The sequence below is a fragment of the Saccopteryx leptura genome, chromosome 11 (genome assembly GCF_036850995.1).
Source record: "Saccopteryx leptura isolate mSacLep1 chromosome 11, mSacLep1_pri_phased_curated, whole genome shotgun sequence".
NCBI classification, from domain to species: Eukaryota; Metazoa; Chordata; class Mammalia; order Chiroptera; family Emballonuridae; genus Saccopteryx; species Saccopteryx leptura.
Window position 1 is genome coordinate 70,163,724 of NC_089513.1, and position 70,245 is coordinate 70,233,968.

At 53.1% G+C, this 70,245-nt stretch overlaps 1 protein-coding gene across 4 annotated transcripts; it reads right to left on the minus strand.

Moving 5' to 3' along the window:
- Nucleotides 1-5,134: 5,134 nt before the first annotated feature.
- Nucleotides 5,135-34,237, minus strand: CSF1 (colony stimulating factor 1). 4 transcript variants are annotated; one of them, XM_066352558.1, is made up of 10 exons: nt 33,967-34,237; nt 23,374-23,608; nt 20,211-20,330; nt 18,928-18,990; nt 16,984-17,154; nt 13,967-14,114; nt 11,731-12,743; nt 11,118-11,170; nt 10,732-10,790; nt 5,135-7,121 (listed from the first exon to the last, which is right to left on the minus strand). In XM_066352558.1, the coding sequence occupies exons 2-9, from the start codon at nt 23,410-23,412 to the stop codon at nt 10,745-10,747; spliced, it is 1,653 nt and encodes a 550-aa protein (XP_066208655.1). In that variant the 5' UTR covers nt 23,413-23,608; nt 33,967-34,237; the 3' UTR covers nt 5,135-7,121; nt 10,732-10,744. The 4 variants fall into 4 exon arrangements, with proteins under 4 accessions (XP_066208655.1, XP_066208657.1, XP_066208654.1 ...); XM_066352560.1 differs by lacking the exon at nt 33,967-34,237 and having other exon boundaries at nt 11,731-11,852; nt 23,374-23,755; XM_066352557.1 differs by lacking the exon at nt 33,967-34,237 and having other exon boundaries at nt 23,374-23,755.
- Between the last annotated feature and the right edge of the window lie 36,008 nt (nt 34,238-70,245).

Genomic DNA, 70,245 nt, shown 5'->3' on the forward strand with positions numbered 1-70,245 from the left:
GGTTTCTTCTCATCTTTTCCTTCTGTGTAGAAATATGGCACACCATACAAATTTTTTTTATTCTTGCTTTTTCCCCCTTAACATTAAATGATAAGCATTTCCCATATCACTCAATATGTTTTGAAAACTTTGATTATTAATGACTGCAAAAAATTCCACTATAACAGTGATCTACCGTTATGTAATATTTCCTCTAGTATCAGACTTTAAACTGGTGCCAAGTTTCGCAGATAAAAATGTCATGAGGACAAAAGAGACCATCTGACCTATATACTTCCTGATCAACATACACATCAGCACCTGTGAAGTATGCTGGCCAAAAAAAATGGAGCCTGAATCTGATCGTGTCTTCAGATTTAACTTCCCATTTATAAGAACAGAGGACACGTTAGTGACACCAATGGCACTACAATCAGAAAAATACAGAATCTGGGAAACTGCATGGCACAAATGAACCACTTTTTTTCAGCAGATAAACTGCTTGGGGTGGAGGTTGGGAAGAGAGGGGGAATCATTCTATAGAGCAGTGGTAGTCTACCTGTCCCTACTGCCCACTAGTGGGCCGTCCAGCTTTCATGGTGGGTGGTAATGGAGAAATCAAAGTATAAATAAAAGGATAGATTTAACTATAGTAAGTTGTTTTATAAAGATTTATTCTGCCAAACTTAGCGAAAATCCGACATAAAGTACTTGGTAAGTGATTATTATTATATGCTTTCACTTGCTGTAACTCTGCTTTATAAATTTTATGAAGTCAAGTTACTTCCCTACTTTATAAATCACCATTACTGTGGAACCGGTGGGCGGTTAGAAAATTTTACTCCTAACAGAGATACAAAAGTGGGCGGTAGGTATAAAAAGGTTGACTACCCCTGCTATGGATGAGAAGAGACTTAAAAGATATAGTATAGGCCCTTGCCGGTTGGCTCACAAGTAGAATGTTGGCCCGACACGTGGATGTCCCAGGTTCAATTACCAGCCAGGGCTCACAGGAGAAGTGACCATCTGCTTCTCCACCCTTCTCTTCTCTCTGTATCTCTTTCTTCTCCTGCAGCCATGGCTCAGTTTGTGCAACCTGGCCCTGGGCACTGATGATAGCTCCATGGCCTCACCTCAGGTGCTAAAATAGTTCAGTTGCTGAGCAATGGAGCAACAGCCCCATATGGGTAGAGCATCACCCCATAGGGGACTTGCCAGGTAGATCCCAGTTGGGGTGCATGCAGGAGTTTGTCTCTTTGCCTCCCTGCTTCTCACTTAAGAAAAAAAAAAAAGAGGCACAGTATACCAACCAATTGCAGAGTTTGCATACTATCTGGGTTTATATTCAAACAAACTCTAAAAAAATATATTTAAGAGACAAAGAAATTGAAACACTGACTTAGATATTTGATAATATTAAGGAATTATAAATTTTTCAGAGGTGGTTAATAGTATTTGCGGTTACATTAAAAAAAAAATTCTTACCTTTTAAAGACATGTATTGAAAGTTTCACATTTGAAAAGATATATTTGGGGTTTGCTTCAAAATAATGGGGAGGGCCAGGGGACAATGTGTGGGAATACAGATGGGTTGAGATCGGCCATAATTATTGCAGTGATGGGCTCAGGGAGGTTCCTTTCACCAGCTCTTTACTTTGGTACACATTTGATATTTTAAAACTTAGGAACAGGAACAAAGGACAAGGAAGCCAGCCTCTTGGTGGTCAAGCACTGAGCTGAACTATGGAGGAAGAAGCCCTGTACTTGAATAAGACAGACCTTATGTTAGTCCCTCCTTTCACACTTACTGGCTGCGTGTCCTTGGGCTATTGCCTAACCCCTCTGAGCCTCAGAGCCCTTACTTATAAAACTGATATTATAAAGCTGGCCTCGGTAGCATGAGGAGAAAACAGGGCTTATTTGGGGAAAGCATTGGAAAACTAAGGAACATTGGGTCTTTTATCTTAAGGGATGGGTGGTTGCATGAGGTGAGGGGTAGGGTGGGGGGGGGAGGAGACTGTTCTCCTCAGAACTTAGGGCTCCCCAGTGTCTCACTGACAGTTGGAGAATGAGGCTTTCAAAGAAAAATAGTCAGGGATATCACTTTAATTCCCTTGTCGGTTCTATTGTCATATATTTTCTGTTGTTTTCTGTTGTAATGATCGCCCTGGGGATTATCATTAGCATCTTAAATGATAACAGTCAGTTTAGATTAACATCACGTTAATGTTGATGGTGTACAAACTCTTCCCCGGGGGTTTCTAACAGGGACAAACAGCTTAGTCTCAGGTGCCGTCTGGAAGCAACCTACCGCTCAGGGTGGGCTTTCCCGCAGTCCCAGACCCGGAATGGGCCACCACAGCTGCAGCCCCTGCAGGGCGCCAGGGGGCGAGCCTCTCTGTGGTTCGGCCACTTTGCCACGGGGCTTTCCAGGCTGGCGTGGTCCATCTTGCTCCCTCAGCAGTCCCAGCATCCAGGGCAGCAGGGCCTGGTCATCCTCCGTTCCCAGAAACTGGAGCGGAAAAGCAGGGGACAGAAGTGCTGCCCTGGAGGAGGGTACTTCAGTGCGGGCTCTTGACCCAGGGCTGCCCAGCAGCTGACGGGGCCTCAGGGCTGCCTGGTCACTACCCACACACCCGTGACTTTCACACCTTGTTCAAGGGGTCGTCAGACACCCATCCAGACCCCAGACACCCACCAACCCCTTCCTTACTCTGGCCCGCAGTCTGCACGAGGTTAACCTCAGGCTTCTTCCTGGTCATCTCTGATTCACTTTCCTGTCTCTGGCCGGATAATGGTTTGGGGTTTGGCTTGGCCGTCTGCTTGCATACTCGAAACCAGAGTTCCTGACCCTGCCTGGTAACGGACACCCGACCCCGCCCAGAGCCACTTTCTCCTCCGATCTCCTACCTGGCCCCTCCCTCCAATCTGAAATCCCTGAAGTACCTGAATCCTCACCCTAGGGGTGCCTCCAACTCTGCCACCTGCCACCAAGAACAGCCAGGCCCTGGCAGCATCCTGGGTCCCCAGTGCCTGCTCGGAGGGGACTGCATCCGGTCTGGGCACCGTGAGACCCACTGGTGGGGCAATACCAGAACACCCTTGATTTGAGGGCAGACCTTTGGAGCGCACAGGTGCCTCCCTTCATTTAAACCTCAGACCAGGTGTGCCTGGCTTGTGTTCTTAAAGCAGTTCTACAAATGGGAAACTTGCCCAAGTTCACACGCCTAGGCAGTAGGAGAGCCAGGTCAGCTACCTAAGTCCTCTTGCTCTGAATCCAGAGTGACTCCTGTTCTATAGATATGACTCTTCTGAAGCAGCCCTGTGACACCTGACGCCCAGGAAAGCCTGGCTGGGATTCTCTGGCCTTTTTTTCTGGATACCTCCTGAGGTTTCTGGAAACCCAGGTGAAGGGCAGGGTTCATGTGGGTTTTTTGGGGGGGGGGTTGTTCTCGCCAATCCTTGTTTAAAGGCCTTGAAATATACATCCCAGCCCCAGCCATCCAATCAGGGTTCTCACCCAGCCCCATCTCCCTCAGAAACTGGGAAACCCTTCCGCGGAAAACACCTTCTCTGGTCGGCTACTGAACTGTAGCTATTCAATACACATGCCATTAGCTAGTACCATTAAGGCCCTAAAAAGGCCACCAACTAAATCAGGTCAGAATTTGCATGACTACATGCCCGCTCGTGCATTTGAGGCTGTATCAATCTTCTGACATTTATGGAGCACTTACTGTGTGCCCGGAACTCTTTGGCACTGGGATGCAGGGAGGAACGCAGCCCCGCCTCCTGCCACAGCTCAGACAGGTAGGACTGACAGGCGAGCGGGCTCCGGGGAACACGGGGGAGGAAGGACCTGGCTGGGCCTCGGGGGCCTGGGCCCAGCTAGGAAGGCTTCTTATAGGAGGTGACTTTTAAGTTGAGACTTGAAGAAAAAAAAATATGAATACATTTCTTTTTGGAGGGGCTTTTGATTTAAAAAAGAAAGAAAGAAAAGGAAGAGCTAGCATAAGGGAAGTAAAGAGGAGGGGGTGGGGGTGGGGGGCGGTTATGGGCACAAGAAGTGATTGATAGCTGGGACACCTGGGAGCTTAGATCCTGGCCAGGTTTGCCTGGTGCCAGTCCTGGAACTTTGGTCCCCTAACTGCAGGGGCCCCGTGTTCTGGGCAGCACGGTCCAATTGGAGTTCCTTGATTAGGATGCGAATGTTTTCCTTCTGTGCAGCTGAACCTGTGAGGTGTGGCTAGTGCGGCTGAGGAACTGAAGGTCTACTTTGATTTCATTTTAATCAAACAGCCATTACACGAGACAGTGCAGCTCTCCAGACTTCTTACTGCAGATCACATTTGAATCACTTGAGATGTCTTTAGAAATGTCTGCCGCCTGCTGTCTGAGCCTCACCGTGAGATGCTGATTTTCTTCACCTAGGGTGGGGCTTGGGTGTCAGGGTTTTGAAACAACTCACGTGATTCTTAGGTAAGCCAGGGTTGAGAACCAGTGAGTGACCCCAAACTTTGTCCACCTCACTCTCAGGGATGGGGTGGCCCCTCTCATCACAGCTTTGCCCAGGGTGTGTGTTTGAACTTCCATCACTCTGCCCACCTCCAACATCCCCTCCCCCCCCCCCACCGGAAGGCATCCTCTGTCTCCTCTCCACAACCAGTAGGATCAGGCCCTATGGTCACGGTCCCTCCCACAGCCTGCTGGCTCTCTCCCCTCCCAACTTCATCCACGGGGCGGTCCAAAGACACTGCCCGTCCACCTTAGAGTTCTGCCAGGACCTGGCCAGCTCCCTGTCCCCTGGACAGCAGGGGTCAGAGTTCAGAAGCCTGGTCCTTGCAGGCCCCTCACCCTTGGACAGAGCCCAACCAGCCACTTTCCCAGGCTGGGCTGGAGCAGGGGCTGGTGGCCAGGCTGAGGTTTGGCTGGTTTCTGCCGTTTCCCTGTTACACAGACACGCAGACGAGGGTGTTCGGGAAGCACCAATGCGGGAGGTTCTGGCAATATGGCTGCAACCTGGAGCGGACCTCCCCACCCCGTGTATCTAGGGAAGAGCTTTTTGAGCTGGGTCTCACCCAACAGCTGATGCCCACCCACCCCCACTTGTGCCGACACCCCCAAATAACTTTTCCTGTGACTCACACGTGGCAGCTTGTGCACTTCTTTTATTATTAAATATATAAGCAGCTTCCTATTTTTTAAATAGATATTTAAATGACTTTATATAAAATAATTCACCACTTCCAAGTATAAAAACAAAATCTCACAGTGTGTGAGCCAATGTTCCCTCTCGGCTTTCTCAGAGAAAAAGAAGGGGTTCCTGTGCAGGTGGGCCAGGGGGGACCCCCAGGGAGGCCCAGGCCCTCCCGTTCCTGCGTCAAGAAAGCAAATCCAACCCATCGCAGAAGCCCTTTGCTTTCTTGACTTAAAATACTAATACGTTCAAGGGGTGGGGATGGAGGAGGAATGCCTTTTTTCTGTTATTTTCCTTCCACTTTTAAATACATACATACTTTTTAGCATCAGATATAGAGTCTATGACTAGAAGAAGGAGCCCCCTGCAGAAAGTTCTCTGCATTCTTCCCTCAGCTGTCAGCAGCGGGCAGGGGAGGCGAGGCCAGTAGACCTTTACTTTCAAAAGCAGGAGGGGGGAAGGTCATGGGCCCCAGCCCCGCAGCCAGGCAGGGTGGGTCTCTCAGGGAAGGGCCCAAGGCAGCAGGAGAGGAGGGACACAGCAGCACAAGGGGACCAAGGGGACCTGACAGCCCTGTCACCTGCTGCTCAGCTCCGGAGCTGCAGCCAACAGCTGGCTCAGGAAGCCAAGGCCCTCAAGGCAGACTTGGAAGCAGAAGCCTGCTCCCTCTCCTACCCTGGTTTGCCTGGTCAGAGAGCCGGTGGTCGGTGGTCGTGGGAGGGTAGGTGGGGGTAAGAGCTGATGCTAATAGGGACAACCCACTTAGCCACCCTCTCTCCCTGTGCCTGCCGGGGTCCGCGACAGGGCCCAGGGGTGCAGGCGCCTCTCCCCATCACATCAAACACCCTCCCTGTGTCTGTCTCTGCCCTCCCCACCCTTCCTCTCTCCCCCTAGTCACTTCCCTCTTGGGAACGTCAAAGTGCAAAATGCAGAAAGCTGCCCCCGACGACACAGCCTGAAGACCTGCTCTGGCTGGTGGCCGAGCAGTCCCCCCCGGCCCCGCCCAGGGAGCCGAGGTCCTGGTCAGCGGAGGCTCAGACGCTCCCTCGCTTGGCGGTGAGGCCGGCTCAGGCGCTCAGTGCAGAAGCTGGGGAGAGGCTGGCGGAGCGCGAGGATGGACAGACGTTCGCTCGTGGGATGGACGGACAGGCTGTACAGCAGGCAGGTTCAGTCTTCACAGTGCAATGGCTTCCTTCATGCGGGAGCCTCTGTGCGCCCCGGAGGAACTCGGGCGGCGCTGGCTGGAGGGCTGGCGGGGCGGAGGCCAGACTTGGTCGTCACCTTGGCGTCTGAGCCAAGCAGGTCCTGAGGGCAGGGCTGGCCTCCGCTCTCCCGCTGCAGCCGGCAGAGGACACCTTGGCAAGCGGGCGGGCCGGGCCGTGGCGCAGCCCAGCGGGCCTCCTCTTCCAGGCTGCGGGGCGGGCGCACACCTTTCCGGGAAACCGAGCCGGTGCCGCCCCGCCCTGCGAGTCTCACGCGTCTCTCCCTGGGACGAGTCCCTGCTTGCGGGGGGTAGAAACCCCTTGGCATCAGATACGTCTTCCTGGCACAAGGGCTCTTCCACTCCTCAAAGCCCACCCCGTTGTCCACATCCACGGGCCTCTGGGTCCCTGGCCCAGGTGCTGGCCTGGAGGGCAGTGGGCGGAGAGCACAGCCCTTAGCGGGCAGAGGGGCCTCAGCTGGGCTCGCCAGCCTCCCTCAAGCGAATGGAGCCTCCAGGGCCCATGATAAATATCAGCAGCGTGGGGGGCATCCTCCGGCCCTCTCTTAGTGAGTCCAGAGTCTCAGGGTCGAGGGTGGAGGGACCCCAGCCCGGCTGCTAGTCCTGGCAGGCAAGAGCTCTCATGGTGGGCAGGCCATATTCCCAGGAGGCTGGCTGAGGAGGAGGGGGACGGACACCCCCCATAACGTCTTCTGCCATGGAGAGAATGTCCTGTGCGCCCAGCTGTAGGGGAGAGAAAGAAAGGCCTGTCAGCCGAGTGGGGGTGCAGGGAGGGTCGCCGAGGGCAGCGTTCCTGTGGGCTGCTGGCGGCGCTGCAGGCAGGACTTCCTCCCGTCCTTCCCCCCGTCTTCCCAGCCACCCCAGACACCGCAAGGAACCGGGAAGCTTTCTCTGGCAGCGGTCCAGGCCGCCGGCCAGACTGCCCTCACCTCCTACCTCCTCCTGGGGAGCCAGGGGCCACGGAGGGAGGTAATGCGGCCTGGTGGGGGTCTGAGCAGGGCTGATGCGGGTACTGCTCAAGCGCAGGGGTCTGACAGGGAGGGAAGGGGGCACTGGAGTGTCCTTAGAACCCCTCCTCAGGCAAGACCACCTCGCTGGCCTCGGTCAGTGCGCCAAGGGTACAACTTGCTAACTCTAGCAGAGAAGAGAATTCTCACTCCCGCCTCCACATCACTCATTACAGAGGGTCGGCATGCACAACATGACGGAAGAGCAGAGGTAACTGAAGAGGAAGACCAGAGACATTCCAGGAGAAGGAAACGCCCTCCCTATCACTTGGCCTGCTCACCCCTAAACAGCTCTCCTTCCGGCTCGGCCTCGTGCATCTTCCATGGAGTCAGGGCCCGCTCTCTCCCCCTCCACCCCCATCCTTGTCCCCTTGCCCGGCATCCTCAGAACGCTTTGTTCCCAGATCAGAAATCCCCTGGACTCTGTCCAACAGTTTGACTTTGAACCCTGTGTGGCGCTCTCCTCCCTGACCGTCCATAGGCCCTACTGGCCGAGCCCGGGATGGGCAGGGAAAGATGGGACCGCAGGCTCTGGCTCCTGGCCCGTTCCCATGCTCTGGAAGGAGAGTAAGGGCGGGCCATACACTGGACACGAGCCACACTGGGTACAGCTGGGCCACAGGCAGGCCGGGGCCAGGAGGCAAAGGGATAAGTGGGTGAGCCGCAGTCCTCTGCCCTGTCTCCTGGTTCCCTGCACTGGAGGGTCTGGTGTTGTGTTTTCTTTCTGAGGGTCCCTCTCCCATCTCTCCTATCGGAGCGGCAGTTTGGAGCTGGCCCTGAATCCCCCTGAGAGTCCTGGTGCCTGGCCTCCTGGCCTAGATACCACCTTAGGGCTGTACCTACTGATCCAAGGTGGGCACCTGGATGTGGCCCCTACCCTGGGTCCCTTCTGTGAGTGAAATCCTGAGAGGAAGGCCTGAGAGTAGGCAGGCAGTGAAAGGTGAGATTGCACTGGGCAGGCAGCCAAGACTGAAGGGACAGGCTGGCAACCAGTCAGAGGGTGGTGCAGCCCTGAGCTCCAGTCCCCAGGGACCTCTGTCCATCCTCTGCTTAACAGACCCGACCGGTCCGGGTCATCATAACAGCCCTACCAGCACCCACCTGACCCAGTCTCTATACCTACAAGGTAGACCGACCCCAGGATTCCAGATGTCCTATTGTCACTCTTTTCTGAATAGGCTCCCCTGATTTGGATCATTGGTCAGGTCCCCTATCTCCTAGGAGTGGTCCAGACCTGTCACCCTACACTTGGGAAGGTCTTAAGGTGCTGGCCTGCATTAGGCACAGGGTGTGACTGGAAACAACTCAATAGCCGGCCAACAAGCCAATCAGCAAATCAGGCACTAAGCCTGATAGTCAGCCAATTCGCGCTCCCCCCCATCAACACTAACCAGTTAGGCGATTACTAGCTAGTTAATTGGTCAGTCAGAGTCACCCAGCATGCTGGTCAGCTAGTAAACGTCAATGAGCTGGTGAACCGGTCAGCCAGAAGCTGGGTCGGTTAGAGACAGCTGGCCAGAGTCAATCGGTCAGTCAGCCCTGAAGCCAGTCGGTCAACATTTATTGAGTTCTTGGCAAGTGCAGAGAAGCCCTCTTTGTATCAGAACCTGGGATAGGAAAGGAAATGCCAAAAAAGTGGAAGACACAGTCCCTGCCCTCGAGGGGCTTACAGCCTTCTTGGGGGTGCAGAATGTGCGCATACACAGAAAATAAGAACTAAAAATGTGTAAAAACAACATCCAAGTAAGTGCAAATTGATACAGTATTAACCAAATACAAGAGAGTAGAGGGGTCTGAAGAAAGGAGCGCCCAGAGGGTGACGGAGCCGTCAGGAAGGTGGACTTCCTGGGGCTCACTGTGGGGGGAGGGGAGGGGAGGGGAGGGGAGGGGAGGGGAGGGGGGAGGGGGGGCGGAGGGCGGGCCGCCTGGCCAGGGAGCCCGGGACAAGGAGTGACGAGGGCCACGTCTTTATCAACAATGTGGGTGAGGACAACGGGAGGCACCACCCATGGGCAGGAGCCTGGGCGGGCCAGGGAGGCAGAATTAGGACGGAGAGCAATTCGGGTAGGCTCGGGTGACGGGCAGAAACCAACGGGGAGGTTTTAACAAGGATGAAGATAAACTCCCACACTTTGGTTAAAACAATTAAGTTGTCCAAGTACAGGAGAGAGGTCTGGCTTGACAGAGGTTTATGGGAAAGGGAACTATGGGTTTTAATAGACCACAAGCTCAATATATGACAATCATATGATGCAGTTGTTAAAAAAAAAAAAAAAAAGCTAATGCAATCTTAATCTGTGCGACAAGCAGAACACTGTCCAGATCAAGGAAGGTGACAGTCCCACTGTACTCTGAGCTGGTCAGACCACGTCTGGAGCACTGTGTCCAGGGCTGGGCGCCACATTTTCAGAGGGACATTGACAAACGAGTGTGTCCAGAGGAGGGCGACCAGGATGGTGAGGGGTCTGAAAACCATATCATATAAGGAATGTTTGAGGGACTTGGCCACACTTAGCTTAGAGAATTCTTAAAGGGGACGTGGATAACTGGCTTTGGACACTGGACAGCTCCCAGGAGAACAGGAGGGAGGACCTCCTGGAGGGGTGGGGGTGGCAGGGAAGCCAGTTAGGCGTCACATGAGGAAGGACTTCCTCACGGTGCTATTGGGAGATGGCAGGGAGCTTGCCTGGCTCTCAGAACGTGTGATCGGAAACGGGGTGACTCCCGGTCAGGAAGGCAGAGAGGGGAGGCCCCTTCAGGATGGGATGCTGCGCCAAATGACCTCTAAGAGCCCTTCCAAGACTAAGAATCTACAGCTCCGTGAATCTAAAAGCAGGGAGGCAGGAATGAACTCGGCCGAGGAGAAGGGTCAATCCAGGGTGCAAGCAGGGAGGAAGCCGGCAGAGGTAGGCAGGGCAGCGAGCAGTGTGGGAGCCCAGCCGAGCAGGGTGGGTTTGAAGTGGTGGGCGGGGCACAGCCTCTCAAACTCTCTAGGAGAGGAAAGACCTTACACAAGGGGGTCTGGGTGGCTCTGGCGTGGACGAGGGCTGCAAGACTAGAAGCCCAAGGCAGAAATAATAACCCAATGTGGAGGGACTAGCGCCTGGCCTCAGGTGGGGCGGAGGGAATGGAGGGGCCCTGGGGACCCAGAAAGGGGAGAGCTGGCCAGCCCTGGTGAAGGATGGAAAACAGGGTAGGAGAGAGGGGTGAGAGTCAGGTGTGTGGGCCTCCTGGGAGGGGGGGTGTGGAGTCACCAAGTTATGGTGACTGCAAAAGGATGTAGCTAATTTTAAGGGGTGGAGAGAGATCCAGCATCAGACTCTTACCTTAGAATTCCTTCTACACTGCCATTTCCACCTGTCTGTCTTCATCCTGGGTCAGGGGGCTGCCGGCAGAGCACAGGGCTGGCTTCAGACTCCAGCAGAGGCCAGGGAGTAAGGAGACCCCCTAAGCTGAGCCCCCAACCCCCACACGGCTGCTTTAACCCTCTCAGGTTTAGGAGACCCAGGACTGCCTGTCCCTACGAAGAAATCAGGAAAAGTGTCCAATAACTAGGAAAAGGGAGACACCCTTCCTCCTCTCCACCCCTTCCTGTTCCGAGCTCCACTGCAAGTGGGAGAAGGTCTCCCCCAAATCTAGAGGGGAAACAGATGCCAAGACGCCCCCTCCCTCCCCCCCGTGACTACAGAGCCAACCCAGACCAAACTCTCACCTGCCCTCGGGTCGCTCCGTGGGAGAATCCACTGCCTGGGGCTCTCGATGGCTCTGGGGACAGAAAAGAGCAGGTTCACTGAGGAGCTGGGGGACTGTGGCCCCATTCCCAGGCAGGGAGTCGAGGAGAGTTACCAAAGTCTCCCCCAGCGCCCCAGACGTGGGGATCAGCCACAGGGCCAGGGGAGCTCCGGAGGCCTCCTTGCTGGTGATGCCCCATCTCTCCCCCGATGCAAGCTGTCCCCTACCCTAGGGTCCTCTGGCCCCAGTCACTGCAGGGCTCCCAGGCAACACCCTGTCCTGGCCCACACAGCATCAGTCGCCTCCCATTAGGGTTGTCATCCTGCTTCTGCCCAGGAATAGTCTCCCCACTCCTTGCTGCCCCGGCCCTTCTGGTTGACCTCAGAGCCTGAGCCCTCCTCAGTCTTGAAGAAACCCTTCACTCCTTTCAGCCTCCCCGCCTGTGTGCTCAGCGAGCCTTCTGTCTCTGGGCGGCCGCAGCACCCAGGGGGAGGAGCGCCGGCCAGCCTGCCCCCAGCTGGACCTGCTCCTCCACCCGGCTGTGTCCCCGTCCTCAGGAGGCGCCTGCCTCTTGGTCATCGGGCTCTTCTTACCCGCCACCTCTGCCTGTAGAACAGCAGGCCGCCGACGGCCAGCAGGACCAGAATGACGCCGGGCACCAGCAGGCGGAAGACAAAGCCGCGGGGCTGGGGGTCGGAGGACTGCTGCTCGCGGCCTGCGTCAGTCAAAGGAACCGGGTTAAAACGGGCGAGGGGCGCGGCCGCCCCCGCACTCGCTCGCGCTCCGTGCAGCCTGGTGGAGCTCCTCCGCTCCCTGGTGCTCCTCCTGCCCTCCAGTTTCCCAGGGGGCAGCACAGCGCCCAGGCTGGGGCGGCCGGAGAGCCGTGGCTGAGCGGAGAGGGTGGAGGGACCACTGAGGCCTTTCGGATGCAGTGACGGGGTCCTGGCCGAGCCTGGCTCCTGGCCGTCTCTGGGCGGCGCAGATGGACCATCTGTCTTCTCAGGTGTGTGACTCCGGGCCCGGCCAGTGGGTCTCACGGGGCCCACCTTGGGCGAGTGGGTGCCAGTTCCATCCACTGGCAGCTGGCCCTTGGCCGACGTGGGGAGCGGAGATGCTGAGATGAATTTGCTGGGTCTGGTGGTCCCAGGCTGGACATGGCCTCCTCCCAGCCTGGAGGAGGAAGGCTCTGGCCCTCGGGATGCAGGAGCCTCGCTGGCTTCTCCGGAGGCCTCTTCTAAGGCCCAGTTAGTGCTCAACACAGAGTCAAGAATGTCCTCCATCCCAGGAACAGGGGCCTCGCGGGAGGGGTGCGGCGGCAGGGAGCCTCCACTGGCGCCTCCCTCGGCGCCTGGGCTCTCTGACGGCTCAAAGCTCTGGCAGGTGCTCCTGGGTGGTCGCTGCTTGGCACTGCCCAGGTCCACCGTGCGAAGGAGCTGCTCATTGGGCAAGAGGGAACTGTCCTCTGTGCCCTCAGAGTCAGCCCAGGTCAAGCCAGCTATGGGGGCCGTGGCGGGGGTAAGGGGCTGCTGAGGGGAAACAGAGGCCAGGTCACTGCTAGGGGTGGCTTTGGGGTACAGGCAGTTGCAATCAGGCTTGGTCACCACATCTGAAAGAACCACAGAGAGGGAGAGAGAAAGACGGGGAGGAGATAGAGTCACCAGCCTCCAGCACAGCTTTCCCAGAAGGGCTTGAGAAGGGGCAGTGGGTCTGGGAGGTCCCCTCATCCCCTAGCTCAGCCCTGGGGCTGAGGACAGGACAGGGCAGGGCAGGGCAAGGCAGGACGAGACAGGAGCCGACGCTCACATCACTGACCTCAGGCGGGGAAGGTACAAACCACAGGGTCTTAGAGACAGAGAGCGAAGAGCGGGGCTGAGAGGCACAGACAGGATCGGGGTCAGGAAAGACAGAGCACAGCTCCTGCCGGGGTTCCAGCTGGCCAGACACCAAGCCGGGGGTGAGCAACAGCCACCAGGAGGTTGAGCAGCGCCTCAGAACCAACACAAGACACCCTCAAGCCCCAAAGACATGGCTCTGGCTGGAAGCAGCAAGGTGGTTTCATGCACAGCAAGGGGCACACTGCCACAGCCACAGGCGGGAACAGGCTGGGGCTGGACTGTGACCAAGGCTTGAGGCCTTGGGATTGAAACAAGGAGACTGGACTTGGCCATTGGCAGCGGTGGGGCCTCAGTCCCTGCCTCGGAGAGCAAGGTTGCATGGAGGAGGGCACACGTGACACAGGACGCAGAGACGAGGACACGCAGGGTACACGTGTGCAGCTGGTGCCAGCCCTGGGAGAGTTTGAATGATGCTCAGACTTCAAATCCTGCCTGTCCCTTGAGGGGACACTCAAGGCATCCTGAGGACTTCTGGAGCCAGGGTCTCCTGGTGATTCGCAGCAGGGTCCCTGGAGCAAGGGCCTGGCCTCCTAGACGGAGCCTCTGCTCTCTCCACGGAACCCCCCACACAGTCGGCCAGCCTGCAGAGCCGGTGGGGAAAGCCTCCATGCCTCCAGGGCTCTCCCAGAGGGCCTTCTCTTCCGGTCCCTAACCTCACAGCCACCAGCATAATCCCTCTCACTGCCTTGACATGCAGACATGTGTAGGTGTGCATGCACACACATGTCAGAAGAGACATGTGCCTGGGACCACCCAGAGGTCCACAAAGCCACATATGTACACAAGACAAGCACATCCACACACACAGGAGCGTGAGTAGCAGCCAGGCTGCCTCCCGGGGGTCCCTCCAGCCCCACGTGCCCCCCCAATCCCTGCTCTTCTGTCCCACACACCCTCCTCCCACCCCACACCTGCTGACCCCTTTGGTGCTTACCGTGGACGGAGCATTCAGCAAAGCTGTCGTTGCAATCCTTGCTGAAAATGTTATGGTCCTCTTTAAGGAGGTTCTTTGTTTCACTAAAGACATTCTTGATCTTCTCCAGTAACTGGACGGGCGATTCAGAGAAATTTTGGACACAGTCCTGGAAAGAGAGTAGATCCCCCCCAGGGAAGGATGAGTACGGGGCCCCACGTCTGTCAAACTCCCTTGGTCCTTCTCACATCTGCCTCCTTTTTCTCCTTCATTTTCTCCCTCCCCTCTCCCCTGGTTTGCGGCAGAATCAGTCCTGAGGCCAGGAGGTATGTCATTTATTCACGCACGTGTCAGGCATGTGGTAATTACCTGGGAATCATGCAATAAACAAGAGAGGTGATCACTGGCCAAGTTGGACATTGAGCCCAGCAAGGCTGAGGCACTAAACCCATTGTTACAAATACAGTGAGGCCTACGAAAGAGTGCTAAATGATCAGAGAGTATGTAGCAGGGCCTCAGGGAAATGTGCCTAAGAACCAACTGAAAGATGAGCAAAAGTTAACCAGGGAAGGAGGCGGAATTGGAAAGAGCTATCTAGTGGGAACAGACGGTGCAAAAGTCCTGAGGCAGGAAAGAGCCTGAACTATTTAAAGACTAAAAGTAGGCTAGAGTGGCTACTGTATTGCCATCCAGGAGGAGAGTGGTGAGAGATACTACTGAGAGAGGTCAGCAAGGGCCTGTCCAGCTGGTCCTTGTTGGCCATGTCAAGAACTGTTAACCTTATCCACAGAGCAAAGAGAACACATCTGAAGGGTTATTGGGGAGGTGGATGGGAGTGGCTATGCTGTAGAGAGTGGGCTGGAGCAGGCCATGGGGCTGTGGGTACTTCTCTGGCCTTGATGCATCTTGGAAGGAGGTCCAAGGCTGCCCCAGCCCAGCCTTGTCTGGTAAGCTACTCTTTTCTCTTTTGCTTGGGAGGCCTGGGCTCCCCACACCCACTGGAGCTCTGAGAAACGTCACGTACAGCCCTGGCTCTCCTTCCAACTCTTGGGCGGCTCCTTCTCAGTCTCCTGACCAGGCTGCCCTCGTCCACCTGACTTCTAAATGCTGGCATTTCTCAGGACTCTGGTGATTCGCAGAGCCAGGGCCCATCTTGTGTGTCACACATACCGGACAGTGCCACACACACGCCTATGGCTTTACCTGTGGCCTACTTGCTGATGGCCTCCAGCTGCCCAGTTTTCCCTGAAACTGAGCTGCACAGGGAGGAACATTATGAGGCATCGCTGTGTGCCCACAGCCTGTGCAGAGTAAGCCCTTCATCGATGTTTACCAGATAAAGAATGAAGGGATATAGGAACGAGAAGACCTGGCCTCGTGTTCCATCACTCGCCAGCCAGGTGACACTGGCCAAATGGACTATCCAGTTTGGGCCCCTTTCCTCAAAACCACGATCCTGGCCAGCTTCCCCCGGGGCTGTCGCAGAAAGAGCGACGCCGACTCTCTTGCCCCTCTCTCTGCAGAGAACAGGGACCGTCAGACAGAAGGTCCCAGGTGCCCACCTGTGTCCACAGAGGTTGGGTCTTCTCTCTTGGGAGCCCTGAATCCCCCCTCTAGCTCCTCTAACTTCAACCACTCAGTCCCTCCTGGAGTCTGTCCTGTGGGCATTCACAAGTGTCCCATAGGGTGGGTGGCTTGTTGAAATGCAAATTCCGAGGCCCACCCACAGACCCAGTGACTCAGACTCTCTAGGGGTGCACGCTGGGAATCTGAATGTTAAATAAGCTCCCCAAGTGATTCTTAATATTGAAAAACCACAGCTTTAATACCCCTCTTATTAAAAAAGGCTTCCTCCCTCTATCCCACACTCCCTCCGGCGACCTCTCTCCCTGTCTGCGCCCTTTGGAGCCGAGTTCCCACAGCGCCGTCTCCCTGGGCGCACGAGCTCTCTCTCTCTCTCTCTCTCTCTCTGTTCACCCCGATCTGGCACCAGCCACTGACATTGACCTCCACATGGCGAAATCCAGTCTCTGGCTGGGCCCTGGGCCTCCTGCTGATCTCCCAGCCTCCAATCCTGCTCCTGCGGCCCATTTCTCCGCACAGCAACCTGAACAGCCTGACAGGGCACGCTAGGTAAGGCCGGTCGCCTGTTCACTGCGGCTGCCCTCGCTCTTTAGGCCAAATCTCACACCGGAAGGACCCCAAGGGACCTGGCTCCCGCCTTCTCCCCCCTCCGCCCTTCTTGGCCATGCTGCCCACCCTTTGGGCCCTGAATGTGCCCACTTCTGCCCACCTCGGGGCCTCGTGCACAGCATTCTTGGTTCTGGAATGCTCTGATCAACGTTGTCACTTCCTAACTCACCCATCACTGGGCCTCGAGTGATTCTTTTCTTGCTCGGAGGCCTTCCCTGCCTCTTCCTCCCCGCCCCCTTCAGGGCTTCCCTTCCCCGGTTATCTCTTCCACCACGCAGCTGCTGCCGCCTGACACACCACGGGGCTGCCCTAGGTTTTGTTCTCTGTCTCCCGGCCTCCCCCCCCCCGCCCCCCAAGTGTAAGCGCCACGGATGTGGGGGTTTCCGCCTGCATTTTGTCTCTTAGTGTCTAGAACAGTAGGCAGTCGTTAACTACTTGTGGAGCCAAGGAAGGGTCCTCATGGTTTGTCATTCTGTTTGCCTGTGTTACCGTTTGTTTAATGGCTGCCAATCTCACTTAACTACAAGCTCCAGAACCAGGTCTGGAACCAGGTCGCTCTTGTTCATGGAGCCAATGTCAAGGCCTAGCACTGCGCCTCCTGCATGGTAAGTCCTCTAGCAAAGGCTTGTGGGATGAAGGAATGAATGAGAGAGTGAGTGGACGGTGATGTGGGGCGAGCGGAGGGCAGGCACTCTGTCCACGTGGGCAGGGGCAGGGCCGCCACAGCCCTGTGGACGGTGATGTGGGGCGAGCGGAGGGCAGGCACTCTGTCCACGTGGGCAGGGGCAGGGCCGCCATAGCCCTCCTCGGCCCTGACGCAGCCCCCATCCCCAGGGCCCTCCTACCTTGTCCTGCTCTTCGTAGACCGTGGGGAAGCACTCCTTCAGCCTCACAGAGAGTTCCTGGAGCTTTAGGAGGGTGTTGGCGTTGGAGGTGTTGTCTTTGAAGCTTATGGTTTCCTCCAGGATGTCTTGTACCAAGGGAAGTGCCCTCATGATGTAACACACGGGGTCTTTCTGAAAAAGAACTTGGAGTCGATGGTGTGGCTGATGCGGCCTGGGAACCCAGGCTATGTGCCACCCTAGCGGGGCTGCAGCTGCCCTACCCTGACCCCGGGCACAGGCCGCACCACCGTCCTGCTAAGGGGGACGCTGCCCGCGGCTGGCCTGCCCTACCCTGACCCTGGGCACAGGCCGCACCACCGTCCTGCTAAGGGGGACGCTGCCCTCGGCTGGCCTGCCCTACCCTGGCCCCGGGCACAGGCCGCACCACCGTCCTGCTAAGGAGGACGCTGCCCTCGGCTGGCCTGCCCTACCCTGACCCCGGCACAGGCCGCACCACCGTCCTGCTGAGGGGGACGCTGCCCTCGGCTGGCCTGCCCTACCCTGACCCCGGGCACAGGCCGCACCACCGTCCTGCTAAGGGGGACGCTGCCCGCGGCTGGCCTGCCCTTCTCTCTCTTTGGGATCTGGCACTGCGGGGGTCGGGGTAGAGGGAGGGAAACGCGGATTCTGATTAGAGGGAGCTGCGGACTTCTGGAAGAAGCATAGGGACAGTGGGTCCTGGAGAAATTCTCTCTGTCTCTCTTCTGGCTTGCTTTCACATGAAGTCCTTTGTCACATGCTTCCTTCTAATCCTTCAGGCCCCAGAGGTCCTGAAGACACCTGATGGTTCAGGGAATAACCTCTGGCTCCCTAAAGGATGGTTGTTGCCTCAACAGAGACTCTGACCTGGCGCTGTGTTCTTAGCACCGAATGAATAAAATACACAGGGTATTCTTCGGGACGTGAGGTCTCCAGAGCTAACAGAAGTATGTGTGGGTCAGGGGTGGAGAAGCTCAGAGACAGAGACAACTCTCCGGGCCTCACAGCGATTCTGATGAGGTGCAGAGATGAACAAGCTCAAATAAGAGCAGGGGTGTGGGGTGTTGGAAAGGCATTACAGGCATCGGGAAGAGCTTGTGCCAAGGCTGGGGGGCACGGGGCAGCAGGGAAAGGGGGTAGTGTGCGGGTTGTGTGGTGGAGACTGGTGCTTATGAACCCCAGGCTGAGCAGCCTGGGCTTTCCTCTAGAGTGAGGGCCCCCCCGACAGATCTGGGGGAGGGAAGAGGAAGTAACAGGTTCGGGTTCCGAGAGCTCCCCTAGTGGCAGAACAGAGGGGTGCCAGGCAGTGGGGAGAACATCTGGGAGGTTCTCGAAATGGTCCAGGCAACTGATGGGGAGGCCAAACCTGATGCTCCAGGTAGGGGTGGGGTAGGAGGGGAGGAGGGGCAGGGCTGGGTGCCCTGGCCGCTGCTGGTCTGTCCGCTGGATGGAGGCGGCACCCCAAAGCAAAGCACGTGACCCAGAGGAAGTATCGGTTTGCCTTAGGCCCTACAACCGGCCTGCTTGGGTTCAAGTCAGACTCCACTACTTCCTAGCTGTTCTCCCTTCATCTCTCTGGGGACAATCAACAAGATGAGTGTCCCCACACAGTGCTTCCATCAAGACTGAATTAGAAACGTGCCTGGCGCGGAGCAGGACCTTGACATGTGCCAGGCCAGCAGAGGAAGCAGCAGGGGACAGGAGCCCTTCACCTTGACATGTGCCAGGCCAGCAGAGGAAGCAGCAGGGGATGGCAGCCCTTCACCTTGCCCAGCCCTGGCGCCTGGCACCCCAGACTCGAGCACCCAGGGATCCTCATACCCTCACCCTGCCCAGCTCTCGGATTTCTCTGGCCTTCTCACTCCCACATATGCCCACCCTTGAGAAGCGCATACCGGTTGGGCCTTGTAAATAGCCATAACTCACCAACTGGTCCCGATCTACAAACACAAAGGGGATTTTGCAAGAGGTCTTCATCTGACTGTCAATCTGTAAGAGAGAGCGGGCCAGTGGCGGCGGGGTCCGCAGCTTGACTGAGCTTGCCTAACAATGGGGACCAGAGTTTCCGGGTGGATCGGGGCTTGGTCCTCACCCACCTTTCCCAACCACACCTGGGAAGACAAATGGGAGAGACCTGTGCCTCCCATTCGCCCAAGAGAGGGCTGTAGAAGGAGAAGAGGGCCCTTCTACTTCCCACCCCATGAAATCTGATGATCCCAGCTTGTTATCGGGGAGAACTATCTAATGGAAAATATAGGACACAATCTCCTATGGGAGATAGTGAGCTCCCTGTCACGGCAAGAATTCAAGCAGAAGCTAGACAAGTTCTGGGGATTCAGGATCTGTAGGGACTGGGGTTAAATGCCCTGAAAGCCCCTGTTGGTCCCCCAAAGCAGTGGTTCTGGGATTCCAAGCCTCAGAGAGTGGCTCCTGGTTTCCCCTGGTTTCTGTGGCAGCTACATGCCGGAGGAAAAGTGTAGGGATAAGAGAGGCAGGAGGCCCAACTTATATGCCCCAAGCGCAGGGCCCTGGAGCTGGCCTTCGCCAGGGGTGCCCCACCCTGCCTGGCTAGCCAGAGGGACGATGGTAAATTCTCTTCTGAGCAGGACAGCAGCCATGACAGCAGCCCGGTTCTGCTTGGCTGAGCCATGTTTGAAACTGTTGACAACTCTGCTGGCCTGATCAGAATGAAGCACAGGCTCCTTCGTGGCCAGGGTCAGCAGGCCGTCCCAGCCCCGGGGCTCGGGCAAGAGCCAGGGCGATGAGGGCGGAGGGCTGGGAGTTAGGCAGGAGCTTCTGCTCCAAAGCTGGCTGTGGCCCTGGTACCAGGCTGCTGCCACGTGTGGGAGTCTAGGAGTTAGGAGCAACATCTGGACACAGCAGGCAGACTGCGCTGGCTCCTCAGAGGAAGCACCCCATTGAGGGACAGGCAGCAGGCTCCATAAGACTCTTCAGAGTCCACAGCTGACATTCCAGGCAATTGTCCACCCAGGCAACCAGCTAGAAGCCCATCCTGTTCCCTGCCTGCAGGGGAGTCAGAGAGGACTCAGGGTTTGGGGGGTCTGAGGCTCTGACCTTGGGAAAGTAGGGCTATGTCCTGCACAGCCCTATTTCTCTGCCTGTCAACCCTCTCTTTGAGCCTGCTCCTTGGTTCCTGCCTCAGTTTTCTTAATGAAGAGGAAGCAGGGCAAGCTTGGCCACATACTCACCAGCTGCTGCAGGAGCTGCAGGTGTCCATCCGTGATCACGTGGCTACAGAGCCATGACTCCTCGGTAATACTCCTGCTCACCAGGAGACAGACCAGCAGTAGCCGGGGGCCCAGCCATGGCTGTGATAGACAGAGCATTATTTCTCCCCCGCTCTCATTCTCCCCAGATACAACACCCCCCAAATCCAGCTTTCTTGGGATTGCCTAACAGCCACGGCACAGCCTTGCCCTCCCTCGATGACGACCCAAACGTCATCTTCTCCAGGAACCCTTCCCAGACTAGCCCAGGCCGAGCCTCACTACATACGGAACAGTAACGAGGACCTGGGAGGTACGTCCACCAGTCTAAGCTCCAGTTACACAGGAAACTCCTTGACTGCACGATTCGCTTCTACCCACTTTTCTGTTCTTGCAACATCGAACACTGAGCCAGGCGCCTGGGGAGCTGCCCGTTCCTCTCAAGTTCATGTTCGTGCACCTGCTTCCAGACTTGGAGCCGGAGACACTTGGGCCCAGCCCTTCCTCCCACCTGGTTCCACATAGGTCTGGCTCTGCTACTGGAAAAAGCAGGGGCCCAAACTCAGTTTCACTGGGAACCTATCCCACGCCAGAGAACTCTGGAGTTCTGGGTGTGTGTGTGTGTCAAAGTTTATCAGAGGCAGCAGCAGTGCCAGCTCTAGGCCATCCTGGCGGGCACCTGCCTATCGGAGCCCTATCAGGCTGTGCGTCCCGCCAGCCAAGCTCTCAACACAGTAAGGACATTTTCTAAGATTGTTCCCCTCTTTCAACACCCACCTGGCCCAGTAGCTGCTCACCACCAGAGAGGAGGGACTAGCTCCCGACACCCTGTCCTCCCCCTTCCTTCCTCTCTCCATCCCCCTTACCCCTCAGCCCTCTCCCTGCCCCTAAGTCTCCCCTCCTCTGGCCAGAGGTAGAAAAAAAACCCGTGGGCTTCTGTCCCCAGCCTGATGCGGCCTCCTGGCAGCTGATGCCCTCAGATTCAGAGAAATGCTGTCAGGGCGGGGTGAGGGCTGGCACCTTCCTGGGCTCTGGGCTCTGGCTCAGTAATCCAGATGATGAGACAAATACTGCAAATAAACAGTGCCCTGGAAAAACACAAGCAGGCTATGAAACAGCCTACAGTGACATGCTGATTTACATGTAGCTAAAGGCTCAAATGTTTGCCAGCTCTTACCAGGGAGAAGGGGCCCTGGCTCAGCTACCAGGGTGTTGCAGGAGGAGGGGCCTCGGTGAGGCCGGGAAGGATGGGGAGAAATGGATGACAGGGAGGGAAGGAAGGGAGGACCTGAAGGGAAGAGGCATAGCACGGCCCAGTCCCATTCAGCCCCAGGATGTGGTGAAGGTCCTGGCTGACTGGTGGATGGAGGCAGAGTGTGGAAGAGGAAGGGTAGTCATGGGGGGGGGGGGTTCAGGCTCTGCTGGGCAGTGAGGAGGTAACCCTGGGTGGGACTGACTGTCCAGGTCCTCAGGAACCTCTGGTTCAGGACCTGCAGGAGGAAACTGGGCCATGCAGAAGGCACGTCTGCCCCAGGCTGGCGGCCACTGAGGCTCAGAGGCCCTGGTCTAAGTGGTGCAGAGGAAACGGCCCAGGGGAAGGGGATGCTCAGGCAGACATCCTGAGCGCAGGCACCTCAAGACACTGATGTCTGAGGACAGCAAGGGAAGGGCAGTGCTCAACGGCAAGGGCTGCCCGGCTTTGGGAGCTATTTCAGGCACCGGTGTGAAGAGAGTGCAGCCACCACGTGGGAGGCTGACGGTGAAGATGGCCAGAGGGGGCTACGCCTGCCCCTGGGCCCCCATTTTGCCTCAGAGGAGGATCTGCACAGGCACCCAAGGGTTAACACTCTAGCTTGCCTCGGGCTAGGCTGCCTCTTCGCACCCCTCCTTCCTTCCTCCCACCAGCCTTGGCCTCTGGGGCAGCCAGGAAGCACTCTGTGCTGAGATGCTGGGACATCTCCGGCCGGCCGGCCATCCCCACCTGCCTCTCATCCCGTTCCATCTTCCCCATCAACAGCTGTCCTCCGCTTCCCTCGCCGTCTCACCTCCAGCTCCTCCTCTTGGTCTTGCTGCCTGCCCCCTTGCCCTCCCCTCCACACTGCCCCTCTCAGCCCCGTCTCCTCTCCCTGCTGGGCTCTTCCTCCCTGTGGGTCTGCTCTGCTCTCCCTCTCCCTGCACCTGCAACCCCTCCCTGGCCCTCCAAACATTTTCCACGTCCCTTCTCCCAGGTTTCTCCTCCCATTCTCCTCCAGGGCTCCTCAGAAGCACACCCACCGGGACACCTCTTACTGTTCCTTAAAAGTGCACCCTGAACCTTACACTTTCGAGGAGCTGCGGCAGCTCCTGCCCGCAGTAGTTAGTAGCTGCAGGACCTCCCCTGCAGTCCCGAGCAGCCCCAGCCCCTGTCCACGGCTCCCCAACACCACACCCTCCTCCCACCTTCCTCTCCCCACCACCAAGCCCAGGGTCTCCCCAGTGAGCTGCACTTGAGTTTGCAAGAAAAAGATTCAGAGCTAGCCTCAGGCGACTATGTCTGATGTCCCCAAAACAGACTTGTTCCAGCCACCTAAGTCCCCAGCAGCTCCATCGGTAAACTGGAACAAGCAGCGGCTTGCCCAGTTTCTTCATTCTGCCAGCAGGTCGTGGGCACAAGCCCTGGCACTCTATAAACTGATGACCCCTGAGCTTTCTCCTCCCAGAAGCTCCCACTCCCCAGCAGGGCCTGAAAAAACGTGCGGGGTCGATGAGGACGGTGCCTGCTGGGGAAGGCACCACATTCAGCGCACAGCCACTCTGCCTGTCCCTTGGCGATGGTTCGTCAAAAGAGAGAGCGGTAGGGGTCCCCTAGCTGACATGGAGCCTCTGCCCGTGACTGCGAACCCCTCTCTTCTGCCAGCGGGTAGCTCGCTGTATCCCTCCGTGCAGTGGCGTGTACAAGCCTTCCCTTTCCCAAGGAAGCGCCGCAGCCCCAAGCGCAGCTGCAGGGCCGCGGCGGGTCTCTGCCCGAGCGCCCCCGGGGCCGCGGGCAGCCCGCAAGCAAAGATGGAACGGCGGAGCCGGCGCGCGCGGGCACTCCGGTCCGAGGAGCCGCGCCCGCCGCCCCGCTCCAGCCCCAGCCCGGCCCGGCGCGGTGACCGCCGCTTACCGTGGGAGGGCAGCGCCCGGCGGCGCCCCGCGCGGTCATGCGGGCAGCTGGGTCCCGGCCGGGCGCGTCGGCCGCCCTCGCTCGCTGGCTGGCTGGCTGGCCGCCGCCGAGTCCGGGCCCCGCCGAGGGCCGTGCCGCTGTCCCGGGAGTGAGGAGAGCCGGCGGCGGCGCGGAGAGCACCAGGCGAACTTTCACTTTCCCCAGCCGGCTCCGCCGGCCAGCTCCTCGGCACAGCCTTTTAAAGAGATTTAGGCATGTGGTTTATGGGAAATTACGTTGGACAGGCGCCAGACACACACACGCACACGCGCGCGCGCGCACACACACAAACACACACACACACAGGCGCGCACTGACACAGACACACACTCCAGAGGCCCACTGAGCCGCCTCCCCGCCCCCACCCTCGGGCTGGGCTTCCCCGCCTGTCTCTCAGTCGCCTTGTCTTCTGTGCTCAACTGCAAAGTCTCGGGCAAAGTAACGCGCCCTCCACGGCTCGCGCCCTTCCGCGCGTCCGCGGCGGCAGACTTTTCCTTTCCTTTCGCGCTCTCCAGGGGGATCTGGTGCTCTCTCTGTCTCTCTAACATTCCTCTCAAGGGACTTTCCCTCTAGGCCTAAAAATTCCCAAATCTGAGCTGGAAATGGGCAGATAAGCAGGGACAAACACTGAAGACTGGGGCCTCCCCGGCTGTGCACGATGCAGCACCTGGTGCAGCCCGAGTCAGCAGATTTACAGGCAGCCCCCCTGCGTCCCAGGAGCCCTCAAGCAGCAAGCCTAGCTTCTCATCTCCAGTTCTGGGGGCAGAGTCCAAGCAGGGAGGCTAGCTACCTGGCCAGGAGGGGAAGGACTCTATTCTGGAACTGGAAGCTGGGAGGCTCTGCTTTGTGCCAGGAGACAGACACTCCAGGCACTTGACCTGGGGTTGATGTAAATGCTGGCTGTGCCCTTGCTCCCTCCTTACTGCCAAAACCTGGGGTAATTGGCACCTGGTCCTTAGATTTTCCCTTGGTGCTTTTGGAAATGCATTTACTGAGACGATTAATCACATTTTATCTCTACACAGAATGACTCTGGATGGAGCCTAACAGGATGAGTCTATTAATTATAATGCCCACTGCGGGAGATTTTTCTTTCTACAATTCATTATGGTCCAGTGTTTCAATCCCATTGTGAGGTCACCTGTACCCATCTCCTGGGAAATATATGCTATGTGGCCTGGTCCCAATGAGGCATCTCCTGTCACTTGCTCCAGCCTCAGGAAGGAATTCGACACCTGCATGTCCTTGCTCATTACTGGTCCCTCTACTCGGAATGCTCCCTTCCCCCACCTGTCTTTAAGGCTAATTCCCTGTCCCCCAGGGCTGAAATCACACCACTTCCTCCACCAACAAAGCTTTCTTCCACCCCCCAGTAGATCAGTGGTTCCTTTTCCTGTATTCCCACTGGACTTGGCTCCTTCCTCCCTGGTGGCTCTGATAAGTTGTTTGTCATTGATTGATTTATTCATTCTCTACATTATTCTAAAAAGTATTTAAGGGTATACTGACAGTTATATTCTGCCCCCACTCTGGAGACCAAGACTTCCTTCAGGCTGGTCCCATGGTCACTTATCTCCCAAACAACAGTGTCTAGCACACAATGGGTACCCAATTAACTAACAGTGATTGAATGGAATGAGGCCATTAGAGAATCATTCATTCATTTGGCAAATGTGCACCATGTGATGACCATGTATGTGCAGGCACTGTGCTGGTCCTGGGGATATGATCATGGACATGCCGATGTGGTTCCCACTTCCGTGGGCTTGGGAACAGTCAGAGCTAAGGACAGTGGGGTGTGGGGCCTTGTGACAGGTGCTCAGAGCCTTGAGGAAGGAAGGCGAGACACAGAGCCCAGTCAGAGGAAGGAGGTTGAGGGTTTACTTCCCCCGCATGATTGTCAAGTGGTCCCTCTACAATAACGATTTAAGATAACGGTCGACACCACACTTCTTAGGACTGATAAGCAGTTGCCGGAAGTACAATAATGTGAGGCAGATAAACCTCTTGACTTGTTGGAGAGGAGTAACATTGTACCTGCCTCCTCCTTCACCAACCCAACCCCGCCCCAGACTCAGTGAGGGACAGACAGCTCTGCCTCTGGAAGGTGGCCATCCGCCCTGTCAGTGCAAGGCTTGGCTCCCCACTCCCCCTCAAGTGACATTCTTTATATACCCGGGTTTGAACCCTGACTCGACCAGCTGCCTGATCTTTACACCTCTGTCATATGCCGTGTGACTTTGGACAAGCATCTCTGGGCCTCTGTGTCTTCATCTATGAAATGAAGGTGTTAATTAACTTTTCTTACCAAAGTGTGCAGGAATGAATGGGGTGATGCCTGAGAAGAGTTTCACACAGAACCTGAAGGTAGTAAGTGTGATTCTTCTTCTTATTATTATTATCTGTCCACCCACATGGGTCTTAAGCAGTGACACAGCATGGTGCCATGGATTTGAGAGTCCCAATGCCAGATTTTAGCCCCAGCTCTGCCGCTCGTTGGCTGTGCAACTTTAGACAAAGGCCTTCATCCTTCTGAGCCCCTCTTTCTTCATTTGTACAATAGCAATGATAAGCTCTTTTTCCACGATTGGGGGGGTGAGGTCAAACAGATGACATATGGGGGTCTCCAGGGCAACGGACAGCACAGAAGAAGTGCTTCGTTATGAAAGAACACTTTGGAATTGTAGGCTGTGGGGTGCTGGAGCTGCAGAGAGATGACAGGGCTCTGGATCACTGTGACTCCACATGGGACTTGCAGCTGTCTCCTCGCTGTTACCATAAAAGGAGAGGTTGGGAACCTGCTTGACTTCAGACCAGCTTAGCCGCCAAACAAGGGGACATCGAGGCTGGAAATGCTAAAGGTGCGGCCTCCTGGGGCTCCCCTGGGCAGCATCTCCTCTGCTGAGAGACACTCAGGATTCCTGCCTCTGGCTGGCTGGCTGGCTGGCTGGCTGGGTGACCTTGGGCAGGCAGGTCCCGGCTGGATCTCAGGGCCAAGCTGGCAGTATGGTGTCATCTGCATATGACTCCTTTGTTGTTTGTACCCATGCAAGCCTGCTTGTGCCCATCCATGGGCAGCGAGTGTTGGAACTGCAGAACCAGAAGCTTTTCCACCCCACGTTGCCTTGGATGAGTGAATGGAGGCTCATACAGGTGGAGCCTCCTCCTTTGGAGTCACGCATGACTTGGAGTCACGGGTGAGGCCTGGAGGGAACCAACCCTAAGTCCCTCCTGTGCGTACGCTCTCCCTGGTCACACTAAGCTGCTGCTGTCTCTGCTGACTACCAGTGGAGTCATCTCCGCAGCTGGGTCCCAGGGGAGGCACGGAGGAATTTGGAACAATCTGAGATTTGGGGCTGCAACGATTTCCTAACGTGGTATCATCAAGAAGGGAGGGCTCAGCTGACCTGGGAGGACCCTGCTTGTCGGAGGAATGAACCAAGGGTGGGAGGAAAGTGAACGGAAAGGAGAGAAAATGGAGATGGATGGCAGGAAGTGGGAGGAAAGTCTCATTTGCTGGTTGTCGAAATATCATTTCCTTGAAATTATTTGACAGGCAATTTCCCCTTGAAATCTTTCAAGTGAGTTGAGTTCTATTACAAAGGGCTTGTTTCTTTCCTCTCATTTTTTTTCTTTCTTTCTTTTTTTTCTTTTGTTTTGTTTACTTTTCTTTTTTTTTTGTCCCCTCTGTCCCCCTTTTTCTCTCCCTCCCTCCCTCCCTCCTTCCTTCCTTCTCTTTTTTTCTTTCTGCCTTTTGCTCTCTCTCTCTCCCTTTCTTCCTCTCTCCCTCCTTCCTTCCTGTTTCTCTTCCGTGAAAGTGGCCCGTGGCTCTTTGGGACGGACAGGGCCAGTAGCAGCAGCCTGTGAAGCCTGGGGCTGCAGAGGACGCGCTGCTTTCTGGTCCCAGTGGTCCTGGCAAGGTGCTGCCAAGAGGGCCCGGGCATGCCGAGCCGGACCCTGCCTCGCCCACCCATGTCCCTGCAGAGGACACGCTGCTTTCTGGTCCCAGTGCTCCTGGCAAGGTGCTGCCAAAAGGGCCCGGGCATGCCGAGCCGGACCCTGCCTCGCCCACCCACGTCCCGCCCACCTCGGCTTTGGCACTGCAGGCTGCCCTTGTGGTCATGGCTTTCCCCTTTTCAAGGGGAGAGGGAGTACAGCATGGAAGGTAGTCAAGGAGCCATAAGGGAGGGACCCTTGGACTGGCTTTCTTATTCATAAAAGGGGAAGGGGAGCTACCAGCTAGCTGGCTTCCCATGGCTGCTGTGAAGACCTTGTGCTTGGAAAACGATCCCTTCCCCTGGCTGGATGAAAGCCAGCTGTGTCCCCTTCATCCCTACAGCTGCAGAAACACCTGTGCTGGCTTCAGGGCCATGCCCCCGGGCTGTCTGTCTCAGAGGCTCTGTCCTCGGTCCAGAGCTGTCTGCCACTATCAGGCTGGGCACTGTCTCCTATACCAGGGCAGAATAAGCTTTCTCATGTGGCTCTCATGAACCCCTCAGAGCTGACCAATCAACCAAAAACTTAAGATGTAATATATCCACAGTACATTTTGGCTTCCCCAGTGCCCTCCCTACCCCCTAGCCTTAGTCGGCAAACCGCGGCTCGCGAGCCTCATGCAGCTCTTTGGCCCCTTGAGTGTTTAGCAAAGGCCAGCTTCGGAGTACCCTCATTAAGTTAATAACAATGTACCTTCCTATATAGTTTAAGTTTAAAAAACTTGGCTCTTAAAAGAAATTTCCATCGTTGTACTGTTGATATTTGGCTCTTGTTGACTAATGAGTTTGCCGACCACTACTAGAGTCACAACGCCTCAGCTGAGGACCCTTCTAGAATAAACGTTTGTTCTAACTCTCATAGGAAAAGGAGAATTACAAAGAGGATGCGTGTCTGCTGACATCTGAGCAGGTCCACTTCCTCTCTTTGGACTTGCGTGACCTCAGAGCGAAGGAGGCAGAGAATTACCTGAAAACAGGAAGTAAGAGCCTGTGACATCAGCAGTCGTCACTCACGCAGTAAACATTGAGTGCCCGCTGCTTGCTGGGCCCTGGGCCCCTCCTGCTCTGTTGAACAACACACCCTCCCCGTTCCCAGACTGCCAGGCAGACAGAAATGGCAGGGTCAGTCCAACGTGAGGCCGTGAGTGCGAGGACAGGGAAATGTCTGAAGTGCCCCACGGGCCAGAGCCGTATGGCTTCTGGAAGTCACTGAAGAGAACCAAACACCCGGAGCAGAGAAGAGCGTGGGGGTTGGAAGAGTTCAGGCCCCAGACAGAGTTGGGGGACAAACCCCTTCCTTCTACCTTATGGGATTTCAGGTTACTCCTAGCTGGGTTCTCTGTGTTGGCTTGGTCGGTTGCCAACTGGGAAGGCCAAGAAGGGGATTCCTCACATGCCAGGCTGCCCTTTGTGAGAGGAGGAGTGGCCCCAGGGACTCCTACTTCAGCTTATAGCATTCATCTCTGCGCTGGCCTGAGCCCCCCGGCCAGGTGGCAAACCTGCTTTCCCTTGGCTAGTGCTGGACACTTGGCCCAGGGGAAGAGCAGCAGTGGAGTGGGAGGGGCAGAGCTCCATGGCCATACGACTTGGGTGACATCTCATTTCTACCTCTGGCTAGCTCTGTGACCTTCAATAAGTTCCATCATGGTCCTATATCCTCAACTGTTAAATGGGGATAATAATAGCATCTTCCTCACAGGGCTTCTCTTGTTGAGTTATTATGTGTATAATGCTTAGAAACTTGCTTGGAATGCAGCGGTGCTATCATTATTAGGAAGTGGAGAGGCCAGAGGGCACTGTACCTACTGTGGCTTGATTCAAAGACAACCCCCTCGAGGCTGTGCTAATGAATGCCTCCTGGGCAGTGCCCTAGCCAGGAGAGGGGGGGGCAGGTTGGGGGCACAAGGCCAAGGCCGCCTCCACCTCAGGAAAGTCCCTTTCCTGTTGTGAATGTCTTCAGGATCCTCTATGGGGGTGGGAGCCTTAATCCTGGAGCCAGAGTGATGGACGGGGCCTGTGGTCACACTCATCAGGAATGCGCTGTTCCTAGGAGGCTGCTTCCCTTCCCCTGACCACAACCGGCCCACAGAGCTGCCATGACCAATCGGTCCATTCATTAGAAGACTTCCCTTTGGGAGCCCAGCTCCTGGTACTGCTGGGCTGCTTGCTGGCCCAGAGCAGCCTGGCCATCAGGCCTGGAGAGTCCTTGCCCTCTTCATCCAGGCACAGGAGTCTGGGGCCGACCTGGCAGGGACACAGTATGTCATGAGGGCTCTTTGGGGCTCTTAGGTGAGAATTCTGTTCCCAGAATTTAATTCCTTCTATGAGACTGCAGTGCCCAGCTCTGTGCTAGAAGCTGGGAGAGGCCAAAATCAGAGGATCCGGAACCCTCCACGTGGTGTGTAGCAGAAGGAACACGAGGTTGGCATCAGCTCAAATCCTGGTCATACCATTTAGGACTTTTGACAACTTGCTGAAACGCTCTGAGCCTCAGTTTCCTCGGCTGTAATATGAGGGATTAGGATAGTTGTGATCTCACAGCAGCAGTGATAGGACCAGATTAAGAAATTTCCTGGAAAACACTCTGTATACCCTTGGGAGACTCCAGCTGATGTTGGCTATCATTAGCAAAGGACTTTGGGTTTGAAATCCGCATTCTCCGTTCAGATCCCAGATCTAAGAGGTTCCATGCAGGAACTTCTTTGGGGCTCCAGGCTCCTCATCTGTTAAGTAGAAATAATAATACCTGTCTTAGAGAGTTTGGGAAAATCCCATACAGCGTACAACCCTTGCTGCAGTGTGAACGTCCAGTGAATGTTAGTTACAATTATTCACAGGAGCGATGGTGGTGATATGGCCAGGAGGAACCAGAAAGTCAACCAGGTTCGCCCACATCTTCTGTTCCACGCAGCTGCGGCTCCCTGTGTTGTAATCACTCAGTAAATATTTGCTGATTGATTGAGGATGATTGATCCTGAACTCTTGTGACAATACCCCTTTAAAAAGCTAAAAACCACCAGCATCCCTTGGGCAGGCCCTGCGCGGCTCTACTGGAGGTGGCCTGCCTCCCCTGGAGTCCTTCTCCCCTCCTGTCACCCGCCTTAGGTCAGAGATTTGCTTCCCTGAAAGCTCATAAAACACTATTTCACTAAACTGTGCTTACACTTACGCAAGAAGACTGTCATGCCAAAGTTATTTTGTGAAGAAGAGAGCAGAAACCCATAGAAAAAAAATATTTTTAGAACACAATCGAAATCACATCCCAGTTCTTTCTTGAATTCAAAAAGTAAGATCATGTAAAAAATAATAAGATCATGAAGTACATCAAATAGGGGTCTTCCTGGAGCTGGGTTGTAGGGGGTCCCGGATTGTGGGCTCACGTCATCTTGGCCACTCTGTGCCCCTAGGGAGTTTCACCCCTTTCTGCAGGTGGGAGCTAGAACTCGAGAAGAAAACTGGAACTGTGCCTCTGAAATCTCTAGCCTTTCTCCAGCCATTTGTTAACTTGTTCATTTAATGAACATCGAACACCTAGCAATTGCCAGGCCTTGGGCATTAGGGCTAAAGTCATTGAGCGAGACCTTGTGAACACACTGCTCCTACACAGAGCAGCAGTGCTGGCTGGGTGTTAGAAGCAGGTGCTTGGGGTGGAAAGAGTCAGGAAGGTTTCCAAGAGGAGGAGACCCTGGAGCTGCATTGAGAGCAGATGTGCACCAGGTACAGAAGTGGGGAAGGAACAATCCAGAGATGGGATCAGCATGCACGACATCCAGGAGAGGTAAGAGATAGTGTAGTGAGCTCTGTATAATTAGTCTGGAATGATTAGAGCTAGAAGGACAAATGGAAATAGGAGAGAGAACAGACCAGCTCCCTTCCTTAGGTGTCTGCCTGTAGGTCATACACCTGTCACTTGACTTCACCTTGAGGATCCGCTGAGGAAGCTGAGGGTTCCTGGATCCGATTTATCCATTCGTGGGTGTTTTCTGAGCTTAGCACAGTGGTTCTTAAACTTTTTGAAGTCGGGGGTGCATTTAAAATCCTACAAATAATTGTAGGTGCCCTATATACAAATTTCTGAGAACTGTGTTATAATAATTAAGTCAAATATTAAAGAAAAAAAAATAAAATCCAAGAGTGCTTTTATGGTAATTAAATGAAATAAATACAACAAAATTAAATTTATTCTGATATTAAAAAACATTTTTATGTTACAGTTTTTGAGTTATGCTTTTTAGAATTCGTAAAAAAGAGGGGTTAAAAAATTAAAAAATGACAAAAAAGTTATCTTTTTCTATATATAGATACATTCTTAGTAAGATTTAGTAAATTCGGCAGGTCCCGGCGTAAATGTGTTAAGTTTTTTCATTCTTGTGTTTATGAGAAACATGAGCCTGATGTGTCCTAGCGAGTTCTTCAATGTTTGGGCATCTATTTGAAAGGCAAACTCTCATTTCCTCGTCAATACATTGAAGAATTCCTCTCTTTTACTCTTAATTGTGTTGAGTGCAGAAAACCCCCACCATACACACCATACATATCATCTTAACTTTACACCAAATAAAGGATAGAAAAAACTTGCCTCCAGTCTTTCCGGGGAACATGGGGGTAGCGTAAACAATCCAGCACCACAGCTTAACAGTCTTTTGCAACCTAATCAGGCAAGTGAGGTGGGGGGTTGGGCAGACTGTCAGCTTACAGCCAATTCTCCACACCTCTGTCCCCCAAAAATCTAAACTCCAAAAACCCTGTTGGTTTTTTGGTCCCCAACAGGCACATATTTCTCTGGACTACCATAGGGCGCACCTGGAAATCTTCTAGGCGCACCAGTGCGCCCTGGCACACACTTTGAGAACCACTGGCTTAGCACATTGTCCTTCAGTTCAGAGGAACTCGTGGAAAGGCACCTGTGCTACTTGCATGAACTTTTGTCCTCAAGAAATGCAGCATCTCATCAGGGAGCTTGGGGGGTGGGGGGGGATGTGCCAGAGACTTAACCACATTTAACAGCCAAAGGGAAGGAACCCAGAGAGAAAGAAGCTAAACAGTTGTAGAGACAGAGGCCCCTGAAGGAGCAGGGTCTTGGGGGCGGGCAAAGATGAAGGATGCAAGGAACAGTTTGTGGGGTCAGAAGGGATGTTTCCCCTTTTAAGGCTCAGAGATGGGGGCTTGGTAGAAGGAAGGGGCCTCAGGAGACTGAGTGCTGTTGAGAAAAGCTCAGGGGCTGTGGGCCGGTTCAGGTGGCGAGGGAAGGAAGAGGGGCCAGGAGAAGTTCGCTGCCTCACTCAACAAACAACGAATGATCACCTAGCCCTGGCAGGGGCTGGAGGTGAAGCAAACCCAGGGTTCCCACCCCAGGAGCTCTTTCTGCCTGGCCTGCCGCCTTCCCCCAGCCCTCCCAAGTCCTCATGATGATACTCCTGTATCCTTTAAGGCCATCTGAAATGTCTCCTCTGTAGGAAGTCAGTCTACTGTTTTCTCCCTCCTCTGGACCCCAGGCTGCTCTGGCCTCTGTCTCTCTCGTGTGTGTATCTCCCTTTTTCTGTGTACGCTTCTTACCCATCCTCCAACTAAACTATGAGATTCCTGAGGAAAGAGACAGCTTTTGCCTCCCCCAGAACTCAAATATGTTAGTGCTCCATAAAGGTGGTCGAATGGGTGAATGAATGAATAAATGAATGAGTGAATGAATGAATTTCAAGAACCCAGGTCATTTCTGACCTCCCCGGCCTGTTTCTAAGCCGAGCTCCTCCCTTCCACCTCACTGTGGCCTGTCCCAGGTCTGGCTGCTGGGTCACATGCTTGTCACAGGCCCTCTGCCCTTGGGTGAGGTCATGGGCTCCAGAGGTGCCGGCCTTGAGTTCACAGGGAGTGGGCCCAGGTGTGAAGAGAACCTGGGGAGCCACACAGGCTCACCAGAGGCTCCGGAGACCTGCGTGCCCAGCGGCGTGCTGGAGCCACAACCCGGTCTTCCTGTCTCACGATCTCTGCTCTGGGCCTGGTGATCCTGCAGGGCGATCCTGTTGGAGGGGCCCCGACAGCCGCGTGGCTCGTGCTCAGGGGCTCCACGCGTGCCCTTGCCTCCTCCCCTGCCCCTACTTCAGCCTGTCTTCTGTGATCCACCACAGGCCCCACGAACTGGAGACGCAGACGCAACCACTCGCTATGTCTCTATTCAGAGTTTACTATGGCCTGGCTCAGGGCTAGCTGATGGAATTTCCAAAATAGAACACGGTCAGCTCTGAAGGAGCTCAGGTCCAGCAGGGCCTACGGCCAGGCAAGCCAGCACTGGGCAGAGCCCTCCTGCCCGAGGCAAGAAGCCCAGGCTGATGTGGGAGCCCCGGGAGAGCAGAGCGGGAGAGTGTGGGGGGTCAGGAAGGGCTGGGGGGGGGGGAGCCACTGGAGGAGGTGCAGCAGGAAGGGCGGTTCAGGAAGAGGGAGCAGCAAAGGCAGAAGGGCAGAGGCTCCTGATGGCCGAGGTGTGACAGGAAGGGGACTGGCCACGGAACTGTCACTGCCCTGTGGAAATCAACCCTTCTTACAGCCCACAGTAAGCTGTTACCTTTAAGAATTCCAGGCTCACCAACCACATGGTTTCCTCCTTCTCAGAACCCGGTGGCATCTGTATGCCTCTGGTGGCTCCTGTTGTGTCCCGGCTTGTGTCAGCCTCGTGTGTGGACCTTCCCCGCCACCTCCACCAGCTGGGAACTCCTTCCTCCAAAGCCGGACGTGTTCCTCTGCCTCGCTCCACCAGGACTCAGAGCGGCCCTACTGTGGGCCGGGTGAGGGCCCTGGGGAGGCAGCAAAGACCCAGAACGGCAAATGGCATCGGATGCCTACCTAGGTCCGCACCCAGATCACCGCTGACCCTCTGGCAGGCTCGCCAGTGAGTCATCGGGAGGCTGCTTGATAAGCAAGGAATCCGTCCAGAGGGAGGGCAGTTGTCTGGTGTCACTCGTTGTGTGACCTCTGGCAAATCTGTAACCTTTCTGACAGGGATAAAGGTGGCCCTTCCCTGTGGGCCCTGTCCAGAGCCAATGTGGGCATGCCGGGGAGGGCAGCCTCGGAGGCTAGGGCTTCGGGTGACAGCTGCTTTTCCCCTGCCTCCCCCCCCCCCCCCCCCAGCACCTTCTACCTGGGCCGGGCTGGCACGCTCAGCGCAGCTCGCTGCTCCTCTCCTGCTGGGCCCTCTCCCTGGTTTGTTTTTTCTTTTTCTTTTTTGTATTTCTCATCAGCTGGGAAGAGCTTCCAGCACTCCTGGGCGGCCGTGCGCACGTGAGTGGGGCCGTGGTTCCAGGACTGCAGTGAGTCCTCTGATTCTAGAACTCCTACTCTGGTTTCTTCAACCTCTGGTTGAACTGCATCCACATTTCAACACCAGAAAAATGGAGGTTCTCTAACATGTTCAAATGGTAGAGCCCCTAGAAACCAGAGCATATTTTGTGGAACTTAAAAAAAAAAGTAGTATGTGCAAACTCCCGCCGCCCGCCCCCTCCCGCCGCCCGCCCCCTCCCACCGCCCTCCCACTCCCCCCGCCCCGCCCACCCACTCCCACCGCCCTCCCACTCCCACCGCCCCCCCCCCCGCCCCCTCCCGCCCCGCCCACCCACTCCCACCGCCCTCCCACTCCCACCGCCCTCCCACTCCCACCGCCCTCCCACTCCCACCGCCCTCCCCACCCCCTCCCGCCGCCCGCCCACTCCCACCGCCCGCCCACTCCCACCGCCCTCCCACTCCCACCGCCCTCCCACTCCCACCGCCCTCCCCACCCCCTCCCGCCGCCCGCCCCCTCCCACCCACCGCCCCTTGTGCCAAACCAGTGACCGTCCCATCTTTGACTCACAGAGACAAGTAGTAGCAGAGGTCAGAGGTGTAAGGTTTGAAAAGCATGTGGGGACCTCAAGTCCCAAGTGGAGAGCATTCTACTCAGTCTTCAGATTGAAAGACGGAGGTCTTTATTTATATTTGCAGGGGGTGGGGGGGTGGGGGGGGTGGGGGGGGTGGAAGCACTCTTCTTCCAGGGAACAGAATTGGAGAGCTCTGGGTCTCAGAGTCAGGCCAAGTCTCAAACCAATGGCCCAGGGTCCTAGGTTTCTGTTTCCAATTTCCCCTTCCTTTCATAGGCTACCCGCATAATGCCTAGACCCTCCCGACTCTCCCTCTCTCTTCCTGTCCCTTCCTGGAAAGGTAATGGAATGTGGCAGCTAGCTAGGAACATGGGCCTTGCCGGAAGACTGCCCAGGTTCAAATCCACCTTCTGAACTTCTTAACTGTGTAACCTGGGACAAGCTCTCTGCACCTCAGATGCCCTGGTTGCAAAACGGCGATTATAATAGCCCTGACCTCGGTGGTATTGGTAAGGATTAAATAAGTGAGCACAAGGGTCAGCAGACCTTCCAGATAGTAAGTCATTTCGGTTTGCTGGCCATCCTGCCTCTGTCACAGCTCTTCCACTCCGTTGCTGTATCATAAAAGCAGCCGTAAACAATGCATAACACTGTTTGCCATGCAGGCCAATAAAGCTGTTTATAAAAACAGGCAGGGAGCCGGGTCTGCCCTGAGACCAGAAGTTTGCTGACCATGAGTTTCTACATGAAGAAAGTGCTTGGCGTGTAGTTACCACTCCATAAATGTTAGCGATCATTATTAACTTATGAATAAACAAAATGTTTGAGTGCCTACTCTGTGCCTGGTGCTGTTCTAGGTGCTGGGGGTACAGTCGTGAGTAGCACAGACAGTGTCCCTGGACTGGTGGACCTTGCCTTATGGACGAGGGACACAGGAATAAATGAGGAAACAAGTGACAGTAGATCAAAGCTAGTGGTCAAGGCCATGATGAGAATGAGTTAGGGGCCGTGCTAGTGATCAGGGTGGCCCACGTTAAAGGCACAGTCCCTTCGGATGGATTTCTTGCTTATCAGTCAGTCCTTATCAGTCTCAGAGGGTGTGATGTTTAAGCTAAGACCGGAGGGAGGAGGAGTCAGCTCTGTGGCAACTGGGAGAGGAGCGTTCCAGGCAGAGGGACATGCCAGCTGTCGCCGCTTCTACCCTGAGCCCAGTTCTAAGCCAGCAGAGTGAGGACCAGGAGGGAAGTAAGGAGGGTTAGGGTAGGACAAAGGGAAAAACTCAGGGTGCGGTAGTAGCTGGACACATCTCCTCGCCCTCCTGATTCCTTTTCTCAGGGTCCCCCCTGCTCAGCCCAACTCCCCACTCCCATCTCTGCTCCTCCTGCCTCGCTGGAGCTCACCAGTGACACAGACCCTGGAACTGGAAGAGAACTTAGCCGTCCTGCCCTCTGCTTCCTGGTTAGCAAACTCTCTGGGTGACAAAACACCTGTGTGCACACGGAGATGAGACCCAAGTCCCCTCTCTTCCCTACCTCCACCCCAACATACAGCTTTGTCTCTCTCTCAACATCTTCATGAAGTTGTAATTTATATGCCAAAGACCCATACATAGATAGTGTGTACAATTTGAGGAGTTTGGACATATGCATATGCCCATGAAACCACCACTATGGTCAAAGTAGTGGACATATCCATCACCCCAGAAGTTTTCTTGTGCCCCTTTGTGTTTTGTTTGGCTTTGCTTTGTTTTTGTGGTGAAAACATGTACCGTGAGATGTACCTCTGAACAAAACGGTAAGCGTGCTCTACGGCACTGCGAGCTGTGGGCACTGCAGCCTTCTCTTATTTAACGTTCTGGCTCCCTGAATGCTGTGGGATGGCCTAGCCCAGGACCTAGACCACCATGTTGATGTCACATCTGTTGAGAACAAATTCTAAACTCCAACAACTTTTGGAGTTGGAGCCAGCCTGCCGCGGTGACAGCTACCGTGGATTAACTCGTGCCAGCTTCTGTGTCACAGGGACTGGTTTTCTGACCTGGTTCCAGCTGCAGCTTACACCCTCCGGGGTCCTGTAGCCCTCTGTCCCTTTCTTCAGTTCTCAGTTCTTTAAGAACCTTGCCGGGCATTGTCCCCAAATCTGATGTCCTCACTGGCATGGCTCAGAGCAGCCTGGGGCTGGAGTGACGCCTTCGCTCCGTGGCTCTCACACCTCCCAGCTGTCTGTGGCAGGGTTTCCAGGGCTGCCTGACTCACCGACAACTGGTGCTGCCAGGCTGGCTGTCCTGGCACACTGGGTCCCAAGCAGGAAGGCAGGCAGCATGGGTTGGAATCAGGGAAACCCTGGGCCCCTCCAGGGAGCCTCCCTCCTACTGTTTGTCATTCTTTGTTGCTGTCTGGGTGCCCAGGACGTTGGCCTGGGAAGGGAGAGTCTGGCCTCTCTTCCTGTCAACAGTGACTTTCTGCTTGGAGCTGACCCCTCTGGGGTGAATCACCAGAAAGGGCAATAAACCCCCGGCCTCCACCTCGTGGAAGAGAAGCACTGGTTTGAGCATGTTTCCTCCACTGCCCAAGGCTGCCAGATGCCGGCAGCTGGAGGGGCCTCCCGGCTGAAGGAGGGGCTCAGAACAGGCTCCCTGAGCCCCCAAAGTGGGGTGGTCTCCAAATCCTCCTCTCTCCCATAGGACCCTGTGATTTGACCTACAGGCCACACTAGATTGATGTTCTTAAATCTGTTCATAAATATGGCTTAGCCCATGTCGCCATCTGCTTAGAAACTTTGGAGGCTCCTCATGGCCCTAAAGTCTAAATGCCTTAGCTTGGCCCAACCTCCCTGTTGGACCTCCATGGCCCAATACTCCTCATGCCTTGCGCTCCAAGCAGGGTGACCTTCCTCACTCTTGAATGTGACAATGCCCTTCTCCGTCACTCCCTATGCCAGAATGCCATTTCCTTTCCAGATGTTTCCCTACATGAACCCCAGTCCCATTCTCACATCATCCATCCCATCCATTAAAAAAAAAAAAAAAACTTGTTGAGCACCTTCTACATGCCAAGTTCTGTGTCGGGAGCTGAGGTTTCTACTGCCAACAAGCAAGACAAGGTAAAGCACTCACGGACAAGCCAGGCTCGTGGGCGGGGCAGAGACATAAACAGGCCCTTGCAGCGTAGCAGGTGAGCTCCGGTTGAGATCACGGAGGACTTGTTGGAGGAGGTGACTGCTGAGTTCTTGAGGAGTGAGTAGGAGTTAGATGGGCAAGGGAAACGGAGAGAAGGGGGCAGCGAGGATGTTGAGACCAGATGAAGTAGAAAGTAGGAAGGCCTGAGCAAGAGACAGTGCATTCTAGGAACTGAAAGTTGGTCATAAAGTCTGATGGAGGGTGTGACGGGGAGTGGTAAGCGAGGAGGCTGAGAGGCACCCAGTGGCACTGCACAGTTTGTACTTTATCCCAAGCACCACAAGAAGCTGGTGAAAGGTTTACAGCAGAGGCTCACAGCAAGCAGATCTGCACCTTAGATGGTCGCAAATGCCTGGAGTGTGCAACACAGACTAGAGGAGGGCAAACAGCAGGCCCAGGGCACCATTAAGACACGATTTATGTGCTCTGGGCGGAAGGCAGTGTTAGCTTGAACCAAGTGACCCCCAGTGAGCTGAGGCAATGAAGGAGGGTGCAGAGCTCTTTCCAGCGAATAGGACTTGGCGATTGCTCAGGCACAGGGGCGGAGGGTACAGGGGTACTGCGTGGCTCCCAGGTTTCTGATTAAGTCAGTGGGGTCATTTTATTGAGAGGGGCAGGTGTGTGGGCAGAGAGATGATGAGTGAAAGTTGGGATGTGTTCAGTGTAAGCTCCCAAAGGGGCAGTCGAGGACAAGTGAGTGCCCAAGTGGGTAGACAAGGCTAGATCTTTAGAGAGAGATTTGTGTTGGACAGATAGACTTGGGGCCCCAGCTGTCTATGGTCATTGACCTGGGAGAAGATGAGATTGCCCTCTTCCGGGAAGCCCACCCTGCTCCCTCTGGCTCCTTGTACCCAGCCCTAGCTCCCCCGCCCCCCCACGACATATTACATGCTACCTGTGCTTTTTAGCTTTTCTCTACATATGTATATTTCTGATGAAATAATTACCAGAGGTCAGCCATGTCTTCATGACAGGGATGAGCTGACCCAAGCAGAGAGGACACCGATGGAAGCAATACTTTAAAAGGGGGTTTAGTGGCACTTGCGGTGGCTGGGTGGGTGAGGTGAGGGAGAAAGAGGAGTTGCAGCCACCACCACCCTGTCACTAGCACAGAGATAGTTTAGACTAGAGCACAGGAAGAGTAAGCAGGTTTGAGAGGAAGAAAACGGGTTATGTTTTAGACCCACTGAATTTGAGGTGATACTTGCAGAACCTCTAGCTGCAGGAGTCCAGTAGGTCACAGGACACTGGAGGCTAAGAGAAGAATCTGGAATTATACATGAGGCAGCCTCATCCACTATCCAATTCAGCTAATGCAGCTCCAACCTTCTTTACAAGCTCATGGTTCACCTCAGGGCCTTTGCACATGCTCATTCCTCTACCCAAAACTCTCTCCTCCGACATTTACATGCCTTGTGACCTCATATAATTCAGCTTTTTATCTGGAGCAGCTCCTGACCCCATCATTCTATCTTGCTCCCTTCACTTTAATTTGCATTGTAACATTTATCACTCCCCAACATTCTATCATAAAGTTGTTGTTTCTCTGCTTTCATCACTGAAATGTGACTTCCTTCAGGGCAGTGGTTCAGTTTGCCTGGCTCCCCTTCACCTAGAAGGCACTGAAGAGTGCCCAGAGTGGGCCCCTGATGAGCTCTGGGAGCAGAATGACTTGTGAGGAGGGGGTGCGGTCGCTGAGCTGCAGCGGGGGCAGGAGGTGGCTCGGTGGAACCAGAACCACAGTCAGAGATGAAGGAGAAGGGGTCTGGGCAGAACTTGGGCGCTGCAGCCCCAACGTCTCAGGCAGGGGGGAGGAGCCGCCGGAGGCGGGGAGAGGCCAGTGGAAGTGGATTTCATACAGGTGTTTCTGTTCGCACCTCGTGCAGGAGCTCCAGGTCATACGGGCAGTGCCAGGGTGCCCAGCAGGAGGAGGCACCGAGAACACGACTGCTCAGAGAGTCCTAGTCTGGAAAAGCACTTTGGAGTAGGTCTCTGGTGGCGGTTTCTGTGCAGGGTGGGGACAGACTCCAGGCGTGGTGGGGAGTCAACCTGGAGATGAGTAGCTGAGAGAAGGGAGGACAGGAGAGGGCCGACACCGTGTGCCAGGCACTGGGATGGTAACTGGGCGTGGCGGCCGAGGTGCAGGCCAGTGGGTGGGGGTGAGAAATTACAGCCGCCTCGGGGCTCGCTCTGCCGGCCCCACTTCGGAGGTGAACTTCCAATACACAGTGATCTTAACAGTCCAAGTCAGATCGTGTCACTCCCCTGCTCAAACCCATTAGTGAGAATAAAACCCAAACTCCTTAACAAGGCCCTTCAGGCCCCGACTGCCTTCTCTGACCTCACACCCTACCCGGCCCTGCTCACGCCCTCCAGCCAAACAGGCCCCGCCCTCCAGCCAAACAGGCCCCGCCCCCAGCCAAACAGGCCCCGCCCCCAGCCAAACAGGCCCCGCCCCCCAGCCAAACAGGCCCCGCCGGTCCCTGGGCCAAGCGCCTCCCCGCCCTCCCTCGCGGCCCTGGCACGGGCACCGCTGTTCCCTCTGCCCCCAGGTTGTCATCCGACCCTCTCCCTTACTATATTCAGGTCTGTGTCCAAATGCCACCTTCCTGTTAGAGGCTTTTCACGGGCCTCCTAAAATGGAATTATCCCACCCTCTGTCACCTTACCCTGCTTTGTTTTTCGGCACGGCAGTAAATTACATTTATAATATATATATTAAATATTGATTTCTTTGTGCGTTAGTCTCTTGTCCCTCTTCCCTACGGCAGCGTTAGCCCCAGGAGGGCAGAGGGCTAGTCTGTTTTGTTCCCTGGAAGCATGGGGAGCATCCCGAAGTACTGGGCAGGCTGGAGGGCTGATAAATGAATAACCGAATCTGTAAAGCTAATTTGCCAAGAGCCCTTATGTCCAATGGCTCTTCACAGTGGCTTTGCCGAGGGGCACCCTTAGGTTACAGCAGGGCAAGCGTAGGCTGGGGACACTTGGGTGCCTCGCCCAGGCAGATCCAGCACGTGGCCCCTGCAGTAGTAGTAGGTGAGCACAGACCAGACCCCCGTGGGCCCTCCACGAGAGATCAGACCTAGACCCCTCCGCACTTGCTCCTACTCTAGGTGGGGAGACGAGTGGAAGACGTGAGAGAAATACAGTTGTGCCAGGGAGGAGGGTTAGGAGGGGAGGAGCCAGGAGGGAGGGGGAGGGGGAGGGGCGGAGGGTGGGGCACCTGTCTTGCCTGGAACCTGAGCACCCTATCCACTGTCTGGGGCCTGGAAGGGGCAGCTCAACAGCCCACTTCTGCCTCCAGGGGATAAGTAGGGACTTACTTCAGGAGGGGATGCCCGCAATAATGTGGCATCTTGACCTGCTAGTGCTTTCTCCCTTCCGGCCCCTACCCGCCCCATCCCCGCCCGCTGGGAATTTCCCACTTCCTGGTAGGAAAGTTAGAACCCTGGAGAATCCTGGAGGGATTTTCCTCAGCCCAGGAACCTAGGGCACTTCCCAGCTTTTTCCATAACTTCACCCTGTGCATACCAACCCCCTCCCCTACACACACAAATGGGGGGCAGTGGAGGGTGCAGGGAGCGGCTCCTGGACTCTGCCCCAGGAGCAGACACTGTCTTCACGCAGCTTCCCAATCCCAGGGCACAGGCCCCCTCTGTCCTCTCCTTAAGGTGGATGACTCAATGGTTGACACCACGACTCTTGTACGCACAACCTCCCAAAGCAGAAGTAAGACCTGATCCGCAACCGGAGGAGGGCTGTGCGGCTGCACGTCCGCCCTCCCCTCTGCTTTTCCAGGAGGTCCTGACCCTGCCTCTGTTGGCTAGAAGTGTCCCTTCCCTGTGCCTGGCCCTGTGCAGGTCTTGGTTATCAGCCAGCCAGGGGGCCCTGCAGACATGAGCAGTGACATTCTGGTGTCTGGGTCTCAACATCAGTCACATGAATTGTGAGCACTTGTCTGGTCTGAGAGATATCCTAGACCCACTGTTTACTCACAGGCTCCCAGGGTTAATTCAGAGCAACTCTCTTAATTCATTCCAGCAGATGCTGATTCTGCCAGCCTAGTACAAGGCATGGGAAGAGAGAGCAAGGAAGAATGAAGTCACAGCTCCTACCATCGGGCACCTGAGGTTCACCCTAACAAACATATAGGGGGCTCTTATGACATGCCAGGCACTGGACGGGGCTGTGGCGACTAAGAGGTAATAAAATATCTTTCTGAACTCCACAAACTCAGGTTCTAGCTGGGGAGACGAACATGACTGGGTAGCTACATGGCAGAATTACCCGGTCCTTCCCTATCTCAGCATGTGCCACAAACAGGGTCATGCTTTACCATCATCACCTGTCAGCTTGCCAGCCCCCCCCCCCACCGCAGAACACGAGCATCCTTGAAGGTAGGGACTGGTCGTCTCTCTTTGGATCCTTAGCGTCCCACACAACTCAATGTATTTGCAGACGAAGTGTTAGACGAACGACTTCTGAATAGTTGCCTGTTATTATGAGACTGAAAATACACGCTAAACAGAGATGCTGGCATATTCCCACCTTGTTGTAGAAAAGGCCGGTTCATTCTGGGTGGGGAAGATCAGGTGAGGCGCCAGGGACAAGGTAGGGTTGCAGCTAAGCCCTACAGGCTGCCTGTGGAGAACGAAAGGAGATCACAGGCTGCGGGGACAGCAGATGTAAAGTCTCACGGTCCGGAAACAACATGGCTTATTACAGCCCACATGGTGCACAGAGGGAGGAAGAAAAGATGTGGGTGGTGAGGACCACGGGGCCAGGTCAAGAGCAGTCATGAATACCACACTAAGGAGTTGGATCTTTGTTCTGTAGACACAGAGATCCCCTGAGGAATTCTGAGGATGGGAGTCACATGAACTAAGCAGTTGCTTCAGGGAGATGATACTGAAGGCTGTGTGACGGGTCTATTTTGAGAAGCCATTGCCAGGAGTCCTTCCCTTGGCCTTGGCTTCTGAGGAAGTAGGAGAAGCTGGAGAAAGCCAGGGCGGGGTGGGGAGGGATTAGTGAGAGTGGAGACATCACTTAGGAAGCGATTGTAATATAAGGAAACAGATGACAACAATATGAATCAGGATGGGGCTGAGGAATAGAAAGAGGCAGTATTGTTAGTGACCAATTGGATCTAGGAAACGAGACTGAAATTTCTAGCCAGAGTGGCCGAAAGAACACAAGAGAAGGGGCGGAGGGGAGGGCGGTGAAGCCCACCATTCTGGGTTGTTACCAGGACACAGAAGAGAAGGAATCATAGAAGATTCTCTCAGTCCTGATGCATCTGGCTGGCAGGTTCTGGAGGCCTTCCGCCTAGGAGGGCTCAGAGGAATCTGTTTTGTCCAAAGCTGACAGTACTCCCTTTCTGCTATGGAAACATCTCACGGGCCCCTCCCAGTTTTCACCCCACCACCTCCTCTTCTCCCGCCCGCCACCATAGCAACCGTGTGGCCTGCCAAACAGGGAGATGTTGCCAGGAGAGGTGAGATGTGTGGAGGACACCATGGATGACTTCAGTGTCCACGAGTGACCCAGCCCACGCCCTAGCCTCTCAGTTGTTTGGTTTCCCCATCTCTGACAACCTTCTGTCCCTCTGCGTCTTGGCCACCCACTCCCATCGGCACTCCCCAGACTTAGTCACTACCCAGCACTCCCCCATCTCTGAAGTTACTAATCCTGACCTCTCTCAGTAGTTTTTCCTACACCTGTCCACTGACCCCTCTACGTCTCCCAATCCAGCAACCCCCTTCTCTCTCCACCCTCTCTCTCACAGCTTAGATTTCACAGCTCAGAATTTTATTAGTTGTCCCCTGTATTGTAGCACCTGGCAGAGCCCCAGCTGCGGATGAGCCAGCTCTCCTTTCCCTCTGACCTGGACTGACATGGTAGGTGATGCCTACTGGAGAAGGCCATCCAGCAAGCTGCCTGGACCCACCCATGATTGGGGGTCACCAAGCTCGAATGGGTCCTCGGCACTGCCTGCTGTTTTCTCTGATCAACACCCATTCTACTCCTCGTACAACCACTTTCTTCTTCTTCTTCTTCTTCTTCTTCTTCTTCTTCTTCTTCTTCTTCTTCTTCTTCTTCTTCTTCTTCTTCTTCTTCTTCTTCTTCTCCTTCTTCTTCTCCTTCTCCTTCTCCTTCTCCTTTTCTTCTTTTCCAAGTGGGAGGAGGGGAGATAGACAGACAGACTTCCACATGTGCCCTGACTGGGATCCACCCAGCAACCCCCATCTGGGGCCATGCTCATAACTGAGCTATTTTTAGCACCTGTTAGGGAGGCCACGGAGCCATCCTCAGCACCCAGACCAATGCGCTCAAACCAACCGAGCCACGGCTTCGGGAGAGGAAGAGAGAGAGAGAGAGGAAGAGAGAGAGGAGGGGAGAAGGGGGAGAGAAGCAAATGGTTGCTTCTCCTGTGTGCCCTGACCAGGAATCGAACCCAGGATGTCCACATGCCAGCCGACACTCTACCACTGAGCCAACCGGCCAGGGCCACAACTCTATTTTTAAGCCGTATCCTGTGTCCTCAAACCCTCAACATTTTTGCTTCCATCTTGATTCTCAGCAGATGATGTCACCTCTCCCTTCAAAGACAAAATATGAGCCTTGAGGCAGGAAATCTTTCAACATCCTGCCTCCCCTCCACCAACCTGCCTGCACCTTCCTCTCCACTTCGCCTCCTGTGTCATGGAAGTCCGTCTAATCTTGCCACTTCTGTTCTGCATTCCAGCCCTTGCTGCCATCTCAGGGACCTCGCCCATCCCCTTTTTTTCCCTTCATCTTCAACTTCTCCCTCTCTATTCATGACTTCCCGTCCATATTTAAACAAGTGCAGGTTTTTGATATTAAATCAATCCCGCCCTTGATTCTACCCCTTCCTCCAAAAGCCACCTTCTCTTTTTTAAGACAACGTCTCAAACCCTCCCATTTGCCCTTCAACTCTCTGTGACATGTTTTCCCTTGTCACAAAACATCATCAAGACCACTAGTAACTCCTCCATTCATGCAGTGAATGCATTTGGCCCTTATGTGGTTGATTTTTTCCGCTGAGGGTCATTTTTCCTTCTACTGCCCTTAGCTTCTGTGACACTTTGGTTTTTCCTCCTCCTTTCTCCTCGACCCAAACCCTAAAAGCCGGAGTTAATCAGACTCTGTCCTAGGCCTTATCTTCTCGGTGTATTGACGCTAAGTCCCCTTACAGTTCCGATGCTTCAAGTACATACATCTCTGTCTAGACCTCTCTCTCTCTTGAGCTTTGGATCATGTATATAATTGCCAGAAGGGTTGTCAGATTTAGCAAATAAAAATATCGGATGCCAGTTAAATCTGAACTTCAGATAAGTGATGAAAAAAAATTTTTAGTATGCATGTGTCCCATGCAATCTTTAAGACAGATTTATACTCCCGGGTTCGATTCCCGGCCAGGGCACACAGGAGAAGCGCCCATTTGCTTCTCCACCCCTCTGCCGTGCTTTCCTCTCTGTCTCTCTCTTCCCCTCCCGCAGCCAAGGCTCCATTGGAGCAAAGATGGCCCGGGCCCTGGGGATGGCTCTGTGGCCTCTGCCCCAGGCACTGGAGTGGCTCTGGTCGCAACATGGCGACGCCCAGGATGGGCAGAGCATCGCCCCCTGGTGGGCAGAGCGTCGCCCCATGGTGGGTGTGCCGGGTGGATCCCGGTCGGGCGCATGCGGGAGTCTGTCTGACTGTCTCTCCCTGTTTCCAGCTTCAGAAAAATGAAAAAAAAAAAAAAGACAGATTTATACTAAAAAATATTTGTTGTTTGATCTGAAATTTAAATTTAACTGGACATCTTCTTTGATCTGACAAGCCCACGTGACTTTGACATCTTTATCTGAGGCCCTACCGCTACCTCCACTCCCTGTATTCACAGCTGAACTTCCATGGGACAAACTTGACCATACACAGGGTTTTATATACAAGGGAAGAAAGCAAAATTGTCCTGAACTCCTCGGCTCTTCTTTAACCCCTGAGTCCTCCTGAATGTCCCCAAACTCTGACCACCCCTCTCCAGGGACAGCCAACACCCAAGTCCAGGCCACCGCCATCTTTACCCACCACAGTGTCCTCTCTGGTCTCTACTAGATTGCCATATAGCAGCCCCAAATATCTTATTGAAATGTACATTTTATCATGGCTCTCAGTGATTTAAATTCTAAAGCCGGAAATCCATGCCTTCCCCGCCTCGTGTCCTGCCTGATATGGTCCTTGCCCACTGCCTCCTCCCCTTTATGGGCCGCTCTCAACACGCTGCAGCCGCTGTGAGCCTTTTTGTTACTCGGGTGCTGAGCCCACTCTTGCCTTGGACCTTCCCACGTGCTGTTCCTTCTGCCTGAACAATCTCCTCTCCCTCCTTTCCTTTTAGCTCTCAATAATCCATTAGTCTCGGTCCCTGTCTTTCACTCCCCCTCGGTCTCCTTTGGGACATTTGTCACTTTGTAATCACCTGTTGGCTGCCCAGTCCTCTGTTCGACTGTGAGCTCCCCGAGAGCAGGACCCTGTCTCTCTTCCTCGTTGTCTCCCGAGCTCCTAATACAGTCCCTGGTCCATAGAAAAAGCTCAACTAACATTTCAGGGATGAATGAGATAGTAGCCTTTCTCCCCATTCAGCCTGGGAGGTCTCCTCTTATCTTTCTGCAAACTCTCGAGCACAGAGAGCTTCCCAGAACTGGAATGCTTTCCAGATGGATTCAGAACTCACCCACCACTGCGTCCCCCAGCGGGCTGTCTCAGTCCTCCGGGTCCAGCGCGGTAACTCAGACGCTGTCAGGGTTATCTCAACCCTGCGTGTCAACAGGGCAAAGCAGAGTGGCCAGAGACAGGAGGAGGGCAGGCAGCCTCCTGCAGGATGGTGGCGGGCCCAGGGCTGGTGAACCGAGGCCAAGACTCAGCTCCCAGGGCAGCCATGTCTCCAGGCCCAGCTCCTGAAGGGTGGCTTCCAGCAGGGATCCCCCAAGTCCCGTGGAAGCTCCTCATTAGTGGAGGCACTGAGCTTATGGGTTGTGGAGACTTTTAAGTGTACCTGCCCAGCGGGCTCTTGCAAATGGAGGCCTAGAATTGGAGGAGCACTCAGGGCCATGGAGTCCTGGTGACCAAACCAACAGGTGACCATCAAAGCTGCCTGACTGCTGAGGGTACCTCAGAAGACCATGGGCTCGCAAGGGGAAGAGGCCAGCAACAGAACTGGGGGGACACCTGGCTTAAGGGGTTCAGGAAGAAGAGTGAACTAGAGAAGTAGAGAAAGAGGAAGTGGAGCTGTGGGGGAAGAGCCAGGAGAGCGCACGGCCGGAAGCCCCGGCAATAACGTTGAAGCAGCACAGAGGTTGAGCAACGGTCCGCTGACCTAGGACGGTGAGCTCTGAAAAGTGGAAGCTGGGGTGGAAAAGTGGACGTCAGTGATGACCTTTTGAAGAGGAAAAAAAAAAACTAGCTTATCTCTCTGGTTTCAACCCCTTCTGCCTTCTCTCTGATAGCCCCTCCAAGGACTGGAAGAATGCCACCCTACCGTGCCCATTTCTATAAGTGGGAGAACCATTTATGATCTGAGGACTGGCCAGGAAGAGAAAGAAAGTCAATCCCAGTCAAGCAAGGTCCTTGCTAGTCCATAGTTAGTATCCCGTCTCCAGAGCCTGGGACTGTTGCTGAGGCATGTAGGGGTATGGACCCCGCATCTCGGACGCTTGTCACCTCATGTAGGTTTCGAAGCACTGCTTGCTCAGCTCCACCCCTCCTCAGCCCACGGGGTCTCCCGGCTGACCTCCTTACCCTGAGAGGGCTCCTGCACCGAGCCCTTTCCTGCACTCTCCTTGCCGCCGCTCACTCTTTTCCCTGGCCTCTGCCTTCTCAGATCCCCACCACCTGCCTGCAGAAAGGGCCACAGTCTTCCCAGCTCTCCACTTCGTTTCATCCCCAAGACAAGCCCGCAACCCACTTCTTTACTTGCATCTACTTCAGGGACACAGACAGCCCACAAGCAACCAGCTCTCTGGGGCCCGGAGTTACAGGTCTGACAGCCATCCAAAGCTCTTATAGCTGCGTCCTTCCTGCTCCTTGCTCCTTGTCCCTGCTGGGAACCTCCATAGGCCTGGACCTCACGGCTTTGTTCCTGAGACCAAAGCCTTCTTTTTCTCTCTATCCCAGCTCAGACATGCACGCCCCCGGCCCATGGCCCACTCGTCTTCGGTGAGTACTCTGCCGCTCGGAGCCCTTGAGCCCAAGAGACCCCCATTCCATAGAGAGCTTCAGACTCATTCAGGGATGTCCCAAGGGGAGGCACTCCCTCCCAGAAGGACACAGGACAGACAGATTCATCATAGTCATATTTATAAATGCCACTTTTAGCTGTAACACTTCCATGCTCTAAAACCTTCAAAGGCTCCCTGTTGCCTGGCGCTTCGCTCTGTCGGGGCAGACTCCGGGGAGGAGAGGGGTGAGAGGGAGTCCACGGATTTCTCTGTCCCAGCGGCCCTGCTAAACCTGGGCACGGCCCCTCCCCCACGCTGCCCTACAGCGGGCTTCCAGCACACGAGGAGTGGGAGTTCGGCCAAAGAGGAGAGAAGGTACATTGGAATAAAGAGGAGTTCAGAAGACCTTGGTCTTGGGCTCCTGCGTGGCCAACTCCAGACTGCACAGAATTAGAGGCCAGCTCAGCAGCTGAGTTTCCGAGGCCTGACTGAAGATTTGACTGCGACCAGCAGTCAGGAGGCTGTGCTCCATCACCTCCGCCCAGGACTCCGACAGACTGTGGGCAAGTTCTCTTTCCTCTAGCAGTAGCTTTCTTAAGTGAAAACAAGGGAATCAGAGCCTCTGGTCCATTCCAGCTCTGCCATCCTACAACTCCACGAGCTGGCCTTTCCACCCCTCTCTTCCAAAGGAGCTTTGGCTCCAGCCTAAGCCATCTACGTAGGCCCCGGAACACTGCTAGGTCAGACAGGGCCCATGGACACGTCCCCGCTTGCCAGCTCGAATCCATTGGTGACGATGCATTGAGAAGGCGTTCGCATTCAGAGTCGGTGGGAAACAGTGCCACAGTCAATTACCAATGGTTTCCATGGTGTCACGAATGCCATACATTTGCCAGGCTCGAATGGTCTTTCAGTCTTCCGCCCTTTGGCTCGAGCCCCTTCCTGGCATCCCCTCTCTGCTTCTCTACCTGTCCAACTCCTTTCAACAGCCACATTCTTCAAGAACCTGGGCTCCCTCCCAGCCGTCGGAAGCCTCTTCCTCCTTCAAGGTAATGACTCTTGAGGGAACTTTGGTTTGTTTCTAACTTTTTATTATTATTATTATTCAGTGAGAGAAGGGGAGGTAGAGACAGACTCCCACATGCACCGTGACCAGGATCCACCGGCAAGCCCACTAGGGGTGATGCTCTGCCCATCTGGGGCGTTGCTCTGTTGCTCCCCCACTGAGTTCTACTTAGCGCCTAAGGCGGAGGCCATGGAGCCATCCTCAGCACCTGGGGCCAACTCGCTCCAATTGAGTCATGGTTGTATGAAGGGAAGAGAAAGGAGAGAAAAGCAAGAGGGGGAGGGGTAGAGAAGCAGATGGACATTTCTCCTGTGAGCCCTGACCGAGAATTGAACCTGGGACATCCACACGTTAAGCCGATGCTCTACCACTGAGCCAACCAGCCAATGCCTGTTTCTAGTTTTTTAGAGACAAGGGATAGAACTGCTATACACAAAAAATAAATTAAAAAAACAAAACAAAACAAGGAAAGGATAATGATTCTTTTGCTTATTTGACATTGAGCCTGGGCTGCCTTGCAAGGTTAAATTTGTTCTGGTGGGTTTATGAGACTCCTGGGCCGTAGGGCCTCCCTTGTACCACCTCGTCTCCTGCTGATATAGCCCAAAGCTCGACATGAAGCTGGTGTCAGGAGAATTTGCCAAATGGAAATTGTTTACAAACAAGGAAGACCAGACAGTCAGATTCCGGCCCATGGGGACTGAGCTGAGTAGGCAGAGAGGAGACAGATCCGATGGGCTTAGTCAGACCCAGTGAGATCGCCACACCGTTTCCCTAGAAGTCAGTTTCAAAATCGGGGAGGAACTTGTCTGTCTGTAAGAAGAGGTGGGGAAGTTCCAGCTGCGGGGAAAGTGTGAGGGCTCAGTGGGCAGCGGAGCATCTGCTCTGGGAGATGTCGCTGGACAGCAGTTCTGGTTCTTTTCCTTCCATCTGTTTGCAAAGACCGTTTGCATTTTGCCAAATTGCTCTGTTTTTTCCTGCCTGTTGCCGCCTTGCCCCAGACCATGCGTGCTGGCTGCCCCCACACTGATAATCCGCCCGTCAGTCAATAAAGCAAAGATGTCGGTGGTGCCTGGGTTTGGTGGCCAGCAGTGTGAGTGTCCCGAGAGCTGCGTTCAGGACTGGGGACGGGATGCTGCCAAGGCCTCGTGGAGGGCTGATTTATGGGAAGTCATTCTCTAGCCTCCCCTGGCTCGGTTAAGCAGGGACACTGTCCGAATGGCTGGGCCGGCTGGGGGAAAGTGTAAGGAGAGAAAGGAACAGACCAGATGCCTGATGCTCAGACTCAGTGGATAGGAACCCTCCCCCACTGCCTCCCATTGTATCTGGTCACACACAGTCTACTATTTAATCATTCTTAACCACGGCCTGATTAGTATGTGCTTGTTTACTCCCCCTACTATTTTATAGGCCCCTGAAAGGCAGACACTGGCTTCTATTTCTGGTGTCTGCCCCCCACCCCACCCCACACGGTTCCCAGAGTGACCCTGGGCCCGTGGGAAGTCTGGATACAGCCAGTTACTGGGCTGACTGGCTGACTGAGTGGAGAAGAATAGCAGGGGTTAATTAATCCTAGAAGGAAGGCCTCCCAGAAAAGTCCCAGCTGCCTGCTCCCCGAGGGCCCACAAACCTCTCTGTGGTACCCTCTGCCAGCTCGGTGCCTTCCGAGCCGGATCCTGCCATTTGCTGGCTCCGCGGGCCTTCCTGCCCTGGCCTCTCTGGGGAGCCGTCGCTAGCCTTCAGCTCTGCGTATTTCAGCTGGCTCTGTGCACAGGGCCTGCTCCAAAGCCAATCTGAATGAATGTGGCCACCTCCCTGTTTTACAAGTCCTATTCCTACAAACATCTCCCGCCTGCCTGCACAGCCCGTGGCTCTCTGCTCCCTCAGCTGAAGAAAGCCCGAGATGTCCACAGCCTGCGGCCCGCACGCATCCCCTCTCGTGCTGGGCAGGGTTTGCCAAGCCCTGACTCTGCGCAGGAGTGGAGCAGTGACCTGGGCAGAGGTTAGAGAAAAGCAAGGAGGGGCCCTGCCCTCCTGCAGCTCCAAATCCACTGGGGCGACCAGAGCACAAAGCTTGTTGCGAAACCCTGCGAGGCAATGCTTGCTTGATAAGCACCACATGTGTGCCGCTCGTCCCAGCCCAGCCTGGGCTCTCCTGGGTGGGCCAGGGGCTGGGAGGGACCCACAGGAAAAAAAAAATAGGAAGAGCCTTCTTCCAAGAGCAAGGAGAGCCAACCTCTTCATCTACTCATTAGCTGTGTGATGTTAGACGAGTCACCTAACCTCTATGGATTCGGGGTTTTCTTTCCACAAACCAAGGCTCCCTGATAGCCTAGGATTCTGACATACATAACTTAGAGCTGCAGCCCAGCTGCTAGACAGAGAAGGCCTTTGAGAACTCACTGAGGTGGAGGTGGAGACCCAGGCCAGCCGGGATGGGCATGGGGCGTGACTTTTCATGACCACTAGGAGGGAGGGGTCGCAACTGAGAGGCCATGGGGCTGTCCCCCAGCCCCAGTTCCAAGGCTATACAGTGGGCAAGGAAAGAAGAACCCTGGCTGGGAGAGGGGTCCGGTGGGGGTGGCAGGAGCCTCATCAACACCAGCCTCATCAGCACCAACCAGAACAAAGACAAGCTTTCCCCCAGGCTTGAGGCTGTTTATTTGCAAATAGCAGTGTTTGCACTGGCTACTGTTCTCCGCCTCCCAGTCCAACAGAGGTTGTCTGTGTGCCTGCCCCTCCCCTGGCCGGCTTGTCTCCGGCCTCCACCAGGGCCTAGTGCTTGTGAAAATCCTCTGGCTCTTTGCAAGGGCACCCTGCACTTGGAATTGGAGCAGACTCCACTCCAGACCAGTGAAGTTGTAAAGGGTCCAGCTTTGGGGACAGCCAGCAGGGAGGCACACATCCTGTCACATCCCAGGTGTGCCTGACTCTGACCATGCTCAGTATCCCCACCCCCACCCCCATTCCACATCTCTGGGCCACGGCTCAGAAATGGGCCCTGGTCGTCGGCCACCAGTCCTAGGGATATAGGAGCTCCAAGGATCTCTCGGCTGGTCTGAGGTCCCAAAGCCCTGAGCCCAGGAGGTCAAACTTCCCTGAAATTTTAGCAAAACCAGGGGGCAGGCTCTATACACAGTGTCCCTCTGTGAGGTCAAACAACCACATTCCAGCAATTCTGCCCTTTGGGATAAGCACCTTCTCAATGGGGCTTCATCCAGTGGGCAACTACTTTGGGGAGAGATAGTCCCACCAAATAAATAAGAATGCTTTCTTCTCTGAAGGGAGAAACCAGCCTATGAAGACACCCAGGGGAAGGGGAGGGAGGCCCACCAGCACAGCCAGTGGAGACATCTGGTCTCCCCCTTGCTGGAAGTGAGCCCCGGGAGACAGTGCCTGGCTTTGGAACAGGGCTTAGGGATGGGATGGGGAGAGAAAGGTCTGAAGATAACAGAGAGGAGAGAGGTTGTCTTGTTCAGCCCCAGGACCACCTACTAAGGGGACTAATGCCCTTTCCTTGCCTACACTCTCTGTCCCTGTCTGCTCTCTGCTCCAAACGACAGGGAAAAGTCTAAAGCTATGCCAGCTCCACCCCCTCCCTTCCCATTTCCAAGGTTTAGACCATCCCAGCAGGCTGACTCCCACCCCGACACTGGCCGGGAGGCTCCAGAGATGGCGAGGCCTCCGGTGAGAAGGCCAGACTGGCCCCGGACGGCGTCTCGGCAGTCTTCCGGACCCAGGCAGGAAGGGGTTGAGGTTTGGGTGCTGGAGATGCCAAAGACCTTGGGCCTCGGGAGCTTTGAAGTCAGGCAGCTGAGAGGACAATCAGTGACCTCAGCTGCGTGGCCTCTGAACCTCTCTTGATCTCCCTGGCCTTTAGTTTTGTTCAAGCGGAGATGATTCCTACTCCATAGTTATGAGAATTCAAGCAGGGGTGTGTGTGTGTGTGTGTGTGTGTGTGTGAAGTGCCTGGCACAGTGTAAGTGCTTACACATGTTTAAAGCCTACTTTGTGACTCAGGCAGATGGCAAGGTTTTATATCCAACTTCTTAGCGCAACTTTAGTGAGGAGCACAGATTCGTCCAGAAACCCAAGTCTGGGCTCCTCGCTCTGTCGGCCCTGAGCAGCCTCAGGCGAACAGTACCACACGGGCCAGGCCCCCGGCGGCCGAGCTCTGCGCTGATGTGCAGCAGCAGCCTCTCTGTCTTTCTTGAAGTCACTCTCAGAAGGCAGAACGGGGTGTCCCTGGGCTTGCACGGTGGCCTCAGATTCCTGAAGTCATGCTGTGCTTGTGGATTTCAACCCTTCCAATCCCTCCTCCCTACACACATGCACACGCACACACACGCAAACACACAGGCACACACACACTGAGTGAGATCAGGGCCACCTCTCCACGGCCGCCTGTTTTGCCCATAAACCATGACTCTGGTGGTCCAGAAAGGCAAAAAGCACCCTGAGTGTGGGGAAGCAGCCTCTCTAGCGTGGGCGCTGCGACAGTGGGAGGGGTGTCTCAGAGCTGACTGTGTTCACAAGAATCCAGATTTTTACTGCGACAGCTGCTGATTCTCCCTGCATTCTCCACCACGTGTCACCTCCCTGACTCACGGTCCACCTGTCTGCCCAAGACCTCTGAGGGAGCTCCCCAATATCCTAGTGCTGGCCACCCCTCCTTAATTTCACGTACCCAAATAAGGAGTTTTAAAGTATTTCCAAAAGAAGTCCCGGCATACACAGAACGTCAGGCCTCAGGAGGTCTGTAGCTTTGAGGCAGCTGATGTAGGGGAAAGAGGAAGTGGGGTGCAAGGTCAGACAAGGTCAGACGAGGTGCAGGAAATGGTGTCCTGAGTCCTGGGGACAGGATGTCTCAATCGCCCATGGGGTTGGACCAGCTTGGGCATCTGGGCTCTGCCACTTACATACTGACTGACCACGGTCAGTAAGTTACCCTCTCTGGGCCGAGGGGACTCCCTCCCTCCCCTGGGGGTTGTAAGGATCGAATGAGATCAGGTGCAAAGTGGTTGACCCAGGCCCTGACTCAGAGCAGGTTGTCAGTAGCTCCAATAACACGCATGATCTCAGTTAGAGGCAGCTCCGTCCTGCCTCTGGTTTGACCCCCTGGACTCAGAGCTGTGGGACCTCAGGAGACTAGCTGAGAGATCCTTGGAGCTCTAAATCCCCAGCACTGGTGGCCGATGACCGAGGCCCATTGCTGAGCCTTGGCCCTGAGATGTGAATTGGGGGTGAGGATGCTGAGTGTGGTCAGAGGAGCCTGTACCAAAAACTATGGCATCTTTCCTGACTCCTCTTTCTCCCACCAAAACGGCCGGCACATCCTGCCGTCTCTCCCTGTAATCCAGCATCCCTCCTCTTCTCTCCACCTCCTACACCCTGCCCAGGTCCCAGCCACCATCGGCCCTCTCCTGTGTTATTACAGCAGTTTTCCATCAAGTCTCTCAGAGACCCCTTTGGATTTTCAACGCTGTATCTCAAGGGTTCAAACCCTCCACGGCACACTTAGCAAGGCCATGCAATGGCTGCCCATGATCTACCCGCCTCCCTCACCGAGGCTCCCATGATCCTCCCCATCCATCCCCATGAGCAACTCCTGTCCCTGAGCGTTCAGGGCGTGGTGTCCCTCTGCCGGGGCCAGGGGTGCGCATTTTCTATACCCATGCAACTCAGTGTCCCCTCCCCTGTGAGGCTCGCCTCTGCTGCAACAGTTACATTGCTCCTCACCATGACCCAGAGCCACCTCGCCCTCTTGCCCTTCCCCCACAGTACTTAACACCTTCTAGAAGACCACGTGACTCACCGACTCACCCTGGTTAATGCCTGTGGTCTGTCTTCTCTCACTAGCCTGTGAGCCACATAGACCTTCGCTTTGCTCCCTGGTATATCCCAGGCTCTTAGAACCCAATAAATATTTGTCACGTGAATGACGGAATCTCACCACAACCCTACGGGATGGTTAAGGCAACTGACCCCTCTTAATGACAGGAAACCCCAGGCTTTCTGCAGTTAAGTTCTGATCCTCCCCCTGCCCCTCAGCCGGCAGTCACAGTGAGGGTGACAGTGGATAAATGGCTCCTTGTCCTCTCGGTCCCCTCTACTTTACAGCTCTCCCACCCTGGGGTGCTGCCCCTTCAACACCCTTCAAACCCATTCCTTTGGCTCCCGCCTGCACAGCTGGGATCAACTGGAACTGTCTTGGTTTTTACTACTTCCTACCACGGGAGATAATTAGGGAAGTTCACATGGAAAGCACAAGAATCATAAGCACGGTCTGGTTTATAGACTGCACAATTCTGGCCCAGTTCTCAGAGCACGTGGGCTCAGTCTTGCTTTCAGCACCTTCTGAGATGTAGGCGTTCATCTCTCAGGTGCCTGGCCTGGGTCCCCTCTTCCCTGGGTCCCACCTCCTACCCTCTACCTGCCTCTCTCTTTCTCCCTCCTTCCCCTTGGACCTAGAAACTTAACCTCTCATTTTTCTAACTATGACCTAGAGAAGGTCATTTCTTGGGGACAGTTTTCTCTTCTGTAAAGCGGGCAAGGTAGTGCCTTAGCCTTCAAGTCTTGTTGGGAGGCTGAGTGAAGTAACAATGTGGTGGGCTTCGGGAACTTACAAACCTTCGTGACCCTAAGATAAAAGGGAGATATGGAGGTGGAGTCAGGGCCGGCCCAGAGCAGATGACCAGAGAGCCTGAACTAGGAGCAGCCATGCTGTCGATACAGCTGCCATCTGCTCGGGTCACCTTGCCGGGGGACTTGCGGTCTGATCACAAAGGAGCTTTACTTTCAGTTAAACAGTGACTCCTTTGGTCTTCCAACTACCTCGCTGTAGATGAAGCTGGGAATAGGGGGAGCTGGACACAGAGGGTAACGGAGGCTCAAAGTGGGGCCACATTTAGAGGTTCTACCAAATTGGTATAAGGTCCCAGGGGAGCTGGGTGTCTTTGGAGGCAGAATCCTATACCTTCCTGGGAAACTTTGCTTGGCATAATACAATCCATAAAGGACCTACTGTGTGTCAGGCACTGTGCTCGGTATCGGGGATACAGCAGTGAGCAAGATGGACAAGACTCTTGCCCTTGTGAAGCCTACTGTCTTCAAACAGACATTAAGCAAATGCACAAATAATGATTATTAACCACAGAGGCCAGACCTCAGAAGCAGAGGCACACGGTGCCATAAATATGTACGATAAATATCCCCTTCGCTATTGCAACAAAAAATATAAGGTACTTAGGAGTAAATTTAACCAAGGAGGTTAAAGACTTGTACTTGGAAAATTATAAAACATTGATAAAAGAAATCAAGAAAGATACAAACAAGTGGAAGCATATACCGTGCTCATGGTTAGGAAGAATAAACATCATCAAAATGTCTATATTACCCAAAGCAATTTATAAATTCAATGCAATACCAATTAAAATACCAATGACTTACTTCAAAGATATAGAACACATATTCCAAAAATTTATACGGAACCAAAAAAGAACATGAATAGCCTCAGCAATCTTGAAAAAGAAGAATAAAGTGGGAAGTATCACACTTCCTGATATCAAGTTATACTACAAGGCCATTGTACTCAAAACAGCCTGGTACTGGCATAAGAACAGGCATACAGATCAATGGAACAGAACAGAGAACCCAGAAATATACCCACACCTTTATGGACAATTGATATTTGACAAAGGAGGTAAGAGCATACAATGGAGTAAAGACAGTCTCTTTAATAAATGGTGTTGGGAAAATTGGACAGCTACCTGCAAAAAAATGAAACTAGACCACCAACTTACACCAGTCACAAAAATAAACCCAAAATGGATAAAAGACTTAAGTGTAAGTTGTGAAACCATAAGCATCTTAGAAGAAAATATAGGCAGTATGCTCACTGACATCTCACAGCAATATATTTGCTGATTTATCTCCACGGGCAAGTGAAGTAAAAGACAGGATAAACAAATGGGACTATATCAAACTAAAAAGCTTCTGCACAGCTAAAGACAATAAGAACAGAATAAAAAGACAAACCACACAATGGGAGAACATATTCGACAATACAACTGATAAGGGGTTAATAACCAAACTTTATCAAGAACTTGTAAATCTTAACACCAGGAAGACAAACAATCCAATCAAAAAATGGGCAAAAGGAATGAATAGACACTTCTCCAAAGAGGACATACAGATGGCCAATAGACAGATGAAAAAATGCTCAACATCACTAATCATTAGAGAAATGCAAATTAACACCACAATGAGATACCACCTCACACTAGTCAGAATGGCGCTCATTAACAAAACAACACATAATAAGTGCTGACAAGGATGTGGAGAAAAGGGAACCCTCCTGCACTGCTGGTGGGAATGCAGACTGGTGCAGCCACTGTGGAAAACAGTATGGAGATTCCTCCAAAAGTTAAAAATGGAACTGCCTTTTGACCCAGCTATCCCACTTTTAGGAATATATCCTAAGAACACCATATCACTGATTCAAAAGAAGAAATGCACCCCCATGTTTATGGCAGCATTGTTCACAATAGCAAAGATCTGGAAACAGCCCCAGTGTCTGTCAGTGGACAAGTGGATTACAAAGTTGTGGTACATATACACAATGGAATACTATGGGGCCATGAAAAAGAAGGAAATATTACCTTTTGCAACAACATGGATGGACCTGGAAATTATTATGTTGAGTGAAATAAGCCAGGCAGAGAAGGAAAAATATCATATGACCTCACTCATTTGAGGAATCCAAGGAACAATGTGAACTGAGGAACGGAATTAAACCTGAAGGGAAGGGGGGAGGGAGCTGTTGGGAGGGGGCAAGGGAGATGTTGAGGGGAATACGGGGGAGGGGGGATGCAATCAGGCAACACTAGAATCTATGTAAATACAATAAATTTTAAAAATAAATAAATAAATAAAAGAAATTTCCAAACCTAAAATAAAAGAAAATGTACAATAAAGGAACTCGATTTTGTGCAAGGCAAGGGAGGGGGTGACAAAGGCTTCGAGCTGAGAACTGCAAGACACAGTTTGATTATTTCTAGTAAGTCAAAACCGAGTTCCCCATACATCCCTGCAGGAGGCTGAGCAGAGAGTGGGGCCCAGAGGCCCTTGGGAAGGGCGGCCCCGGGTAGCAGGTAAAACCTGGCTGCGGTGGGCGGGGAGGTCCCGAGGGTGCAGCCTGGGCTCTGCCCCACATTCCTCCTCGGCCCCGGCCCCTCCCCCAGCACACGGATCCGGCGAGATCCTGGCCCCCAGCCGCAGAGATGCAGCTGGGGGGGCGCCGTGACCTCACTGTAATGGTGTCCTACAGACCCGCCAGCGGGAGCAGAAAACAAACACCGAGAATTCCCCCAGCGCTCCCAGATGCCTGCTCAGGAAGACTCGGGCTCCAGGCCGTGGGCAGCCTGCCCAGCTCAGGAGGCCTGAATGGAATCCGAAAGTGCTTGTTTCTTGCTGAAAAATACCAAAGATTGCTCAACATTCCTTTGACCCCAGGAGCTGGGATTTGGCAGGAGGTGCCGAGCTGGGGACCCGGAGTCTGTGGGCCTGCCATATGGCTCATTGTCCAGGACAGCCCCTCCGCCTGCTCCCTGCAGGGAGGGGGGCTTTAGCGATCCCTCTCCCCTCCCCCACCCCCTTCACAAGCACTGAGGCAGAGCAGACTGATGGGTTTGGAAGGAGGGTGGAGAAACCTGCAGGCTTCAGTAGAGGGAAGAGGACAGTCCTGTCCCCTGATGAGAGCTGCTGTGTTCCCAAGAAGGCCTGACACTGGGGGCCCAAAGGCCTGTTTTTCCAACTCTCAAAACTAGCTCATGGAGATCAACTGTGGCCACCAGGGAGATGAGCTCTCCCTTCCCAGATCTCCATCTGAGGAGCTTGGCTCAGATGCCTCCTCCTCCAGGCAGCCTGCTTCCTGCCTGGATTGGAATCATCTTCTCTGCAGAGGCACTTACCCACAGTACATCTCACTTTGTACAATGCCACTTAATGACGAGGACACATTCTGAGGAAGGTGTCATTAGGTGATTTTGTCACTGTGCGAACCTCACAGGGTGCACTTACACAAACCTAGATGGTATAGTGTCCTACATACCTAGGCTCTGTGGTCTAGCCTAGTGCCCCTAGGCTACACACCTGTATAGGAAGGAGGTTACTGAACTGGATACTGTAGGCAATTGTAACACACTGAAGTACTTGTGTATCTAAATTTAGAAAGGTACAGTAAAAAAAAAACACAAAAAACCCAACAGTGGAAAAGATAAAAAAATGGTGCAGCTATACAGGGCACTTACCATGAATAGAGCTTTCTAGACTGAGTTGCTCTGGTGAGTCAGTGAGTGAGTCATGAGTTATAGTGAAGGCCGAGGACATCACTGGACATGCCTGTAGACGCTATGAACACTATACTTTGGCTACACTAAATTTATAAAACATCACGAGATTAAATCAAGCACAAGACAGAGTAATGCAATCAAGAGAGCGGTGAACTTGAATATAGAGGCTGCTGCCCGCATACCTGGCATCCTATTTTAGAGCAAACTATATTTGTATATAAGTAGACAGATTACACTAATAATCAAAGGTATAGTCTAGTAGATACGTAAAGCAGCCACATAGTCCTTTATTATCATGATCAAGTATTCTGTACTCTACATAATCCTAGGTGCTGTATTTTTATATGACTGGCAGCGCAGTAATGTTCACCAGCATCACCACAGACACGTGAGTAGTGCATACATTTGCTCTGATAGCTACAAGTCACCAGGTAATAGGAACTTTTCAGCCCCATTATAATCTTGCAGGACCACTGTCGTATATACGGTCTGTTATAGAGCAGAACATTGTTACGTGGCGCATGACTGGTGCGTCTCTAAATGTTTGCTTTCCTCCACTAAGGGAGAAATGTTTTGGAAGGCAGGAGCCTTTTTGGCTCCTGTCTGTGTAATTCTGCAGGACCCAGAGGGCATGGAGCTGTAGGTACAAGATGCTCACCGCAGTATTGCTTATAATAGAGGTAAATGGCATGTTGTCTACATGTTCAAGAATAGGGATTTAATTAAATAAGTTGGAGTGTACCCACATGTTGGAATGCCAAGCAGTGCCAGCAATTACAGTTCCAAAAATATTTCTAGATGTGGGAGAATATTAAAATCAACACACTTCCAAATGACAGAGCTAACCATGATTAGCCTTTTAGTGTGTTTTAGTGTGTTTCCTTTACGTATTTTTGCCCGTGTGGATATACAGACTACCAAATCCAATCAAAATATCATATGAATGGAGATAAAAATTAACTTGTTTTAAGTGTAGAGTGGCATGGTTGTGAAAGTAATGGAGGCCCTGGCTGGTTGGCTCAATGGTAGAGCGTTGGCCCAGCGTGTGGATGTCCTGAGTTTGATTCCCAGTCAGGGCACACAGGAGAAGCAACTGTCTCCTTCTCCACCCTTCCCCTTCTCCCTTTCTCTCTTCCCCTCCCACAGCCATAGCCCAGTTGAAGCAAGATGGCCCTGGGTGCTGAGGATGGCTCCATGGCCTTATCTCAGGCACTAAAATAGCTTGGTTACTGAGCAAAGGTGCAATGGCCCCAGATGGGCAGAGCATCACCCCATAGGGGGCTTGTCAAGTGAATCTTGGTCAGGGCATATGCAGGAGTTTGTCTCTCTGCCTCCCCCCTTCTCACTTAAGAAGAAAATAGAAAAAAAAGTAATGGAAAATGGCAGTTGGGGTGGAGTCCATATTGTCACAAGAGGCACAACATGAAGACACTGAAAATTATACTGCACTCAATGCTCTGCACACTGGTCTGAGAAAAGCCCCAAATGACCTTGAGGCTGTCATTTCCTAACATTGCCCACCCCATCCTCAGAAGGGAAGGGAGGTGGGTGGCCAGCTTGAGAATGAGGGTGGGGGAAATTGAAGGCCACTGATGATAATCAATTTTGTATAATCACTAAATTTGACATATTTTTCATGAAATTAGAATCATACTCTAGATAAATATGTTTCATAGACTTTCTTTTAATATTATATGTTAACACTCCATCTTATTAAATATTTTTAACTGTCCTTTATTATAACTGTCCTTCTTTAGAGAGAGAAAAAGGCAGGAGGATGGAGGAGTGGGAAGCATCAACTCATAATTGCTTCTCATATGTGCCTTGACCAGGCAAGCCCAGGGTTTTGAACCAGCAACTCAGCATTCCAGGCCAATGCTCTATCCACTGTACCACCATAAGCCAGGCTATCCTTGCTTAAAAAAAAAAAAAAGAAAAAGTCTTTGTTCTTCTTTTTTATTCCCCTGCCCCCTTACTCATAAGTTATAATTGCTGGGTCAAGGTGTATAAATATTATATTTTAAACATTATTGACATATATGTCCTAATTCAGAAAAATTGTTCTAAACTACACTTGGCAGCGAATGAGAGTGTTGCCTGCAGCCCTGTCCATGGAGGGGTCGGATCAGAGAGACACTTCCTAAGGCAGAATTGATGGGATCTGACAGCTGCCGGAGTTAGAGCAAGAGCAATGGATGGTCTTGAGGTCCCTGGCTTAGGGCTGGGTAAAGATGGCGAAGCCTTTAGCAGAGAAAGGGGAAAAAAGAAAGAGGATTGGGATCTGGAGAACAAAAAGTTAGTTTGAGATTACTGCATATTTAAAAGAAACAAAGAAAAAAAACCACAGGAGACCCAGAAGATAAATAAGCAACAACGTTTCCCCAAAAGAAAACATGCTAATAGCGAAAGAATAACAATGTCAATCTTATCATTCCATTAAGTAAGATGCCACTGGCTGAAAACAACAGTAATTCAAGTTCTACAAGTTTAGTCAAAGGGGAAGATTCACAAAAGACTGGAAGAGCAGAGGCACAGCTAGGACCAGATCCTCACCCACTCACAGGTGCACTGACTCTCGTCTTTGCTTCCTCTGCAGGGCACCCTTATTCTCTCTCAGGCTGGCATTGTCCATGGGGCGGGAAGCATGGCTCCGGAGAGACCTATGGCTCACCTTTCACAGATCTGCCTCCGGAGAGCTGCTAGGATGTGCTGTCTCTGGTCTCGAGGCCAAAAATGTAAAGGAAAGGCTCTTATTCACCATACATGGTCCATCAGCTGAGGCTTAGGGTGAACTATTATAACTGGCTGCCGTAGGTCAAGTACCCGTCCTTGGGCTGATTAACAGCATCTAGGGGCAGGATATAGAAGAGAATGGAGCTCACATATGAACCACATGGTTAATCAGGAAAAAAACCAAAGAGCATCCCCTTCTTCTGGGCATGCAAAGCAATGGATACCCACTGGTCTCCCAGCATATTCTCATAGTTTCCTTTCCACACAATGTCCCTTCATGCCCTTCTTACCAGCGTGCCATCAGCCCCTTCCCAGTGGGATGTAGTTCACAGCCACCCAGCTACTGCATCCCACTCCGCGTCCAGACTCTACTAGAGGGAAAACCGCTTTTTCCTTGGGCAGCTTTCAATATTTTTTTGTTTATTCTTGAACTTCTGAAGATTTAGAACAGCATGTGTAAGTATGGGCTTATTACTTATTCTACTCAGCAGTGAGCACTTTCTGGCTGAAGATTCTGGAGAACATTTCACCGTTATCTCTTCCATCTTCACCATTCGCTCTAATCCTTCCTTTTGAAATTCCTTTTGGATGGAGCCTCTCAAATTCTTTTCCATGTCTTGTAATAACCGTCTCATATTTTTTCATTTCTTTTTTTCTGTAAATCTCCTGTGCTGAGTTTGGCCGAATTCCTCCATCTTCCAAAACATCAATTATTTATTCAACTATGTTGGGTCCGGAGCTTCCCCCCATCTGTTCAGTTTTTATTTCAAGTCCTGGATTTTTTTCAGATCCAGGCATTCTAGTTGTCCTTCTTCTGTATCCACTGACTCTTGCTCCTTTCTCCCCTCGTCTTTTGAGGACTTGGAGCGCGCTTATTTTACAGTCATTTTCATCTTGCTGTATTGTTGTCTTTCCATCTGGAGGGAGTTTATCTCCTGTTGATTGCTTTGGTTGGCAGTCTCTCTTCACATTAGTTTCCCGTTTCTTCTGTTTCCTATCCCCGGCGATGTTTATGCTCTTGGGGAATGTGTCGTCTCATTTCTCTCTCTTGCTTGTGTCTCTCTTTCTCTGCAGAGCGGAGGCTTGGAGCTCAGGCCCTGAGGCTGGCCGTGTACAGAGCCGGTTCCCATGACTTCACAGTGACACGACCTTGGGTAGGTTTCTTCCTCTCTCTGAACCCCCGTTCCCCCATCTGTAAACTGACGGATAATAATAGCACCTATCTTAAAGGGTTGTTGGGAGGATTGACTGAGCATTTAAACAGTGCCTAGAACATAAAGAGTGTTTAATACATGTGAGATGTTATTTCTACATATTTGGGGCAAACGACTGAGCTTGGGTGTGGAGAGGAGTGTTGCTAGAAGCATTAATTAGAGAGCCATTTGACAGCATGTCCAAGTCCAGGATTCCTGAGTGTGTCTATTCCTCACCGTCAGGTCTTCTCCTGGCTCCTCACGGTCTTGCCCTTGTTGGCTGTGTGATTACTATAACCACCAACCAACTCCAGCACGCCCCCTGTTCAACGCCAGTGAGAAACAGCGCAACTGGTATAGAAGGAGGCGACATACAGTGGTCCCTGCTCCAACATCTGAGCTGCGTCCAGCTGGACAAGGACAGCGAGGTCAGGGTGGTGGCTGGTGCGTATCACTGCTCCTTGGCAGGGAGGGAGTTAGTTCTCTGGGCGTCCACCTGACTCCAGGTTTTTCCTGTTGACAGCATTTTCTATAACCACATTCATGAGAATGCTCATGAGCTTGGAGGGCGGGGGGCGCTGTGGAAGGGATGCCCCCACTCAGGGTTGTGCTATCTCACCAACCACTTCCTGTTGCTCGAGGTACCTGGGAATTACCTCCTGACAGAGTTTCCCAAACCAGCCAGATGAAAGGACTCTCCTGGGGAATCTGATGAAAATACAGCTTCTCAGTCACCCCAGGAAGAGGTGCTTGGGAATCTATTTTTAATTATCATCCCAGGTGATTCTTACCAGGAAATTTTAAAACAATCTAACTATCTTCGTGGTTAAGCAATCACACAGCTCAGTGTGGCTGACCTGGGCTTTGTTAGCACTTCAAGCTGGAAACCTTAATCATCTGACTGAGTTTCATGGGGAGGAAGGGGTTCTGTTGGCCCACAACCAAGTCCAGAAAGTTGGAGGACATGAGGGGTGTATTGGACCCCATTCAACATGGCTCCAACTTCTGAGAGCAGCTCGGGGGGCTCTGCCCAGACCTGGGGGCTTAGCAGGAGCCATGGGGATGAAAGCCCAGCTGCGCTGTCCTCAGTGTTGTCCCTGCTCAGGGACATTCACATCACACTGGAGACAGGGTGGGATAGAGGTTGGAGAGCATACATTGTGAGGTACTTGGCTGGTTGTGGTCCTTCCCAGGTACAACCATTCCAATTTCCAGGATATGATGGCTTCTTAATCAGTGCAGAACCTTTATTGTGGGACAGAATAGCAGGCTTTTGCTGTTGAGAAAAGAGCAAAAGGTTGTGACTATGTCCTTGGCCCTTTTGGACTGCTGACTATCAACAGAAGACCTCTCTTAAATCTGTATCTGTCTGTCCAGCAGCTCCCTGAGTGCTTTCTCTTTCTGTCTTCTCTTCCTCTGTCTCAGAGCACCCTACCAAAGGCTGTGAGACATCACTGATACATTCTATTAGCTTGGTATTTTTGAACCAAGTTTCCCAAACTGTAAGTCTGAATGGCACAGGGTCTGAGTCCCAAGAGCCTCTGGAAAAAAAGTCTAACCAACTGACCTTGATAACATGAAACTAGGGAACACAATTTCCCGAGCCTAGGATCTGCGCATGCTCACGGCACCCCCTTGATTCACCCAACCTTGATTAAGCCATTTGTGAGGCTCATCAATTTCCATGCCTCAGTCCTTGTTCCAGTGTCCATATTTAGATTCTCTTATTGGTAAGTGACAGATACAACAAATTAAAAAGGAACATTTATTGGAAGGGTCACGCGGCCAGGAGAAGGGCAGGGATGCAGCTGACCTCAGTGACCGAAACTACTGCGACACTCCCCCTGCCTGCACATGGCTTTCCTCTCTCTGTCAGCATCAGTCTCTCCAACAGGTCTGTGTGCCGAGCAGAGTCATGCCCCTGGCAGCTGCCATGACTCACCTCTCCCTCTGCACCAACACAGAAGGATGGGGCTTCTCTTCTCCACGTGTACAATTTCAAATGGCAGAGGAAGGCTCTATAGAGCTTAGCTTGGCTCAGGTATCCAGCTCGATTTGGGGACACATGCTTAAAAGGAAGAGAAGGGGCACTTCCCAGGACAGTCTTTTCTGGGTATATGTGCTCTACCCCAAAACTCAGAGAAATACCATAGAAAATATCCTTGGAATGAAACGGAATGAAGGTTACCCCATGCAGATTTCCATTGCCGTGATAACAAATCACCCCAACTGTAGTGGCTTAAAATACCCTAAATGTATTCTCACAGTTCTGTCGGCAGAAGTCGAACAGTCTCACGGGGCCAAGAGCAAGGTGGCACAGGGCAGGGCTGTGTTCCTTCTGGGATTTCTAGGGGAGAATCCATCTCCTCACCCTTTCCAGCTTCTTGACATCTTCCACATTTGTTGGCTTGTGGCCCCTTCCTGCTTCTTCAAATCCAGCAACATGGTGCTGAGTCATCTTCACACAGCTGCCTTTCTGGTTCTCTTCTGAACTCCCTCTTCCACTTTTAAGGACCCTTTGATGACCTTGGGCCCATCTAGGTAATCCAGCATAATCTCTCCGTCTCAATTCAGTTGATTAACAACCTTAATACCCCTTTGCCATGTAATGTAACTGACTCATAGGCTCAGAGATTAGACCAGGCTGCCTGTGGGAAACCATTCTTCTGCCTACCACAGCTGGTAAGAGGGCAGTGAGCAGATCCTCTCATACTCTTCCGGTAAAGGTTAAGAATTTGCATAAAATTTATGCAAAGTAAGTTGGTAGTTTGGTAAAATAGGGCTTAAAGTATTCAAATTTGTTCATTCAAGAATTCTAATAATCTTTCCTAAAGAAATAATGCTATACAAATCCTGGAGGGAAGGGGGGAAGGAATTGGGGGGAGGGGGCATTGGGGGATTTGAGGGGGAATAAGGGGGTGGGGGGAGATATCTTCAGTGGGACACTTGAATCTATGTAAACACAAATTAAAATCATAAATTTAAAATAAAAGAAATAATGCTATACACACACACACACACACACACACACACACACACACACACACACGGGGGGTGGGGTGGGATTTATACACTAAAATGTTCATCTCTGCTTTTCTTATACCACCAAAAAAATAGAAACAACCATAATGTCCAGGGGTAGTAAAGCCAAGTAAATAATTTTATATCCATATAAGAAAACATTATGTTGACAGTAAAAAGGTTTGTTTCTTTTTTTTAGAGAGAGAGAAAGAGACAGACAGGAAGGAAGAGAGATGAGAAGCATCAGTTCTTCACTGCAGCACCTTAGTTGCTCATTGATTGCTTTCTCACATCTGCCTTGCCCCAGGGGCTCCAGCCAAGTCAGTGACTCCTTGGCTCAAGCCAGCGACCTTTGAGCTCAAGCCAGCGACCATGGGGTCATATCTATGACCATATGCTCAAGCTGGTAAGACAGCAACCATTGGGGTTTCAAACCTAGGTCTTCTGCATCCCAGGCCGACTATCCATTGTGCCACCACCTGGTCAGGCAAGAACGGTTTGTCTCTAAGAAGCTTTCAATGAAATGAAAATATGTATATGACCTAATGTTAAGTAAAAAGAGATGAATGTCTATACTTTCTGCTCAGTTTTGTCATGAACTTACAACTGTTTTAAAAAACAAAGTCTATTAATTTAAAAAAAAGAGAAGAGGATGCAAAACAATGATAGATTATATATATATATATTTTTTTTAAAAACAGATATACAAAAAGGTATGGAAAGGAAAATGTTAACAGGGGTTCCCCTATGGATGGTGGGATTATTTGTAGGTGATTTTTTTTCTCTGTATCCGCCTTCTAATTTACTTTTAGATTGGCCCTTAGATGCACAGAATTGGCTTAATCGTAGTCTTTGTCTTATGACACATTCTTTTTTTTTTTTTTCTTTTTTCATTTTTCATTTTTCTGAAGCTTGGAAACAGGGAGAGACAGTCAGACAGACTCCCGTATATGCCCGACCGGGATCCACCCGGCACGCCCACCAGGGGCGACGCTCTGCCCACCAGGGGGCGATGCTCTGCCCATCCTGGGCATCGCCGTGTTGCGACCAGAGCCACTCTAGTGCCTGAGGCAGAGGCCACAGAGCCATCCCCAGCGCCCGGGCCATCTTTGCTCCAATGGAGCCTTGGCTGCGGGAGGGGAAGAGAGAGACAGAGAGGAAAGCGCGGCGGAGGGGTGGAGAAGCAAATGGGCGCTTCTCCTGTGTGCCCTGGCCGGGAATCGAACCTGGGTCCTCTGCACGCTAGGCCGATGCTCTACCGCTGAGCCAACTGGCCAGGGCTTATGACACATTCTTATTATTAGATCAGGCATGGCCATTTTTAGTTATTTATTTGGTTAGTTTGCTAGTTATTTTGATCACAGAATAAGCACCCAGGATCCTAACCCTCAAAACAAACGCACCCCTAACCGTATCCCGCCACATATACACACACCCTTCCAGCATCTCGCCCTATTCAAGATGAGCATGATTCCGAAGCCCATGTTTATGTCTTTTTTTTTTTGCTTTCTTTTTTATATAGTTTTATTGAATCTTTTGCGGCATTGCTGCTGTAAATTTTTTTTTGTGTGTGGATCTAGTCTTCAACTCATTCAGGTAAATGCCAGGAAGGGTGAGTGCTGGATCCTATGGCAAGAGATCCTATGTTTAGTTTTATCAGAAACTGCCGGACAGACAGTCCAAAGTGGCTGCACCGTGTGGCCTCCCCACCATTCCCATCAGCAAATGAAAGAGAACTCTTGCTGCTCCACGTCCTCACCCGCTGGTGTTGCCAGTGTTCTGGATGTTGGCCATTCTAAGAGGTGTGGCGTGGTATCTCACTGTTGTTTTAATTTGCAGATTCCTAAGGACCGTGATGGACGTCTTTTCAGATGCTGTTCACCAAGCACGTATCTTCTTTGCTGAGGTGTCTGTTCAGCTCTTTTGCCCATTTCTTAAATTGAGCTGTTTCCTTCTCCCATTTTGACTTCAGGAAGTCCTTCCTACTCATCCTTTAGATTCTAACTCAGCAATCCCTTCCACTGTGTACCCTTCCTTCATCACAGTTACCATAGTTGCAACCTTAGAGTTATTGGTTTAATTGTTTTGAATGCTGGCTGTTTCCTTGAATCTGTAGGGCAGGCATCTATCTTGTTTTGTCCCCTGGCTGTGCCTAGTGCTGTGTCTGACACACAGTAGATACTGTACAACATTTGTGGAGTGAGGAATCAACGAATAACCTTATTGAGAAAGAAGGCAGAGTGGGGGGGGGAGGGGTCATTTAAAGCAACCACTGGGAATGCATAGTTCGACCAGAATTTCAAAGAGCGTGAATAAGAGTGGGAGGGGGCAGAGGGCCAAAAACAAATGCCAAAAAGCACAAACCTGTAAGACTAGTGTCAGGAATACTGATGTGTAAAATGAACCGAGGGTTAAACCTAGGACCGGGACCGCAGAAAGACTGTTTTAGAAAATTATTTGGAGCAAGAAAAACAACAAGGGAGGCCCCACACTTAGTGGGAGGGGCCTCATTGTTAACACGTCAAGTTTTTCTCCCTCAAGAAGAGTAACTCTCAAATCGGAAAGTGCAAAGACAAATTCCAGAAGAAGACCGTCAAGCCCAAGATCAGTGACGAGGTGTGAGACTCTGGGAGCCTCTGGCCATGTCCCGTGAGCTTTGTTTTGGGAGGAATCTCCCAGGACTTGGAGATATGATTACAAAGTCACTGTCATGATTTCTGAGAAATCTGAGACAGGAGCCAATATCCAGGAAATGTAAACTGTTACTCAATTTTCAATAAGGGGATGAATACACATTTGGGTAAATTTAATTACCTCTTGCTTTGGAACTTGACATTGATTCATGGCAGAGAGGATTTGGAGGAAGAGCTCATATATGGCCTGCGTAGACAGCTGGCCATATGTGACATTCATGCAGCAGGAGCTGGGTGGGGCCTTCTGTTCCCAACAAAGGCGTAGGTGGCAGCAGCCGAGAGAGCCCGGGCCCCCTCGGCCAAACACTGCACAGACTGGACAACTACACACAGGCAGTGGGGAGAGACAGACTTCTGTTTAATTGTTTTACTGGGCTGAACGGTGTTCCCCTAAAATGCATATCTACCTGAAACCTCAGAATGTGCCCTTCTTTGGAAATAGGGTCATTGCAGATGTAACTAGTCATGATGAGGTGCTACTGGAGTAGAGTGGGCCCTATATTTAATATGACTGGTGTCCTTATAAGAAGAGAGGAGGACA

Bases quoted from the DNA above. Each gene is read 5' to 3' on its own strand.
- CSF1 (XM_066352558.1), bottom strand. From the start codon at position 23,412: ATGACCGCGCGGGGCGCCGCCGGGCGCTGCCCTCCCACG. The intron at 18,991-20,210 runs GTGAGTATGTGG...TCTCTCTTACAG, and splicing joins TGCAGCTCCTGCAGCAGCTG to ATTGACAGTCAGATGAAGAC. The intron at 17,155-18,927 runs GTGAGTTATGGC...GTTCTTTTTCAG, and splicing joins TTGTAGATCGGGACCAGTTG to AAAGACCCCGTGTGTTACAT.